General features: G+C 47.6%; 3 protein-coding genes across 7 annotated transcripts; 1 reads left to right on the forward strand and 2 right to left on the reverse strand.

Annotated features, from left to right (window-relative positions):
- Positions 1 to 2,897: 2,897 nt before the first annotated feature.
- On the reverse strand, positions 2,898 to 28,519 carry LOC309354930 (uncharacterized protein). 3 transcript variants are annotated; one of them, XM_081885234.1, is made up of 19 exons: positions 28,428 to 28,519; positions 25,189 to 25,247; positions 24,424 to 24,516; positions 22,670 to 22,797; positions 20,258 to 20,401; positions 19,324 to 19,398; positions 18,473 to 18,643; positions 16,896 to 16,992; positions 15,301 to 15,524; positions 14,656 to 14,809; positions 11,222 to 11,430; positions 9,096 to 9,213; positions 7,847 to 8,052; positions 7,622 to 7,739; positions 6,538 to 6,707; positions 5,763 to 5,860; positions 5,544 to 5,650; positions 4,048 to 4,113; positions 2,898 to 3,046 (listed from the first exon to the last, which is right to left on the reverse strand). In XM_081885234.1, the coding sequence occupies exons 2-19, from the start codon at positions 25,229 to 25,231 to the stop codon at positions 2,958 to 2,960; spliced, it is 2,310 nt and encodes a 769-aa protein (XP_081741360.1). In that variant the 5' UTR covers positions 25,232 to 25,247; positions 28,428 to 28,519; the 3' UTR covers positions 2,898 to 2,957. The 3 variants fall into 3 exon arrangements, with proteins under 3 accessions (XP_081741360.1, XP_081741359.1, XP_081741361.1); XM_081885233.1 differs by lacking the exon at positions 28,428 to 28,519 and adding an exon at positions 28,281 to 28,390; XM_081885235.1 differs by lacking the exons at positions 22,670 to 22,797; positions 24,424 to 24,516; positions 25,189 to 25,247; positions 28,428 to 28,519 and adding an exon at positions 21,448 to 21,539.
- A 1,550-nt stretch (positions 28,520 to 30,069) lies between these two features.
- On the forward strand, positions 30,070 to 43,036 carry RANGRF (RAN guanine nucleotide release factor). Of its 2 annotated transcripts, XM_081885279.1 has the most exons (7): positions 30,076 to 30,182; positions 31,388 to 31,544; positions 31,673 to 31,774; positions 33,457 to 33,573; positions 40,059 to 40,206; positions 41,273 to 41,367; positions 42,356 to 43,036. In XM_081885279.1, the coding sequence occupies exons 3-7, from the start codon at positions 31,683 to 31,685 to the stop codon at positions 42,477 to 42,479; spliced, it is 576 nt and encodes a 191-aa protein (XP_081741405.1). In that variant the 5' UTR covers positions 30,076 to 30,182; positions 31,388 to 31,544; positions 31,673 to 31,682; the 3' UTR covers positions 42,480 to 43,036. The 2 variants fall into 2 exon arrangements, with proteins under 2 accessions (XP_081741404.1, XP_081741405.1); XM_081885278.1 differs by lacking the exon at positions 31,388 to 31,544 and having other exon boundaries at positions 30,070 to 30,182.
- Positions 42,933 to 53,339, reverse strand: SLC25A35 (solute carrier family 25 member 35). Of its 2 annotated transcripts, none has more exons than XM_081885271.1 (5): positions 51,914 to 53,339; positions 49,813 to 49,878; positions 48,156 to 48,308; positions 45,881 to 46,015; positions 42,933 to 44,570 (listed from the first exon to the last, which is right to left on the reverse strand). In XM_081885271.1, the coding sequence occupies exons 1-5, from the start codon at positions 52,286 to 52,288 to the stop codon at positions 44,388 to 44,390; spliced, it is 912 nt and encodes a 303-aa protein (XP_081741397.1). In that variant the 5' UTR covers positions 52,289 to 53,339; the 3' UTR covers positions 42,933 to 44,387. The 2 variants fall into 2 exon arrangements, with proteins under 2 accessions (XP_081741397.1, XP_081741398.1); XM_081885272.1 differs by having other exon boundaries at positions 44,409 to 44,570; positions 45,886 to 46,015.
- Positions 53,340 to 57,183: the final 3,844 nt, after the last annotated feature.

Raw genomic sequence — 57,183 nt, forward strand, 5'->3', positions numbered from 1 at the left:
TGAATACAGAAAAAGCCATATGGGATCAGACCACCAGTCTGGTTCAGCAGGCAGCAGAGTCCGGGGGCAGCAGCTCTGAAAACGTTGTTCTTTAGCCACACCAAATAAATAAATAAATAGTTACAGGTACACTGCCTCTGAACATGGCAGTTCCATTTATCCAAAATGGCCAATAGCTATGGATAGGTATGACTTGGGCCAGCTAGTCCCAAGGGCCAGCTAGAGATGGCTGGACACAATGGGTCAGTGTGTCTTGCTGTTAACCAGAAGGTTTGTGGTTCGAGCCCATCTAGGGACAGCTGTGGGCTGGATGACCTCTGGGGTCCCTTCCTTCCAACTCTACAATTCTATTATTTGGGCCCTAGGCCTGGATTTCAGCAACTAACTATAAAACCAGCCTCCAACAGTTAGGGTCCAATTCTCTCTATCCAGGGCCTTCTGCCAGAATTGCTTGTTTCTTTTACCAACTGAAGCTCATCTTCCTTCCTGAAAGACAGACAAAAGAGGTACTGATGGAAGAATTACAGTGGTACCTCAGGTTAAGAACTTAACTCATTCTGGAGGTCCATTCTTAACCTGAAACTGTTCTTAACCTGAAGCACCACTTTAGCTAATGGGGCCTCCTGCTGCTGCCGTGCCGCCGGAGCGCGATTTCTGTTCTCATCCTGAAGCAAAGTTCTTAACCAGAGATACTATTTCTGGGTTAGCAGAGTCTGTAACCTGAAGCGTCTGTAACCCGAGGTACCACTGTATTACGTTAGACAAATTCATGCAGGATAAAGCTGTCAGTGGCTACTAATCTTGGTGGCTGGGCTTTACCTCTGCTGAATACTTTTTCTTGTCTGCTTCCAGCAGGAAGGCACTGTGAGAATGGGATGCTGGACCAGACTGGGGCACTGGCCTGATGCAGGCGGCTTCTTTTCATTCAGGACAAGCAAAAGGAAGAGATTCTAACAATGCAAACTTTAGCAGATGGGGTTTGTCTATCACGCTGCTGAGGTGGGAGCCAACAGATCAGGCTGGATGTAGGGAAACTTAACGGCGGAGGGTGGTCATTTCCTGTACTTTTTATTATTGAAATATACTCAGAGTCAAGAGTGGATTTCAGGCTCTTTATTCAGTGCATAGTGGTGAGGAGGAATGGAAGCTCCCCCATAATGTCTGCCTTATATACATTATTTACACAATGGCCCCCACGTGATTGGCTAATTCCGGGATTCTCCTGTAGGCCAATCAGGTTGTGGATTCCCTTCCACCTGGAGCTGGATTGGGTGGCTCCTGTGGACCAATTATACTGCTGCATTCTGGATCCTATTGTTCTAGGACCAATCAGACTGCTGCATTCTGGATCCTATTGTTCTAGGACCAATCAGACTGCTGCCTTTTGAATCCTATTCAACTCAGTACATAACAATTATCGTTATTATTCTTTATTGATAAATTACAAGCACACAGAGTAAGACAAGACACAAGAAAGAAGAAACAGGAAATAGTACCCACGTAGAAAACAAAACAGAGAAAAAAGATAGTGTACATTACCAAAGGAAAAAAGGGGGGGGATGTTACTGTAGTTAACCTAATGTAGCATTTATAGAAATGAATTCCCATAGTTGAAAGCTCCTGAGCTTGCTCAGCACAAAGCCTTCAGCAGAGCAAATGTGAAGCTGTTGCCACCCCTCCTTTAGTTGCTCTGCTGACGTCATAGGAGCAGCGAAATGCCTCATCCAAGGCCATGGGTGTGTGAGAGGGAAGGGGGTGGGGATGCCATAACCCCACACACTATCCATGGGCCTCTTGTAAGAGGCCAAACAGGCCAAATCAAGCCACCGTAAGCGTAAAGCATTTTTTTGGCAGCTCAGAGTGTGTTGCAGAGAGTTTGAGGACACTGTGTCCCAGCCAGTGCAGAAGATGAGCTGACTGGCAGGCCAGCAGGAGTCTGGGGCTGCGCCAGGGAGAGGGAATCTGTGGCTGCTTTCACATGCTGCTGGACTCCCACCTCCCCCTCAGGCCCAGCCAGCATTGCTAGCCACTGAGCTGGCCTTGCAGGCCTCCCCATTTGTCCCACAAAGGCCTGTTTTCCTGAAGTCACACCCAATGCGATGCCAAGTAGAGACACAGCAGCAGGAAACTGGAGTGAACACCCCACACGTCAGTTCAATCCTGCTTAGGGCAACATCTCTGCCCCTCCCCATGGGCCAACTTTGACAGGTGGGCAGGAGGACCACTCACCTGACAGGAATGGGAGAAAGACCTGGCTCAACAGATTATGGGATTTGTAGTCCATCAAGTTGAACATCCCTGAGTTATGTGACAGTCTCCCTAGAGCAGAAGTAGCATGAAACAGCTTTGTATTTGACAGCTTTGCCCAAAGGCAATATGGAGGGCAGTGAATCTGCTCAGCTGCCCTCAATTTGCAACTAGCCTGGCACCCAAGCTACCTGTCCCTGTATGGTAGGTGGTAATATTTTTTAACTAGCTTGCTATGAAGCTAGGGGCTTGCATTTCCATGTTGCTAGCCTTCCGGCAGGCTATTAAACAATTTTGTGGGTTCCTTATGTGGGCTTGTTTAGGATATGTATTTGATGCCCTCCACCACTTCCAGCTAAGATCAAGTATAACCACGCCCGTGGCTATTTAGCCTCAAGCGAAAGATTTTGGAGAGGGATGTTGAAAGATTCTTAGGCACGTGCCAAGGAAGTGGTGCAGATTTCCAAATCAATTTGTCTATTAGAACACACAAACCTCCATATACGTAACAGCTGGCTACTAGCAGGTCAGGAAGGAGGATTCTAAGCCGAGCCTTTTCCCTGACATGCTGATTTTCTACATGCGGGGATTTGGTTTGTCGTCCCATAGTTGAGACCTATAGGCTATACTGAAAAACTCCAACTCATAAGTCGTTTGAAGCCTTTTATTTGTTTTCTTTTTGGACACCTAACATTTTCAGAATATTGTTTTTAACAACCAATTAATCCAACCGGGAGGATCATGCCGATTGCAGCAGCTACCCCAAACAGAGCTATGGAGATGGCTTTTGCAGCTGCTCCTGCAACAAAGGAACAAGGAGTTAGAGTCTAAGGAGCTGACTCAGGGTCGCAAAGCCTCTGCCCTAAGAACATAGCAAGTGGTCCTATTATACTTGAAGACAGACTACAGTGGTACCTCGGGTTAAGTACGGTACTTAATTCGTTCCGGAGGTCCGTACTTAACCTAAAACTGTTCTTAACCTGAAGCACCACTTTAGCTAATGGGGCCTCCTGCTGCTGCAAGATTTCTGTTCTCCTCCTGAAGCAAAGTTCTTAACCTGAAGCACCATTTCTGGGTTAGCGAGTCTGTAACCTGAAGCGTATGTAACCTGAAGAGTATGTAACCCGAGGTACCACTGTATTTGTTCATCTAGCCTGGTGTTGTCAGGTCCGAATAGCAGCAGCTCATCTTAGGGCAGAGGATCTTTGCAATCATCACCTGCTCCTCAAAGCTTTAAATGGAGAGAGAACAGAGATTGAACCTGCTTGGGACCATTGCGCATGCCAAGTGTGTTTTTCTACATCACTGAGTTCTGTTCCCTCCCCAATGAACTATCATGAAACATGAGCTCTCCAAAGTTTATACGTCACCAATTCCAGGTTGTATTATTAGCATATACTTTAGTTTTTGGGGTGACAATAGTGGCAGGGTTTTTGGAGTGTGTTTTTATTCTGTTTTTGAAGAAGCAGATTTTCAACATGTCCTGATTTTAGGTCAAGTACCTGCAGACAAGGCTGGTTCAAAATTTCAGCAGCCCATGGAACATATGAGTGTCGCCCGCAGCATAGAGCTCTAGCTGCCAGTTGGGACGCTTGGTGTCTGCCTGAAGATGCCAACCCCCCTTCCCCATCCCACCTTCTTCTCTCCACACGGTCTGGATCCTTGGTATCTACCCAAAGTTACCAACCTCCCTCTCCCGCAACACACAGTCCCTGCTGTGATATCTGGGCCAGTGAAGACCAGGTACTTATTCTTGTCAAAGTGGCATTCCACAGGTTGAGATGATGATCGAAGCTTTACCTGATGAAGAGCGGCCTGCTATCTGGGATACAGCATGGTGATCTGCAGACCTCTTCCGCTGATATGCTGAAAGCCAGGCACACCCCAGTTGTTAGGAAGCAATCAAACATTACACAAGAGGAACACAATGGAGTTGTTCCTATACCCACCACCACAGATGATGTGTGTTAAGTCCACATTACATTCTAGTACATGGGTAGGCAAATTAAGGCCCAGGGGCCGGATCCGGCCCAATCGCCTTCTAAATCCGGCCCGCAGACGGTCTGGGAATCAGCATGATTTTACATGAGTAGAATGTGTGCTTTTATTTAAAATGCATCCCTGGGTTATTTGTGGGGCATAGGTATTCATTCATTTCCCCCCAAAAATATAGTCCGGCCCCCCACAAAGTCTGAGGGACAGTGGACCGGCCGCCTGCTGAAAAAGTTTGCTGACCCCTGTTCTAGCATAACATTTTGGGTTCCTTAGAAATGGGACCATTATTTGAGCAGAAGCCATGCTTTCAAGAAGTGGGGAGGCAGAAAGGTTTTCCTATATCTCTGGGAAGTGAAAACAGCCCTTTTCAAGTCCAGGGGTGTCAAGTCGAATAAAATATGGGGGGGGGCAGGTAAGCCCCACCCCACATAATCACAAGATACAGCGCACACTCACCATTTGAATGGCAATGTCCATCCATTTTGGGGAGGCCCGGCCCTCTCAAATATTATTTGGGGGCACACGAAGGTACCTCAACCCTTAGGAGTTGGCCAAAGGCATCAACAGGTCAGGCATCTTGTTATCTTTTTCAATTACATTTTATTAAGTTTAAACATTTTTAACATGTACAATCAAAACAATTTCGACTTTTCTTTTTGTCGACTTCCCACCCTGTTTTCCACAGAGTTGTTGCTTCTCCTTTTCTGCCGCACCTTTCTGTCTATTATATCATGACCACAGTATTATAATACAGTGGTACCTCGGGTTAAGTACTTAATTCGTTCCAGAGGTCCGTTCTTAACCTGAAACTGTTCTTAACCTGAAGAACCACTTTAGCTAATGGGGCATCCTGCTGCCGCCGCACCGCTGGAGCACAATTTCTGTTCTCATGCTGAAGCAAAGTTCTTAACCTGAAGCACTATTTCTGGGTTAGCGGAGTCTGTAACCTGAAGCGTATGTAACCCAAGGTACCACTGTACTGTGAGTTCATCATACCAGATACCAAGCATCCTGTTCTCAGAGGCCACCCAAGATGCCCACAGGAAGCCCCCAAAGCACAGGAACATTCTCCCCAACTGCAATTCCCAGCAACAGGTTTTCAGAGATTTTGAGTCACTCTGACAGTGAAGACCAAACACAGCCATTGTGGCAAATGCACAGCCACATCCCTCCACAAATTTGCATTCGCTGGGATGCCACCAAGGTTCTTGCATTACAAGGGAGAAAAACTTCTCCCGGATGGGCAGTAATGCATGCCTGATCAGGGAAGGATATGCCAGCAGTGTGAGTGACCACCTTACCTTTGGCTTCAAGAGCGTAGGGTTGAGGTGTCACCTGCCCCCCCTGCAGTTGGCGGGCCCACACCCGGAGCACCTCGTTGAGGGGGTAACGGCAGCGCAGGGTCAGCCTGGAGAGAAAAGCCAGACCTGTACTCTTACACAAGCCATTCCAGCACCACCAGAAGAAGAAGAAAAGGACATCATCTCTTCTGGAACATTTTAACCACAGAGCCGCCTCACCTGTACTGGGAGTCCCTGGTTATAACTGGACTTGCTTCTGGAATCAACTCTCTCCTGAAGGTCACTTCGTTCTCGTACACCAAGTAGTTACCATCAAACTGAAGGGCAGAGAAGAAATTCAGTGCGGGGGGGGGGGTCCTCCATAGTTGGGGAACCCTGAGTTGCAGAATTGTCTCCCTTACAGAGGTGTGTCTGGCCCCTTCATTATGTTGTTTCTATCTGAAGACTCACCTCTTTACACCCTGGTCTCTTGACTGTAGGTAATTTTATTACTGTTGTTGTTGAACTCATAAGCCACCTTTCTGCCAGCCAAAGCGATTTACACTAAAACCACTCAATAAAATGAATAACAAGAGTCCTCCCAGGTCAAATGGGAGTCAATGGTATGTGTTTCCCTTGGCCTGTGGCTCCTTTGTTCTGCCACCCTTACTGGTCTTTAGCAGGTCTTTAGCAGCCCCAAGGAAGGTGCTAGAGGAGCTGCCCCAACATTGGTGGCGGTGGTTATTAATAATACTGTTAAAACTATTACTAAATACTATTTTGCTACTTAATTTTTTTACTCGCCCTCCACCAAGGGGTCCCAGGGCAGGTTACAAATTTACAATTCAGAATTAAAAGCAGTTTACACTGATAGGAATAGGGTGGGAATCTTGCAAACACACGTTTCAAGTGTCTTCGGCCCAAGTAAAGAAGTGTGTCTTCAGAACTGCCCCAAGCTGCAGAGTTCTGTCAGGAGCTGGTGGTATGGGTGCTCCCTGCCCTAGGAGCTACCTACCCTCCTTGTGGTGCCACACGAAGCCACTGGGAAAGAGAAGAGGGCCTTGGACTCATCAGCAGCCACTGGCCCACAATTCTTGTCCCGTAGGTGGGTTTTCCTGGGGTCCAAATCTGGCTTTGTGTCCAGGCCAAGGACCGTGGCCATTATGGTTCCATTGGGGAGACACACTGCAGGAAGAAAGAGAAAACACAGCAAGCTGACTTTTACTGAATCAGACCATTAGGTCCATCTGACTTAGCATTGTCAACACTGACCCTCACGCCTCAGACAGGGTCCTAGAGTCCTCCTGTCTCCTTCCCAAAGGCTAGTTAGCACTTGCCCAGCTTTGGGATAGAGGAAGAAGGGCTCTAGGACCCTGCCAGAGCCTTATGCCTCCTTCCCAAAGCCCGACACCTCCCTTACCTGGCTTTGGGATGGTGGCATGAGGACTGGCCTCACACAGGGCACCATTTTACCAAGCATGGGTAGAATTTTTGTTAGAGAGGGGTCAGCCAAAGTTGTTGAGCTTTTTTGGGGAACATTACGAGGGGCAGAGGGAAGCGGGTGGCACTGTGGGTTAAACTACAGAGCCTAGGACTTGCTGATCAGTTCGAATCCCCGCGACGGGGTGAGCTCCCGTTGCTCAGTCCCTACTCCTGCCAACCTAGCAGTTAGAAAGCATGTCAAAGTGCAAGTAGATAAATAGGTACTGCTCCAGTGGGAAGGTAAACAGCTTTTCCGTGCACTGCTCTGGTTTTGCCAGAAGCGGCTTAGTCATGCTGGCCACATGACCCGGAAGCTGTACGCCGGCTCCCTCGGCCAGTAAAGCGAGATGAGCGCCACAACCCCAGAGTCGGTCATGACTGGACCTAATGGTCAGGGGTCCCTTCACCTTATGAGGGGCAGAACCCTGCTCCCTGCCCCTGCTGCATACAGAGCAGATACTCTAGGCCCGTCTCCAAAATCTCTCCACTTTTGCCCCTGGCCCTGCCTGCTACAAGCCCACCCCGCTTCCATCAGGGAATGTGGGCCTTTGGTTGAAATAGGTTGCCAAACAAGTCTTACTCCACACAAAACAGAACCGCCATGCCCAATTCCTTACCAAGCAGTTTTCCGGTGGGGAAAATACAGCCAATGGGGAATGCTATCAGTGTTGCCGACGTCTTGTTGTCCCTCAAGGTGAAGTCGAGCCGGGCAGTTAGTCCTTGGAGGGAGATATCCTGCGGCAACACACACAAACTCACGTCACACATATCTGATCGGGTCAGCTCCCACGTCAACTCAAGGCCAAAAGTGGTGGCAGGAGCGTTCCCCAACTCAGGCCTACCTCATACACCAAGCCAGGTGCCAAAAAGGGCACTGAGAGGTAGTAGTAGCTGCCGTCATCCTGCACAGTGTAGTTCTGCGATGCGGCCAATTCATTTGTCAGCTGCAAATTCCCCACGTACGGGACCCAGTAGCGATCCAAGTTTCCACGGGTCATCACCAGTCCAATCCTTCCCGTCTCACAGAAGCCCTCGAAGGTCGGAAGAACTGAAGGATGGTAGGTGAGGAAGAGGGCATCACCAAATATATCTTGTTGCGTATACAGATGTTACAAGGCACAGCCTCTCTCAAAACACAGGTTTGCAATGACTGAGATTTACTTGCAAGAGAGGCCATCTTCTCCACAGAGATTCCAGACTTAATTAGGAATCTTTGTGGTCTCTTTCAGTGATAGGCAACGTGGACACCCTCAGGACGCTGTCAACGCCAGCTCGGGTGGTTCCTGATCATAGTTCATGCTGGCCAAAGAGTGTCCAAAATCTAGAGAGCACCATGTTGGGTATCCCTAATCTATTATAATGCTTGCAATTATGTTGTGCATTTTTGGGCACACCTGCATGAAATAACTTAAGAGCAGTTCTGCAAAGTGAGGAGGCCAGAGGCCCCCATTCTTAATTCAAGGACTTAAAACATACAGATGATAAGCACAAACTTAAAAGCAAAAGGGTTTCATATGAGGGAACAAGGCTGTCACTATACATTTAAAGGCTCCCTGATAGAATCCTGGGAACTGTAGTTCATTAAGGGTGCTGGGACATGTAGCTCTGGGAGAGGGTGAGCTACAGTTCCAAAGACTTTTTGGGAGGAAACCACATGCTTGAAATGTGCTTCAGACATATGGTGCGTACACAGCCCAAATCTTTCCAAACTATTGCTTATTTCTAAGAATATCTGTACAGATGTAATTTACACTTGATAGGCAATTGTACAGTGGTACCTCGGGTTACATACGCTTCAGGTTACAGACTCCGCTAACCCAGAAATAGTGCTTCAGGTTAAGAACTTTGCTTCAGGATGAGAACAGAAATCGTGCTCTGGCGGCGCAGCAGCAGCAGGAGGCCCATTAGCTGCTTCAGATAAAGAACAGTTTCAGGTTAAGTACAGACCTCTGGAACGAATCAAGTACTTAACCCGAGGTACCATTGTACTGGATTGACTGAGCAACACTGCATTCCTTCCCGTGTATATATTTTAAACTGCTTTGAAAGACAGATACTTCAAAGCCCCTCCCTCTGCTCCAGCAGACTCACCAACATCAGGGACGTCACATTCAATTACCCCAGGGTAGGTGAAAGGCTTGCCCTTTGGGTTCAGGTTGAAGGTGTATTCTAGCCGCAGGGTGTATCTTCTGATGTTGTCATACAGGTACTAGAGAAGAGAAGGGCCCGTTCATGGCACAATGAAAGCTGGAAGCCCCTCCAACCCAAAGGTTACGAATTCGAATCTCCCATCATTCTCTCAATCCAGCTTGTTATCAGCATGACACTATTTTTTTTAATGTGATGCACTCTACATGGGGCCACCTTTGAAGGGCATTCTGAAACTTCAGGTGGTACAGCCAAAATATTAACCGGGACTGGTTTTATAGGGAGCACAGTTGTACCTCGGAAGTCGAACAGAATCCGTTCCGGAAGTCCGTTCAACTTCCAAAGCACAGCCTCCGATTGGCTACAGGAAGTTCTTGCAGCCAATTGGAAGCCCTGACGGACATTCAGCTTCCAAAAGAACGTTCAAAAACCAGAACAATCACTTCCGGTTTTCGATTGTTTGGGAGGCAGAATGTTCGACTCCCAAGGCGTTCGGGAGCTGAGGTACGACTGTATGACTTGCTTGCTACAGTAGCCTCTCTGACTACTGGCCGGTTCCCAGGCATGATTCAGAGTATGGGTTGTGAGCTGTACAAACACAATTTGAGAACAGGTTATTCGAAAGACCGTGTTCTCCCATAGGAGCCTGCCTGGGTTTAAGCTACTTGGGAGAAGGCCATCTTTTTAATAAATAATAATATTGCCTCTCCCACCAACATCTGAGGCTCATTTGGCAGGAACTCAAGAGAGGACGGGATGCGGGTAGCGCTGTGGGTTAAACCACAGAGCCTAGGACTTGCCGATCAGAAGGTCGGCAGTTTGAATCCCCACAACGGGGTGAACTCCTGTTGCTCGGTCCCTACTCCTGCCAACCTTGCAGTTCGAAAGCACGTCAAAGTGCAAGTAGATAAATAGGTACCGCTCTGGCGGGAAGGTAAATGGCGTTTCCGTGAATTGTTCTGGTTCGCCAGAAGCAGTTTAGTCATGCTGGCCACATGACCCGGAAGCTGTACGCCGGCTCCCTCGGCCAATAAAGCGAGATGAGCGCCACAACCCCAGAGTCGGTCATGACTGGACCTAATGGTCAGGGGTCCCTTTACCTTTACCAAGAGAGGACCCCCTCAGTGGCTATTCTCAGGTTCTGAAACTCCTTGCCATGGAGAGGTTTTGCCAGCTCAGTCATAGGAAGTCACCTTATACTGAGTCACACCGTGGTTCCATCCAGCTCAATACTGTCTACACAGTAGCTCTCAAAGGTTTCAGGGAGGGCCCTACCTGGAGATGCCAGGATTCGAACCAGGGACCTTCTGCATGAAAAACAGTTACTCTGCTACTGACTTAAGGCCTTTCCCCATGTCTTCTGCTACCAGGCAAATACATGTTTGTTTAAACCGGTCTTTGGCCCACAAGCCAACTTGTAAATAATATAGTTGGCTTAACTTCTTTTTAAAAATAGTGTTTTACCTGCTATGGTTATGGATAGCCAAATTACAATTGGGAAGGTCTCTTGTTTGCTTGTGTGATGGAGAAGTAAGAAATGTAAGATATTCTAGAAAAGGGGTGGGAATCTCAGGTCCCCAAGGGCCGAACGTGGCCCTCAGCAATCCTCATGCCACATCCTTCACAGGCCTTATACCCCAAGCACTTTTGTCTGGCTGGAATATCCCGTACTTAAATTCTGCTTTCCTGGATAGAGGACAGATGGGGGTAGTAGAAACTAAGCTGCTGTACCAAGGCAAAGTTTACCTTCATCAAGATTGCTCAGAAGGAGAATGCTAAAGGACAAAAGCCCAGAGTAAATGCAAACAGGTCCTTGACTACCTTCCCTGAATGGAAGAACTTCTACACCTCGCCTCGAAAGCCCAGCAAACACACACATTCTAGTCATTCTCTTTCACAAGACTGTAATTTCCCTGCTCAAGCTCTACTTTGCAGCAATGAGGACTAGTCTCTTGTCATGGCCTCTGAAAACTATACTCCACACACACACACACACACACACACACACACACCGGCTGCCTGTGAAACAGAAACAATCCTTCAAAGTTGGCTGCAAGTTAGGCCCCTACCTCCTGCTCCACCAGGGGGTCAGTGAAAGGGACCTGCAGGATGAAGACCCTCGTGTTGTTGGGGTTGGGGGCTTCGCCCAGGCCGAAACCACGCCCTTTGAGCTCTGCGGGCGTTAAAGGCTTGCCGCCAACCGCGATGGTGACCAGCTCCAAGTCTGGGAGGAAGTTGCCTAGGCTGATGTCGAAGTAACCTCTCTCAGCGACTGTGTCTGGAAAAGAGATGGTGCATTGGGTAGTAGATGGCGTCAGCTGAGGCAGAGACAAAAGCAGCGTTCAAAACTCCCATTGTCCGGCGCATTTTGCGACAGGGAATCTCATTAGTGCGAGCTGTTTCTGAGCTCTAGGCGCAGTGCCGCGCCCAAGATTTCAGATTAAAACTGCAGAGTGGAAGGAAAGGAGGAGCTTTTCCTGCCTCCCCACTTCCAACTACTTTCTGAAAACTGGAGAAGAGACCTCCTTAAGAATATTAGGGGAGTGGGCAGGGGAAGGACTAGACCATGTGAAAAATGAACACAATATTTAGCTGCAGTTCATTCATTTTCAGCATTGTATTCTTGTTATAAAAAAAAGTGTGCCTGACATTCCATTGTTGCACCTATAGCTTAGCTTTAAGGTGCCACTTAGCTCCTAGCTTTCATATCTCAGTTTCTAACACTGGGAAAAATTGTCCCCCACAGCACCACTTCCCCCAAGAGAAGGAAAGTTTGCAAGGGCTTATGACCAATGGTAGCCCACATGGTTCCTTCAGATGTGTTTTACTCCCATCAGCATGGCCAGTCCTCAGAGACAATAGGAGCTGAAGTCAGGATGGGCGCCATGTTGGCTGGGAATATTCTAGAACAGTGTTTCCCAACCAGTGTTCCGCGGCACACCAGTGTGCCGTGAGACCTTGCCTGGTGTGCCGCGGGAGGGAGGCGGGAGAGGGAACTCCCCCCCCGCGCGCAAGGCTTGCGGGCGGCAGCCTGCAGCGCGGAGCGCGGGGCGCCCTTTGGAAGACGCCCCGTGCTTCGCGCAGCTGTCCGCAAGCCTTGGGCGCCTGGGGGAACTCCCCCCCCCGCGCGCAAGGCTTGCGGGCGGCAGCCTGCAGCGCGGAGCGCGGGGCGCCCTTTGGAGGAGGCTGCGGAGGGTGGCACGGAGCTGCCTGCGCTCCAGGGCTTCTTGCAGCTCCGCGCCACCCCCCCGGATCCCGGCGCGAAGCCGCGCGGGGCTGCGGAGGGTGGTGCGGAGCTGCCTGTGCTCCAGGGCTTCTTGCAGCTCCGCGCCACCCCCCGGATCCCGGCGCGAAGCCGCGCGGGGCTCCGGAGGGTGGCGCGGAGCTACCTGGGCTCCAGGGCTTCTTGCAGCTCCGCGCCACCCCCCGGATCCCGGCGCGAAGCCGCGCGGGGCTGCGGAGGGTGGTGCGGAGCTGCCTGCGCTCCAGGGCTTCTTGCAGCTCCGCGCCACCCCCCGGATCCCAGCGCGAAGCCGCACGGGGCTCTGGAGGGTAGCGCAGAGCTGCCTGCATCCCGAAGCCTGGTGCGCGCTGAAGAGCGCCCCCGGGCTTCACGCACCTCTCCGCAAGCCTGGGGAGACCAGTGTGGCTCCCTAGGCTTGCGGATATCAGGCTGTTCTGGGGGCTGGGGTCGGGGGAAGCTTGGGCTTCCCCCGCGCCTGCCCCGTGCCTGGGGAGGGGAAATTTTTTTTTTTCTTTATTCTCCCCCCCAAAAATTAGGTGCGTCTTATGGGGCGGTGCGTCCTATGGGGCGAAAAATATGGTAGTCAATATAGGCACAGAGTTAAATTTTTTAACATTTTCTAATGGTGGTGTGCCTCGAGATTTTTTTCATGAAACAAGTGTGCCTTTGCCCAAAAAAGGTTGGGAAACACTGTTCTAGAAACCTTGCCAAGGCCCATTCTTTATACCACAATGTTCACTGTTCCCCCCTGTGTAAATATTGTGGGGGAGAAGAGCTGTGAAAGAATGAAAGAAAGAAAGAAAGAAAGAAAGAAAGAAAGAAAGAAAGAAAGAAAGAAAGAAAGAAAGAAAGAAAGAAAGAAAGAAAGAAAAGCATCTGGCAACCAATGCTCCCCTTTTGTTTCAGATAGTACAGTGGTAACTCAGGTTAGAAACACCTCAGGTTACAGACTCCGCTAACCCAGAAGTAGTACCTCAGGTTAAGAACTTTACCTCAGGATGAGAACAGAAATCATGCAGTGGCAATGGGAGGCCCCATTAGCTAAAGTGGTACCTCAGGTTAAGAACAGACCTCCAGAACAAATTAAGTTTGTAACCAGAGGGTACAGGGGTACAAGAGTCTAAAAAGCCCGGTACGCAAATTTTCACAGCCCTCTAGCAGCTATGGGGGCTCATTTACCAGAAGTATTTAGTGTTAACTCTGGAAATGTATACTACTCGATTCTGACCAAACTAAGCCTCCTAGAGCAAAATATACGTCAGGTGGTGTGCTAGTTGTGCAATATACTGGCATTATTTTCAGCTCTCCTACCCTACCAATAGGGTTGTATCCACCTAAGCTAGTGTTTGTTGCCCCACTGGAATTAATGGACCTATTTGAGCCAAAGCCATTCATTTCAATGGGCCTACTCTGAGTAGGGCTAACATTGACTACAACCCCACAGGGTTTCATACCATGGCATATAAACATAATGTCTGCCCTCAGGCTTTTGCAGGTGCCAACAACATGGGCTCGAGTATAACCTCCCCGGCGCTGTCATGAGTGCGGATCATCACAAATGCACAATAAAAAGAACATCTAGAGGGGACCTCTAAAACTGCATTGAGTATGGAAGAATTACCAACAATCAAAGAATGGAGGATGAAGTTAATGGACTATGCAGAATTAGATAAATTAACAGAAAGGATTCGAAACTGGCGGGACCAGAAATTCACGGAAGACTGCAGTAAATTTACGGACTATTTGAAAAGTATTTGTGAAGATCAGGCGACGTTTGTAGGTTTGCAAGAAGTTTTGTGAGGAGTATTATTGGAATTATTACAAAAATGGATAAAGGGGAGGATGATTTGTTAAGAGACTTAAAGGTAATATAAAATTGAGAAATGCAGAAGAAGTGATTACAACGGTGGATTTTCAGAGGTGCTGATGGAAGTCTAAAAAGATTGTATAAGTGATAAAGTTGTGTGGTACATTTTATAATTTATATGTTAAAATCAATAAAAATTATATTAAAAAATAAAATAAAACTGCATTGAGTATGGATGGGTACATTCATTTTATATGGTGCTTTTTTTAAAGACATGCTAAAAAGTGGACAAGCAAAGGATCCGGAAGCAAAGAAGGGTGAGATGGATAGCTAAGCCAACATTCAGCTTGCTAGGATGCAAATAGGATTTCAGATGCGAATGCAATTTCTCTTGCCTAGACAGAGGTGTATTTCAAGCTCCAAGAGGAAGGAAGAACAAGGCCTGTGCTTACTGTCAGTCAGCACAGGTGCATGAGGAGCAAATGGTGTGCGGATGGCCTTGAAGCTGCGGTGGCGTGTCCGGTCACTCTCATCTCCCTGCCACCTGCGGTCCAACAGCAGCTTTATGCTGTAGGTGGTGCCATAGAGGTTGTCAATCACGTCACTCTGGAAGGGAAAAGTGGGAGGAGGAATGTTAAAAATGTCTCCTGCTAGAGAAGATGCTGCTGCTGCCAGTCAGTGGGAACAATATTAAGCTAGATGGAGCCTGGTACCAGCTCTGTATAAGGAGCTCTTTTGGAAGCAACCCTAGCATTAATCCCCCCACCCCCAGAGTCTATTAACCTCCCCACTCACCATCTGCAGATAGACTTGCAAAATGCTGCAATGACAGATTGCTGCCAGACATTAGGATAAACTTTTTAACGGTGAGAGAAAGTATAAGGAATGGCGTAAGAGAAAAAGAAGTCTTCCTTCGAGGGCAGCCAGATTGCCTTCATTGGAAGAATATTAGCTAGGGCTGTGCCAATAATAATAAATTTTCCAATTTCTCAAAAAGTTATTTCCTCTTCAAAAGGGGAGATGCCAGGGATTGAACCTGCGACCTTCAGATGCTGTAACACTGAGCTATAGCCCTTTCCAAAATAGCGGATACTGACCTCCATGAGACCTCCTGGGGCCCCAATGGGCACTGTGATGCTGAAGAATTTGGTGTCTGCCAGGAAGCTGTATCCATTTGTCAGGATGGTGGCTACGTCAATCACACGCCCATCCAAGCCCATCTCAACAGCTTCATCTCTATACAGATGCGGGAATCTCACCAGGGACGGCAAGATCCGGGGGGTCCCCCACCTTAAGGTGGTGGTGGTGAAAATAGGGAGATCTGCAAGAGACAGAGAGATTGCCCTTGTTATTGGCACTGCATCACATCATAAAGGGTTCGCCAAAAACATGAGCCAAATTTGACAGGTGGGAGGGACCTCGCAATCACCTGCTGTCACAATGGGCTCAGTTGATTGGACGCTTCGAAGTCCCCCAAAATTGGGACTTCAAAGCACCCCACAGGGCTTCCAAAGAGCCCTGCATGATGCTTTAAAGCAGGGTTTCCCAAACTCAGGTCCCTGGCTGTTTTTGGACTACAATTCCCATCATCCCTGACCACTGGTCCTGCTAGCTAGGGATGATGGGAGTTGTAGTCTGAAGTATACTCAGAGTCGCAAAGTGATTTCATGTTCTTTATTCAGCTCATAGTGGTGAGGAGGAATGAATGAAAGTCCCCTCAAAGTATCTGCTTTATATACATTATTTACACAATGGGCTGCACATGATTGGCTAATTCTGGAATTCTACTGTAAGCCAATCAGGTTGTGGATTCACTTCTATCTGGAGCATGATTGGTTGGTTCCTGCCAACCAATCATACTGCTGCATTGTTCTAGGACCAATCAGACTGCTGCCTTCTGAATCCTATTGTTCTAGGACCAATCAGACTGCTGCCTTTTGGATCCTATTGTTCTAGGACCAATCAGACTGCTGCAGTTTGGATCCTATTCAACTCAGTACATAACATAGTCCAAAAACAGCTGGAGACCTGAGTTCAGGAAACACTGTCTGAGCCTCCTTTCTTCAGATCATCTGCTGTGCAGAGTGAGTTTGCCTTGGGGGAAATTGCTAGCATGGTCAGTCCTCCAGGCTGTGTGATCCTGTGGGGAATTTGCTCACACAGCTCGGCCAACAGCCTTCAACTCTAACATCCAAATGGATTTCTCTGTCCCCGTATCCATTGCACCCAGATTTTGATGCCACTGCAGACAGAGCACATAGTCACAGCAAAATGAGAATCTTTAGCAGCATGTAAAGGAGAGGTAAATGCCCTGGAATTTTTAATCCATTAAAACAGAGCTGGGCAAGGGCCACATTCCCTTATGTATAGCCTTCTGGGGGCCACATGGGGGGGGGGGGAGCCAGCGACAGGACTAGGAGGAGCAGCAGGTACACCTGTTTTTTGCACACACACACACAAAAAGAGGTTTACAGGTACATATATATCTCCATAGTAGCAGGGAAACAAGAGGCAACACTGCTCAAGGATACTTCCCATCCCAGAAAAAACACATGAGGCAGCTGGTGAGAGGGGCATGACCTGCAAAGAGTCCCCCAAGGGCCAGGTAGGAAGGCCTGGAGGGCCAGATCCGGCCCCTGACTAAGTCCCAGAGTTAAATGTCGAAGGGCAATGCAAAAGCAGAGAGACTCACTGATGGGACAGGCAAGAGCGGTGTCTACCATGAGGATCATCCAGGCCTGCTTGTAAAAGACTGTGGCCCGTGCCACCTCCACTTCCAGGCCCTCGACCTGCAGGGGAAATTGACAATAAGGATGTAAGGTTAAAGCTCCAGCACTGAAACCAGGCAGGCAGCAACATCATTAGGGAAGGACTTCATTTGTCATTATTATCTTCCTCATTCCCCGGTCCCAGGGTGGATTACAGCATTAAAATCCAACATTAAAAATGGTTTAAAACAACCCTTAGCCCTCCAGATGTGAGTTCTTAACCAGCCGCATGGTGGGGAACCTGCAGCCCTCTGGACACGACTGAACCACAACTCCCATCAGCCCCAGCAAGCACGGCCAATAGCCAGGGATGAGTGGAGTTGTAGTCCAGCAATGTTTGGATGGCCACAGATTCCACACCCCAGATCTGATAATTGTACAGACTCACTTAAAAACCCTAAAGTGCTTTATATATATAATTTTTATTAAATTTTCTGTTTTAGAATTTAAAATACTCATTTTACATCCTTAAGGTATCAATGACTTCCTTTCTCTTTCCATGTTTCATTTTACACAACATAAAGTCCCTGCATATTTTACAAAAACGGTACCATTCAGTATTTAGAAGAAGAAGAAGCGTTTGGATTTGATATCCCGCTTTCTCACTCCCCTTCAGGAGTCTCAAAGCGGCTAACATTCTCCTTTCCCTTCCTCCCCCACAACAAACACTCTGTGAGGTGAGTGGGGCTGAGAGATTTCAAAGAAATGTGACTGGCCCAAGGTCACCCAGCAGCTGCATGTGGAGGATTCCATTATTGCATCCATCAAAAACAGTTGAATTTATCTTAACGCTGCCAGCATTTTCAGCTGTATACAGTTATTTCCCATATATTTAATAAATGTTTTCCAATCTTCTTTAAACAGATGTTCTTGTTTCATTTTGTGGGGGGGGGGGGACAAAGTGCTTTAGAGCACTTGCTGCCCTCTTTTGCGAGTGCACTGCTGATGCAAGTTAAGTGGAGAATTATTTAACTATGAACGTGCATAGGACAAGGGTATCTGAGCTAGCCTGGTTCTTTTCAATAAGGAAAGCCATCCCCCTTCTGGCACCAAACACTGAGCACCACACCATGGTTAGGCAGGCCTCGGTCCTGTATACCTGAAGGAGCGTCTCCACCCCCATCGTTTAGCCTGGACACTGAGGTCCAGCGCCGAGGGCCTTCTGGCGGTTCCCTCATTGCGAGAAGTGAGGTTACAGGGAACCAGACAGAGGGCCTTCTTGGTAGTGGTGCCCGCCCTGTGGAACGCCCTCCCTTCAGATGTGAAGGAAATAAGCAGCTATCTTCTCTTTAAAAGACATCTGAAGGCAGCCCTGTTTAGGGAAGTTTTTAATATTTAATGCTGTATTGTTTTTAACATTTGATTGGAAGCCGCCCAGAGTGGCTGGGAAAGCTCAGCCAGATGGGCGGGGTATAAATAAATTATTACTATTATTATTATTATATGGTTGGTAGCCATTAATCCTTCCCAACACAGACGTTTTCTCTCTCTTTCTCCTTACCAGGGAGACTTCGGTTTGCTGGGTGCCGTAGGGAGTGCGGAAAAGGACGCGGGTAGCCGTGGTGTTGACGCCATAGCCCAAGGCATGTGCTTCAGTGGCCATCATGTTCTGCAGGGAGCCATTCTGATAGTGGAAAGCCACCTGCCACACCTGGTTCACAGCGCCTTGGGCCTACAAAAGGCAAACCCATGAGAGGAGTGTTTAAACAGAGACAGGAATCAATCCATTTGCCTTCCCAATGACACACAGGGCTTCTAGGCTGGGGCAGGTACCCCAGAGAGGTCACTTTGGTGTTGCTAATACAGCAGTCATCCTTCACCCCCGGAAGCGAACTCCATTGTCTCTCGAGACAAACAGATGCCAGCCACAACTCCCATGAGGTTCAGCTAGCTTGGCCAATGGTGAGGGATGGTGGGACTTGTAGTCCAACATCTCAAGGGTCCCCCCATACCCAATGGGAGAGAGCCAATGAAGGACACTTTGGTGCCTAAGTCAGAAAACAAGATAGTGCCCTCCCCACAGAAGCTGACCAGGTTGACTGTTCGGCTGGGCTGGGGAAAGGGCAGAGCCATTCACTGCCCCAGAGGGCATTAGCTGGCTTAGAGGGCACATGGCCAACAGCCTGGCACACACACACAGCTCTGTCCTCCAATACTTTGCAAACATTCTCCGCCTCTCAGCATCTGCTGCCTAAAAGAGGAGCTACCTCACTTGGTCTAATGGTAGGGCTGTTTCTGGACAACGCTAGCTCATTATTTACTTCCCTGAAGAGATCCGTCCAGCCTTCTCCTTCTGCTTCCCTCTTATCAAGAATATCTTCTGCTGTCCCCTTCGTCCCTCGAAATCCTTACCACAGGCCACACTGCAATCCAGTCTTCATTCAGAGCCTCGCTAGCTATTCCTGGGACTGCCCGTCGGACGGAGACCTGCAACCACAGCCCTGTGTTAGTCCATAAAAGTATCTGGTACAGCAGTTCCCAAGAGCCACAACAGAGATGGTCAGATTCGGGAGAGGTTTTGCAGCACCATTCTCCTCTAGATCTGAAAGACTGCCTTCACTAACACATCCCCTGCCTGCACTTTTACGAGCAGTTTTGCCCTGCTCAGAAGCCCAACTGCAAGATCAAGCAGCTGTGCAGGCAGGAGATGGGGCCTTCTCAGTGGTGGCCCCATTTTCAGTGGTTGTTGGTGCCCATTTGGAACAAGTAAGGCAGAAAGCAGGGAGGCCAAGAATAGGAGAAGCCAGAACCAATGATAGAAGAGCCAACCAGTTCCAGTTTTCATAGAACTGTAGAGTTGGAAGGGGGCCTGAGAATCAGCTTGTCCAGTGCAGGAACATGCAGTTGTCCCATAAGAGGATCAAACCTGCAACCTTGGCACTATTAGCGTCACGCTAACCAACCGAGCTATGCAGTTTTGTTCTCTGTGAGTTGTACAAGGGCTGTACAGACTAAGGAGCATGAACTTCCTCTCAAGTGATTTGCACACTGTTACTTCGCTACCGGCTTTCAAAAGGGTCTTGGGGGAAAACGCTTTTTTAAAATGCTTTTTTCTTAAAATGGCAGCAGGAAGCTCACAGTGGTATGTTGCAAGCCTGTGCATTCCGCTTAAGCTGCTGCTTTAAATGATTGTTTATTGAAATGCAATATACTGCATCTCTAATTACCTGATGCAAGAGCTTTGTCCTTGGAAATACTTAAAACTATCAATAAAAATAGATAGGAGCAAAGAAGCCAGCTCAATAGTTTGCCACTCAAAACCGATCTTCCTTCCACCTCCACTCACCTCCATGTAGTTTTCCTCACAGACGATCTCGCGGGGGCTCCATGGGGCACCAAGGGGGCAGTTCATAAAGATGTCGTAAGTGGCCGTCAAGTTCGCTGGACTGGTTACCTCCACCTGGAGCTGGAGGCTGAACTCCTGGTCAAACTGGACAGAAAGGAAATCTCATTTTCTCCCCCACTTTTCAAGTCAGTCCCCTCAGTAGCATTTGCCTGCCCTAGGCTGCATCCGTACCACAACATTCAAAGCACGCTGATACCATTTTAAATGGCCATGATTTCCCCCAAATAATTCTGGGAGCTGTAGCTTGTTAAGGGTCCTGAGAGTTTTTAGGGGACGCCTCATCCCCTCAAAGTACTACAATTCCCAAAGCGGTTTAAGAGTCAGAACCTCTTCACAGGAAACTCTGGGAATCGTTGCTCTGTGAAGGGATCTACAACTCCCCGAATTCTGTGGGTGAAACCACGACTATTTAAAGTGGTATTACAGTGGTACCTCGGGTTACATGCACTTCATACGCTTCAGGTTACAGCCTCCACTAACCCAGAAATAGTGCTTCAGGTTAAGAACTTTGCTTCAGGATGAGAACAGAAAGTGTGCTCCAGCGGTGCAGCGGCAGCAGGAGGCCCCATTAGCTAAAGTGGTGCTTCAGGTTAAGAACAGTTTCAGGTTAAGAACGGACCTCAGGAACGAATTAAATATTTAACCCGAGGTACCACTGTATAGCGCTCAACTTGTATGGATGTGGCCTCAAACTCTTGAACTTTTTATCTCCTCATGAACGACAAAAATCACCATTTTGGGCACTGTCATGTGTTTTTTTAATTGTTATTAAGTTTCTGTGTTACAAACAGTGCTTTTTTTCTAGAGAAAGAGGTGCCATAAATCACCATAAACACCTCTTTCTCTTAGAATGGCAATGGCACCCACCTGAGACGTGCCAAAACTGAGTTCCGGTGAGTTCCACCTGAAGAAAGCCCTGGTTACAAATGTAAATTTCACCTTTCTACAGCAGGCCACAAAGACCCACACCCTTGTTCCTCCATCCAGGAAGAAACATTACAAAGTTTAAGCACATTTCAGCCAGGTGAAAATGCTCCTTAAAAATGGCTGATCTGTGGTGGTGGTCTGGGGAGAGACCCAAGGGGCAGATAAAGAGGATTAGAGGGCTGCATTTGGACCCTGGGCCTCACCTTGGCTTAACAGAAGGGAAAGGGGGACAAATCACATGGCAGGTTCAGAGGTGCACAGATTCTCTCCTGCCTGCTGGCATTTGGCACCAGCAACACTGGACCAGGGTTAACTTTAGCTGCACCCAATAAAGTGCTTATCAGGCTGCACAAAGAGAGATGATGGCAATAGGATGAAACCCAAGTCCTGCCCATTTTCTGCTGCCAGTCAGTGTCGACAACCCTGTGTTAGATGGAGCAACGGTCTGACTCGGAATAAGGCAGCTCCCTCTCCTATTTTGCCAAAAAGAAGAAAAAAAAAAGTAGAGACATCACTTTGCCAACAAAGGTCCGTATAGTAAAAGCTATGGTTTTCCCAGTAGTGATGTATGGAAGTGAGAGCTGGACCATAAAGAAGGCTGATCGCCAAAGAATTGATGCTTTTGAATTGTGGTGCTGGAGGAGACTCTTGAGAGTCCCATGGACTGCAAGAAGATCAAATGCATCCATTCTTAAGGAAATCAGCCCTGAGTGCTCACTGGAAGGACAGATTGTGAAGCTGAGGCCCCAATACTTTGGCCACCTCATGAGAAGAGAAGACTCCCTGGAAAAGACCCTGGTGTTGGGAAAGATGGAGGGCACAAGGAGAAGGGGACGACAGAGGACGAGATGGTTGGATAGTGTTCTCGAAGCTACAAACATGAGTCTGACCAAACTGCGGGAGGCAGTGGAAGACAGGAGTGCCTGGTGTGCTCTGGTCCATGGGGTCACAAAGAGTCGGACACGACTAAACGACTAAACAACAACAATCATGGTCCAGTGTTATTATGGATGGCCACAGGTTCAACAAACAACTCCTGCATACTATAGCAAGAAATCAGCTATTTTCAGCCTGGCTGTAAATTGCTCTGCTGTATCTGATTAAGGAAACACAGATTTTTCCTCCCTCTGCTCCCTCTCCTATTTTGCCATGATTGCATGATCCCTGCCCCTTCCAAAGGGTTTAGCAGCATAGCTGATCCTGTAACAGAGTTTTCCTGCCTGCCATCCAGGAAGGGCAAGACTGAATTTGAGACCACCTGCCTGGGAAGCAGCGGAGTAAGATTTTAAAAATAAAACATAAAGTGCATTATGTATCCTGCACCATTAGTTATGCCCTAGTTGTTGCACGATTTAAGCATGCCTATTTGCTTTTTAAACAAGTTTACAAAGACACCATTACCACAAAAGTGAACGACCTGCTTACCGAATTGTGAACTGAACAGGCCAGAAAGGAAACTCTGATCTCAGGGTTGCCATACAAGTCGGTACCACTGGTGAAGCCACACTGGGAGGCAACATGCCCCGTCACGGGGATGCGCTGTCTCTGCTCATCTACGGACAAGAGGAAGCAGGTTAATTCTATCGGATAAAAAAACCCAGGACACGCACCACACAAACATCCTCCCGATAGACCTCCCTGCATCACGCTCAACTTTCCTTGAAGCAGCTGGATCTTGGTTACCCACCTCAGCGGCGATGCATGAACAGAGTACAGTGGTACCTCAGGTTACATGCGCTTCAGGTTACATACGCTTCAGGTTACAGACTCTGCTAACCAAGAAATAGTGCTTCAGGTTAAGAACTTTGCTTCAGGATGAGAACAGAAATCGTCCTCTGGCAGCGCAGCGGCAGCACCGGGAGGCCCCATTAGCTAAAGTGGTACCTCAGGTTAATAACAGTTTCAGGTTAAGAACGGACCTCCGGAACGAATTAAGTACTTAACCCGAGGTACCACTGTACCCTGTTTCAGGCATCCTACAGGGATGGGTAAACTTTTTGAGTCTGAGGGCAGCTTCAGGGCAGCCTTCCAGGGGCCACATGCGAGTGGTGGGCAGGGCCAGAGGTGAGGGTGTATGGAGTAAAGAATGCACATTTTAGCTCTGAATGGTGGGTGAATTTCTACACACACACACACACACACACACACACACACACACACACACACACCACTTCTCTATGCTGCATCCAGGAAGGCAAGAGGAATTGTCAGAATTCAGTGCCAGGCAATAAACACTCTGAGGAACGCGGGTGGTGCTGTGGGTAAAACCTCAGCGCCTAGGGCTTGCCGATCGCATGGTCGGTGGTTTGAATCCCCGCGGCGGGGTGAGCTCCTGTCCTTCGGTCCCAGCTCCTGCCCACCTAGCAGTTCGAAAGCACCCCCAGGTGCAAGTAGATAAATAGGTACCGCTTTATAGCGGGAAGGTAAACGGTGTTTCCGTGTGCTGCGCTGGTGCTGGCTTGCCAGAGCAGCTTCGTCACGCTGGCCACGTGACCCGGAAGTGTCTCCGGACAGCGCTGGCCCCCGGCCTCTTAAGTGAGATGGGCGCACAACCCTAGAGTCGGACACGACTGGCCCGTACAGGCAGGGGTACCTTAATAAACACTCAAGGAGGGTACAACAGAGGGGAGGGGGTCTGGGGAGAGCCCTAAGGGCCAGGCAGAGATGCCAAGAGGACCACATCCAATTCCCTGAGCCTGAGGTTCCCCAGCCCCAGTTGATGCTGTTTTCAGCAAGAAAGTTTGCACTGGCAGAATTTCCTTCTCTTGTGCTGCCAACCAGCCGATTCAGTCTCTTGGCAATCCACTGGGGGAGGGACTGATTCCATATGGCAGAAGTTACTCTGGTACCCCAAGATACCACTTACTTGTGATTTCCAGGGTTCAATTTCAGCCACTAGTTAGCTTGGGGGGAAAGTAAAGAGTGCCTCTGAGCATGTGCAGACAACTCCTTTCTTATCGCAGAGAAATCAAAGCCAGCCTCTGTGTGCCTGGGATTAGGAGTGAACCTTTGACCACAGCCTTCCCAGATATTCACACCAGATGTTTTTGGACTACAACTCCCAGCAGGCATGCTGGCTCAGGCTGATGGGAGTTGTAGTCCCAAGGACCCAAAGGCACGTTATCAAGAGACAGCTGCCTTAGCACTTCTCCCTTTCAAGGGAAACACTCCATACTTACTGAAGACGCTGTAATGCCAAAAATTCTGGCCCAAGGCAGCCTTGTCCATCCATATCCAGAAATAACGGCCCCGGCATTCTGTCCGCGCAGCACCTGCCGGGGAAAAAAATGTTTTTCTATCAAGGAAAGGCCCGCACTCTATATCCCAGCTGCCCTTCTGCCCCAACAAGCAGGCAAACACACTCCTCCCTCACATCCACTTTAGGAGTGGAGTTCTGGATCTGGTCAGTAGGCTGGATCCTGATCTCCCCCCTCCTCCACAGACCACTTTGACAAAGCCGCAGGTCTCTCATCTCTGCTTTAGACACTACCCCCCAGGGCTGTACACACAGGAATCCAGTCACAGACCAGCAGATCCGAGTGCATACGGGTTGACAGAACAGTACTGAAGGGTACTGAATTCCACTAATGCTAACTGTTGCATTAGGGAGCTGTGGTGTTCAAGAAACTCTGAGCAGACATGTTGGGGAGATGCTCAAAGTAGCTTTTTCCAAAATACAGCCCGTGTTTCTCAAATTTGGGTCCCCAGCTGCTGCTGGACTACAAGTCCCATCATCCCTGGCCACTGGTTCTTGCTAGATAGGGATGATGGGATTTGTAGTCCAACAACAGCTGAGGACCCAAGTTTGAGAAACACTGAATACTGAAGTCGATATTTGCACCACACAAAAGAGATGGTGAGAATGAAGAACATTTGCCGACCCACCCACACCCTCCCTTTTAGTTTTACTCTCAAGCGCATCGGAAGAAAGACCTGATGCTCACCTGGGGGGAAGGGGATCGACTCCACTGCTTGGGACAGAAACATACAAAGCAGGGCTAACCTAAATAAAGAAACCAAGAGACAGAAATTGAATCAGTTTGGCTTTTACTTTAAGACACAGGAGAGAGGTTATGAGAGCATCACACACCACAGCCCCATTTGAGTAGGGACTGAGCAATATGAACTCTAGCTGTATGCATGTGTAGCACCCTCTATGGAAAGATCCAAAGATCTCAGGACAGCAGGAGAGAAGAGGACAAAATGGTATAAAACAGACTTCTCCCAACCTGGTGTCTTGCAGATGGTTTGGACTACAAGATCCATCAGCCGCAGCCATACTGCTGCTTGTGGCTGATGGGAGTTGTAGTCCACAGCAAAAATCACACCTCAGGCTGGGAAACTTTCAGGTTTAAGGTTCAAAAAGGCATTCAAGCTTCAAGAAAGAAAGAAACCTTAAAAAAAACACCAACCCAACAGTTTATTTCTTCTCTAGAGGAAGAGTTGAGCCCAGTATTGAAAATGCCAGGTGTCCAAATCTCAGAGTATTCAAAGAAGAGAAAGACTGTAAGCAACATTTTGAGATCTCAAGACCTGGACTAACCATTTCTCCCCTCAAATAATTCTGGGCACTGTAGTTTTGTTGGGAATGGCAGTACTAAGAGGCTAACTACAGTGCCCAGCATTCTTTGAGGAAAGTAATGTGCTTTAATGTGTGTGCACAGCCTTAGAATAAAATCCCATTGAGTCAGCTGTGATGGCAGGAGTTAGAAAAGGCAGGGAGGGAAATAGAGAACTATTTACATACGGGATATAAATACAATAAACTGAGTTCAGTAGGAGTAGTTCCCTAATGGATATAGATTTGCAGCCTCAGTGGCTTTTCTTATTGCCTTTATGAAGTGTACAGCTTAAAATGCGATTTGCAGAAGCCCCTCTTTGTATTGCAAACACAAGTCTTCACATGCACTCTGAATTTCCTGTGTTATTTCTATTTTTAAAGCTGCTAAAGAGTTAGAGAACACGCCCGCCTCATAATGAAAAGCCCTCTCCAAGAGAGTCAGCTGAAATCATATGACAAGCGTGCATGTCAGTAGGAGGGTATATTTCATGATTTCAGCTTTGCTGAATAAAATGATTGTTACGTGCATTTCTAAGGAAGTTGTTTTATACCAAGTCATACCATTGGTGCAGCTAGCTCGGTGTTGTCTACACCAATGTGGGGTTGCCATACGTCCAGAATTTCCCATACATACACGGAATACTGTAGCTGAAAGCAGTGTCCGGGTGGAAATCGGCAAAATGTCTGGGAAAATCAGGATGGAGGGCAACCCATGTCAGCAGTGTTGTTTTTGCCAGTTTTCCTTATAAATAGCTCAGAAATGTCTTTTTTTTGCAATTTTGCAATTTTATCTTTATTATTATTAATATTAATATCTCAACAACTTTGCTTAAAAAGCTCAACTATTGTGTCCAGATTTTCAGTTTTTGAAATATGGCAACCCTACCTTAAGATTTGCATAAATACATATATATATATATATATATATATATATATATAGATATAGATATAGATATAGATATAGATATATATAGTTAAGGGGAAAACACCTAATAACAACCCAACAGGCACTGTGCATGCTCGGGGTCTCAGGATGCTGACCTTGTCTAGGCAGTGGCGTAGCGTGGGTTGTCAGCACCCGGGGCAAGGCAAGTAATTTGTGCCCCCTAACCCGTGGATTTGCGCCCCCTAACCCTACCCCCAGATGTTGCGCCCGGTGTGGCCGGGCCCCCCTGCACCCCCACGCTACGCCACTGTGTCTAGGGCAGGGAGGGAGTAGACAGGGGAGAGGGAAAAAAGACAGAATATCTCAGTGGGTACAGAATGTGACTCTTATCTGAGAATTGTGGAATCAAACTCCACACTGGGCAAAAGATTTCAGCATTGCAGAGGGTTGAACTAAATGACCCTCATGGTCCCTCCCTTCCAGCTCTACAGTTGTAAGAGTCTATGACTAGGAAATGCAGCGCAAGAATGCTCTGATCCACAGTACAGCTTTTTTATTACAGACCCATTCTGTCTCTCCCCGCAACAACCCCCCCTCGATTCAGTGATGTGATTCTTGACTTAACAATATGGCTGTCTCCAAGGAGGCACTACAAAACTTCTGGGGTCGAGTGAGCAGATTTTCAAATTCCATAGGAAACACATGAAGCTGCATTAAAGTAAAGGTAAAGGGACCCCTGACCATTAGGTCCAGTCGTGGCCGACTCTGGGGCTGCGGCGCTCATCTCGCTTTATTGGCCAAGGGAGCTGGCATACAGCTTCTGGGTCATGTTAACTAAGCTGCTTCTGGCAAACCAGAGCAGCGCACGGAAACGCTGTTTACCTTCCCGCCGGAGCGGTACCTATTTATCTACTTGCACATTGACATGCTTTCGAACTGCTAGGTTGGCAGGAGCAGGGACCGAGCAACGGGAGCTCACCCCGTCGCAGGGATTCGAACCGCCGACCTTCTGATCGGCAAGTCCTAGGCTCTGTGGTTTAACCCACAGGCCACCCGCGTCCCAAAGCTGCATTATGCAGAGTCAAAACCTTGGTCCATCCAGCTCTGTAGTGTCCACTCTGACTGGCAGAAGCTCTCCTGGGTTTCAGGTAGGAGTCTCTCCTAAACCTACCTGGAGGTGCCAGGAATTGATGCTCTACCCTTTCCTCATAAAATGAGCCTGTCTTCCATTGGGCTCACACCCAAAACCTACATGTAAAACAGGCATGAAAGCCACTATACTATAGCACCCACAAATCCCAGGGGGACAGGAACTCTCCCCTAGTTAGGCAGTTAAAACACTACATGAGCATAAAAAGTTTGGGAGTTTTAGAAAACCCTCCACACTCCCTAACTGTCCTCTCCCTACCGATAGATCAAGTACCGGTGAGGCAAAATGCTGTTACACCAGATAATTATTTACATAACCTTTCTAATCTAGAAGACAACCTGATTTTTTTTTTTACGATGAAGACCTCTCTTACAGAAAATAAACAACACTGCCCCCCCCCAGGCCCAAAGACACACTAAGAAAAATAAAACTGACTTACCCTGCAAAGGATGGGGAAGACATGATTCTGTTACTGTACTCTCTCCCCTGAGAGTTTCCCCAAGCAGCCTCCCACCCAAGTTGCCTCTCACTTGCAACAGATGAGAGCACTTTATATTGCTTCCTGGTTCCAAACAGTGTATCTCACCTGCTCCTAGTCACGCCATCAGGAGCTGTTAGGGAGGTTGTCCTAATTTCATACCTTTTGAGCTAAATGGACTAACAGGATGCTGTGGATCAAGAGGAGATCCGTATGGATTTACATTTTTACACGTTGTGTAATTGGGTTTTCTACCTTGCGAACAGCTTAGATGTCTATTTTGACTTTAAGTGGTAAAAGTAGTAATTGCCTTCTCCTGTTCCCACATTCTCTACTTCTTTTATTCTTCAGGAATTTACAAAACTTCTGCTTGTAGGCTTGTGACCTTTTCTTTTTCCTCTCCCCAGGCACCTCCTGCCCTGTGCCTTTCACAGACAGGAATTCAGCAGGTAAAGCTTTCGCCCTGCATTGAGATGCAGCTCCAGGCAAAGCTTCTGCTGCTGAATTTCTGTCTATTAAATGCATGGGAGCGCTTATGAGGAAAAGAAGTTGGCTTACAGAAGATAAAACAGTAACATCAAAAACAGTTTACAGCTACTTCTAACTGATTTTTTCTTTATTGTGGCTTTTAAACTTTCCTGTACTGACTATGGTGTTGAGCAGCATATAAATTGCTACAATAAATCAGTAAGATGCTTAAAAATATTAGGGTGGTATTAGCAGGCAGCAGCTCTGTGCCTTGAATAGTGGCAAGACAGGCAGACATCCAACAGGTGCAGTTTTGTTATCTCTGTGGTGGCAAAAAAGCAGCTCCGGCTTGGCACTTCTATATATCGCATGCAATAAATATTAATTAATTTATGTATGGTGCTTTTCAACTGTGCTTCAGCTTATAATTGCAACCTGGTTTATAATATAAAACCAGTGGGTAAAAATTGCAACAACACACAGCGTCTTTAAAACAGCAACAATTTAAAAATTAAATGACCCATCACAAAAAAAATTACAGTGGCCAGGTGGAAAAGAAATAAGGGCAGGGAACCTGCTTCTTTAATAGTTGTCCAGAAGAAGAAATTTCAACAGGTGACATGCTACATTTACTAATTCCAGCTTCTGCATGACTTTTAAAGGTGCAGTAGCCCTGGCATTTTTTTTATTAAAAAAAATCACCCCAAAACCATTCAGTTAAAGTTAAACCAAAGAAGCCACATTGTGCGCAGCTACTGGAGTGGGGGTGGGGAATGATATGGAAATGAAATTATTCCTAGATTTATAATCATGGATATGATTCTCCGATATAGAATTATGTTTAATACATCAAAGTAATCGCTTCCCCGTTACGCAGAGCAATCCTCTATGTGGCTACTCAGAAGTTAGTCCCATTGACCCAGGTAAAAGGGTAGAGCATTGCAGCCAGTTTTATCAAAGTTAATGATTTTTAAATGAAATAGTAAAAAAGGGGAAAGTATCGTAAGAGATAGGATTGGGCAGGAAATGTGTCAGCTTCTGAGTCACACAGAGCGCTTCTCAAACAGGCACAAGGGGAAGCTCATTCATTCGCTGCTACGCGTATCATTCACCGCCTTTCAGAGCGTCACTGGAGTTAGGCGGGGGCTTAGATTGCTCGAAACCAGTCGGCTACATCGACCTATGCGATTGGACGAGGCGCATGTCAGTCACACCATCTTCTGCGGACGTCACAATCGAATGCACGGAGCGAAGGCGCGGCAGAGTCCAACCCGTAGTTTCTGATTGGTTGGTTTGCATGCGAAACCTTCCGCCTTTGGGCGGGCAATTCATTCGCGGGGTACGATTTAAAGGGGAAGCAGCCGCCGGAGCCCTAGAAACGAACGTGACTCAAAGGTGAGCCTGGCCCAGGGAGAGTGGGCCATCCCAATAATCGAGCAGGGAGCCTTAAAAATAATAAAAGGAATTATTTATTTCCCACCCCCCGTGCAGATTTCCAGGAATTCCCCCTTTTCCGTGACGTAGCTACGAAGCGACCTATGGTCCACGGAAGCTTGCGCCCTATTAAAATCACTCTTCCAGGTGCCACTGGACTCTTCGTCGTTTGTCCTCATCTCTTCTCTCGTTTGATATAAGCACTGCCCTTCTAGATCAGGCCAAAAGGCCATCTAGCCCCAGTCTCCAGATGACGCTGGACATGATTAAAAGCAACAGCCCTCCCACTGCCTTTCAGGGGTAGCTAGAGTGGTGCCCGCCACATTGTTCAGTTCCAGCTCCGCTAGCCCCAGCCAGCGTGGCCAAAAGTCAGGGATGATGGGAGTTGTAGTCTCACAAGCTCTGGGAGGGCACCACATTGGCCATCCCTGTTTTGGAGGATCAATAAGCTACTAGTTAATACTGTAGACCCTCCAGATTCAGGAGCAGGGACTGAGCAAGGGGAGCTCACCCCGTCGCGGGGATTCGAACCACCAATCTTCTGATCGGCAGGCCCTAGGCTCTGTGGTTTAGACCACAGTGCCACCCGCGTCCCAAGGGTGACTCTTCAACCTTGGATCTCCAGATGTTTGCTTAGCCAGTGGCTAATTGGTGGTGATTGGAGTTGTAGTTCAGCAACATCTGGGTACACAAGGTTGAAGAAGTGATTTAAAAAACCCCGTCCACGATGGATTTGTCTAACCCTCTTTTCAAGCTGTCAGAGTCAAGGGCCACACCCATGTTTATCTTGATGCCATCCTCATGGTCTTAGGAACATCCTTGTGTTCTTTACCAAGTCCCATCACTTAGCTCAGAGCTGTTTACATTGCCTGGCAATAGTTCTCCAGGGTTTGACCTGGAAATGCCAGGGATTGAACCCGTGACCTTCTGCGTTCAAAGCAGATGCTCAGCCCCTGAGCCACAGACATTCCCCAAACTATGGCCCTTCCCTGTGTACATTTTTGTAGGCATCTGCCGTAGATTGTGTGTGTAAAAGAGCGAGAATATGTAAGAAGTGAATCCGTGGCTGTTGGCATATACAATGTTTAAGAACTGGTGTCTGAGTTTGATTTTTCTTCCTCTTCCCTCCCTTTCCCCTTTTCCTTGTGTGTCGCATCATCGTACAGCTTTTGTCCTTCGTATGCCGAAGAGGCACCTCTCTATATCCTGACCTTGGATGCCTGAGTTATATATTAGGACTCGCCTCTTCCTGTGACGGTGATTTGTTTTAAACTGTTTTTAATATTGTTGTACTGCACCCTGGGATCTTGTGGCAAAGGGCAGGTAAGAAATCAAATAATTAAATATTCTCTGAAGAAATTAAGCAATACCTGTAATGTTCAGCTTCAAATTCTTTCCAAAAAATCAGTGCACTCAAATGAATCTCTCCCCCCCCCCCGCTTTTCTTGCAGGCAGAAGGCCATGGACAATGAGGTGGGTCCACAGCCGCAAGGCCACCCGCTCTTTGGAGGAGCCTTTTCTGCTTTCCTCCCTCCTGGAAGCCTGGATGTCAGGTACGTCAGACCCTGGGGGCAGCAGTTTGATTGAGGGGATCCTCACACCTAAGATCTTCCAGCAGGGAGTTCCCCTTTTCTTTGTCCCTAACCTAAGAAAAGAGGGTGATGTTGTTGTTGTTTAGTCATTTAGTCGTGTCCGACTCTTTGTGACCCCATGAACCAGAGCATGCCAGGCACTTCTGTCTTCCACTGCCTCCCACAGTTTGGTCAAACTCATGCTGGCAGCTTCGAGAACACTGTCCAACCATCTCATCCCCTGTCGTTCCCTTCTCCTTGTGTGATCTTTCCCACAACATCAGGGTCTTTTCCAGGGAGTCTTCTCTTCTCATGAGGTGGCCAAAGTATTGGAGCCTCAGCTTCACGATCTGTCCTTCCAGTGAACACTCAGGGCTGATTTCCTTAAGAATGGAGAGGTTTGATCTTCTTGCAGTCCATGGGACTCTCAAGAGTCTCCTCCAGCACCATAATTCAAAAGCATCAATTCTTCGGCGATCAGCCTTCTTTATGGTCCAGCTTTCACTTCCATACATCGCTACTGGGAAAACCATAGCTTTTACTATATAGACCTTTGTTGGCAAGGTGATGTCTCTACTTTTTAAGATGCTGTCTAGGTTTGTCATTGCTTTTCTCCCAAGAAGCAGGTGTTTTGTGGCTGCTGTCACCATCTGCAGTGATCATGGAGCCCAAGAAAGTAAAATCTCTCACTGCCTCCATTTCTTCCCCTTCTATTTGCCAGGAGGTGATGGGACCAGTGGCCATGATCTTCGTTTTTTTGATGTTGAGCTTCAGACCATATTTTGCACTCTCCTCTTTCACGCTCAATAAAAGGTTCTTTAATTCCTCCTCACTTTCTGCCATCAAGAGAGGGTGATAGAGGGAAGTAAAGTCTTTCCTGCATTCGCTTCCATTAAAAGAAATACAATACACAATTAGCTTGTGGATTTATTTGGCCTAAGAGCTTGTGCGAACTTATAGCTTATATGTCTCCCCCTCCCCTTGCCATCTTTTTAATTAAAAAAACGGATTGGACGCAATCATGGACGATTACAAGGAGGAGGGTTTTACTTATACCCCGCCCACCTGGCTGGGTTTCCCCAGCCACTCTGGGAAGCTTACAGCATATATAAAACATAGTAAAACATCAAGTATTAAAAAAGCTTCCCAATACATTGCTGCCTTTCAGATGTCTTCTGAATGTTGTGTAGTCCTTTATCTCCCTCACATTTGAAGGGAAGGTGTTCCACAACTGAGAAGGTCCTCTGCCTTGATGGGCTTATCAATGGCTATCAGCCATGATTATGATAAATGGAGCATCCATGAGCAGGCGCAGTATACCTCAGATTACCAGGTGCTGGGAGGAAGTGGCAAAGTGTGGCTGTTATCATTGGGGTCTGCTTGGGGCCATCTGATTAGGCTCTGTTGGAGCAGTTCTTTATCTTCTTGACATCCACAGGGAGGGTGCCACTACCGAGAAGGCCTTCTACCTTGTTCCCAGTAACTTTTCTTCTCGCAGTGAGGGAACCAGCAGAAGACCTTCGGAGGAGGACCTCAGTGTCCAGGCTGCGCGATGGGGAAGCCTCATAAAGGGTGCTGATACCTTTAGCCCACCTGCCCAACCTTAGCAAAGTCAGGCCAGTCTTACTTGATTTTCCCACCTGACCCAACTTTTCCCCTTCCAGTGAGATGCGCCAGGTCCCTGATAACCAGGAAGTCTTTGTTCACCCCAGCACGGATCAGAGCTTCATCGTAGAACTTCTGGAGTACCAGGCAGATGTCCCCGATGAAAATGCTGCCAGGTTTGTGATGGGAATTGCAGTCCTTTTGTTGCGAAACGGAGTAAAGTTTTGCAGGAAGAACCCTAATCCTAAACTGACTAACTGAGATTAAAATACAGTGGTACCTCAGGTTACATACGCTTCAGGTTACATACTCCGCTAACCCAGAAATAGTGCTTCAGGTTAAGAACTTTGCTTCAGGATGAGAACAGAAATTGTGCTCCGGCGGCAGCAGGAGGCCCCATTAGCTAAAGTGGTGCTTCAGGTTAAGAACAGTTTCAGGTTAAGAGCGGACCTCCGGAACGAATTAAGTCCTTAACCCGAGGTACCACTGTACACACTTCACCTGCTCAGAGAAATCTCTCTTATCACGCGTAGAGAGGGCTGATTCCCAACACTGGTGTGGGGGAAAATCATGAGTTTTGTACTTGTATATCTTCCTCCAGACCTTCATAAAACGTTTTCTCCCTTTGGGCATTTATCTGATGTAGTTCTGCATGAGGTTTAAAAAACAAACAAAAAGCAAGCAGGGAAGCCTATTTATTTCATTCCACGCAGGAATTGCTTCCCAGGAACTGTCTCGAAGCAATTTTGCAATAATAAATGCAGTAATATGTCGGGCAGATCACCATGCAAGGCCACTCTTAGCCTGCAGTAACAGAGCAAAGACAGGAGAAGGGGATGTAGCTCAGTGGGAGAGCGCGTGCTTCGCATGTACGAAGTCCTGGGTTCAACCCCCAGCATCTCCAGATTTTTTGAGGAGGGAAGAAACATCTGTTCTTCAGCACAGCTTTCCTGAAATGTGCTGCTTTTTCTTTTTTTAAATCCCTTTTTAAGACTTTACTAGGGCTGTGCTTTTTCGTTTACAGCTGAATCTTATCAAATCTGAAACAATTTGAGAACGGAACACAGCCATTTTTTCTGGACTTTGCAATGCAGTTCTCTAACCAACCGTTGTTTATGGAAAATGAATAAATATGGGGAAAGTGTGTGCATACAGAGCCATGCATTAGAGAGAATTATGTACAGAAATGCATTCCGTTAGGGAAAGTTGCTCTCAAAAAAGGTTTCCATTAGTAAGAACTGCATACGAAAAACAGATTGGGAAAATGAGAAACGGAAAGATCCGAAATAGACCGATCTTCCCATCCCTGCTCTTAACGTGCTGTTTTGGAAATGCTAAAACATTTCCCTTCCTTTTTCTCTGCACCTTTGGATGGTTATTAAGGCAGGACAAAAATGGGGGTTGTCCATGGCATCTTATGCTCTGGGGGAGAGAAGAGAATGATTGTGAAAACATCTCACCAGCAGGGAAGTATAGGTGACATCCACACCATAGATTTAAAGCACTCTAATGCCGCTTTAATTGTTGTGGCTTCCTCCCAAGGAATCCTGGGGCCGCTGGTTTGTTGAGGGTTCTGGGAATTGTAGCTCTGCAAAGAGTATCCTAATGACACCTTAGCGCCCCAACAGACCAATAATGAGAAGAGTGACCATGTGGTGGCACAAATCAACCAACCTGAGAATGGTCAGCAGGTGGTGAGCCAGGGGATGTAGCTCAGTGGTAGAGCGCATGCTTTGCATGTATGAGGTCCTGGGTTCGATCCCCAGCATCTCCACTTTTTGTTACTTCTTGCTGTGCAGGGAATTTATTATTTATACCCCGCCCATCTGGCTGGGTTTCCCCAGCCACTCTGGGCGGCTTCCAACAGGATATTAAAAACACAGTAAAAGATTAAACATTAAAAACTTCAGATGTCTTCTAAAAGTCAGTTGTTTATTTCTCTGACATTTGGTGGGAGGGCGTTCCACAGGGTGGGTGCCACTACTGAGAAGGCCCTCTGCCTGGTTCCGTGTAACTTTGCTTCTCGCAGGGAGGGAACTACCAGAAGGCCCTAGGAGCTGGACCTCAGTGTCTGGGTAGAATGATGTGGGTGGAGATGCTCCTTCATGTATACTGGGCTGAGGCCGTTTAGGGCTTTAAAGGTCAGCACCAAACTTCGAATTGTGCCCGGAAACATACTGGGAGGCAATGTTGGTCTTTCAGGACCAGTGTTATATGGTCTCGGCAGGCACTCTCAGTCACCAGTCTAGCTGCCGCATTCTGAATTAGTAGTTTCCAGGTTACCTTCAAAGGTAGCCCCACGTAGAGCGCATTGCAGTAGTCCAAGGGAAATGACTGAGGGGCTGTTCAGGAGATCAGCCCAACAAAGGGAAGTGGTCTGACAGGTTCAGCAGCTAGATTCGAAACCTCACCAGCTACAGAATCACAGGCCTGGAAGTGACCCACAGATATCATTGAGGCTTCCCTGTCCTTTAACGCCACACACACACACACACACAGACCATCTGTCTGTTTATCTATAGATGACCCATGAGGTCCCTTCTAATTCTACAATTCTATGATTCCAACAATAGGTATGTTTTGATAAGTGACAAGTTTTAAACTATAGTTTCCTTTTTAATGCAAGCTGAAGCTTTAAAAAAAAATCCTTTCCTTTCCTCACTTAGTTGGCAGCAATATGTTGTCAGAGGTTTTCTTTCATTTCCTTTAGTGGTAGATATTTTAGTGGAGACACTGCAGACCCAGGAAGGGGATGTAGCTCAGTGGTAGAGCGCATGCTTCGCATGTATGAGGTCCTGGGTTCAATCCCCAGCATCTCCAGGGTGGTTCTTTTTCCCCTATTGCCGTGTGGCTTTGTGTGCATCCAGTGCGACTGTAATGCAGGAATCTTCTTCTATTTATTTTTTTAAGAAGACACTCTTACACACTACAGTGGTACCTCGGATTACAGACTCCGCTAACCCAGAAATAGTACCTCGGGTTAAGAACTTTGCTTCAGGGTGAGAACAGAAATCGTGCGGCGGCAGCAGGAGGCCCCAGTAGCTAAAGTGTTGCTTCAGGTTAAGAACAGTTTCAGGTTAAGAACGGACCTCTGGAACGAATTAAGTTCTTAACCCGAGGTACCACTGTATTTTTTTAAAAAATAAATGCTTTAGCACATACACACATGGGTGTAGCAAAGATCAAGTAAATAAATAAAATACTTAACTAAAAGTAGAAATTGCAGAAAGGTTTTGACAGATTTTTCTGAGCACTTGGGGTCCAGAAAAAGGTAATTTTGCTGAGACATTTCATTCTGAATCTGCTAGACAGAGCGAGGCAGAGGATGATGACAGGTGAGTGTTTAGTCCCTGCTGTCCCGCCCCCCCCCCAAACATAAATCCTGGCTATTTCCATGCATACACAGTATTTTTCTGCACCCCTGGAGTGGTGGCCATTAAAGACAGAACAGAAAGCGATCCGATTTTTAACTGCTTCTAGCAAATATGTGCTGCAGAGTTAAGAAAGGATTTACAGTGCGGTCCTTGGCAGGTTTTCTGGGGTGCGATCAGGGGTGCTTTTCCCCAGGGGAAGTGTCCCTATGCAGGACTCCAGCCTTAAATGTGTTTAGGCAGGGAGAAAAGCCTAAAACACATGGAAGGAGATGTGATCCTTAGAACTGCCCTAGAGGTCCTTAATGCTAGAATTGAACACAGCCAGGATGGAGGCTCTTTCTCTGCTTCCGTAGATCCTGGAGGCTACATTCTGTCTCCACGCTCAGAGGCAGTAATGCTTTTAAATGCCTTTTAAATGTGTTTGTGGGTGGGTGGGGGTTACAGTTCAGTTGTTTTTGTTTTAACTATTTGTGGTTTTGTCTCTGTGAACCACCCTAGATCCTCTGATGAAGGGCAATATATAAATCTACTAATTTATAATAATAATAATAACCGGAGAGTACTCAGCAGCTGTGGAGCCAGGAGATGTGGCTCAGTGGGAAAACGCATGCTGTGCATGTATACGGTTCTGGGTTCCATCTCCACTTTTTACTCCTTGCTTTGCAGGCAAATGAGAAACGTAAGGAAGTTCACAAGACCCTTCATGTGAACCATTCAGTCAGTGTTAGAAACTGCAATATGAAGGCTAGGAGCTAAATGGCACCTTAAACCTAGGTTATAGGCACAACAATGGAATGTCTAGGCATGCTTTTTTATGTAACAAGAATACAAACCTGAAAATGAACCAACTGCATCTGAATTATTATGTTCATTTTTCACATGGTCTAGTTCAGGGGTCAGCAAACTTTTTCAGCAGGGGGCCAGTCCACTGTCTCTCAAACCTTGTGGGGGGCCGGATTATATTTTGAAAATATAATAATGAACGAATTCCTATGCCCCACAAATAACCCAGAGATGCGTTTTAAATAAAAGCACACATTCTACTCATATAAAAACATGCTGATTCCCAGACTGTCCGTGGGCCGGATTTAGAAGGCGATTGGGCCAGATCCGGCCCCCAGGCCTTAGTTTGCCTACCCATGGTCTCTAGTCCTTCCCCTGCCCACCCCTCCTGATATTCTTAAAAGGGTCTCTTCTCCAGTCTTCAGAGAGTAGCTGGAAGTGGGGAGGCAGGAAAAAGCTCCTCCTTTCCGTCCACTCTGCAGTTTTAATCTGAAATCTTAGGTGCAGTACTGCACCCAGAGCTCAGAAACTGCTTGCACTAATGAGATTCCTTGTCGTAAAACGCGCCTAGAACAATGGGAGTTTCGAACACTGCATTCTGTTGGTGGAATCCAAATTTGTTGAAACCTAAGAGGGTAAGTGAATGTCAAGCACAAATGAGTTTCTGGATCTGTTTGTAGCTGGGTGTGTCCCACTGCCTAGGTAGATAGGCAGGCAGACAGGCAGGCAGATAGATAAATAAATAAATATGCTCCTTCTTTTTTGATAAGAGACAGATGCTAATTTCTAGCTTCCTGTTTTAATGTAACCTGAGGCTTAATGATCCCTTCCTCACCCAGCTGGCAACAATGGGTTCTCAGAGACACATTTAGTTCCTTGAACAATAGATGCTTTAGTGGAGGCCTCATAGAATCAGGAAGGGGATGTAGCTCAGTGGTAGAGCGCATGCTTCGCATGTATGAGGTCCTGGGTTCAATCCCCAGCATCTCCATGTTCTTCTTTCCTTTTAAAAAACTGTGCCCCCCCAAAAAAAACACAATTACAAATACAGAAAACTATAAGCATGGTCTTCTCCAGACACGCCCCCCCAGTAACCCAATTATCCAGTATACCCCAATTATCCAGATTGCAGCATGAAAAAAACACAAAATGGTTGGCAGCGTACAAATGAACCAGTTAGCAATGACAAAGTCCCAGGTTTGTGGGCAGTCTTTGTCTCACAGGCATAGAAAAGTACAACTTTAGTTTTAGGGGCTTTCCGCCTACGATTTGGGGGTTTGCACAGAGTTCTTAACATGGGGTGCAAAGAGGATGGTGGTTATTTTTAAACTGAGCCTATGCTCAAGGTCAAGGTAGGGGGTTGGACTAGATGACCCCTTTCAGCTCCACAGTTCTATGATTTTATGCCTTCAAGCTTGTAGGTTCTACTGTTTTACAAAAACCCCAAGATCCATCAACTGGGTGGATAAGACGTAGCCTTAATAACACACACACACACACACACACACACACACACACACACACACACCAGGATTTGTTTTGAGTACTAGAACTGAGCTGAGCTCACAGTCCCTTCACTGAATAACCCCATTCCTGGTTAGTGTTTCTTCTTTTCAAGAGCAACCTAATCTGAAAAAATTTGGGTGGGATTGGGCACTGCCATTTGTTCCTGCCCTTTTAAAACAATTGGGAGTCATGCATCCTTGCTGATGTGTGGCAAGCCACCCTGCTCCCCACTCCTGTTCTAGATAACATCTAAAGAGACAGAATGAAGAAGAGCAAACACCGGTTTTCAATGTGTGGACATTTAACATCCAGGGACCAGTGGAAGAATTTTTCAGGCTTCCAGTTTTCAATTGCTGTTCTTCAGTGAAGGACCTTTAAAGGGAGACTCCACTGCGAAACAGCTGAACTAGAACGTAACAGGAAGTTTGATTTTCATAATATGGGCATAAATTGAGACAATGGTCTCGCTATAAGTATTAACCATCTTAGGATGACTATGTTATTACCAAAATGGCTGCTGTTGTGGGTGGTACTTTGCGAACGTTTTATCTTTAATCGGATTGTTCTTTCTGCATTTTATCGCCCTTTGATCGCCGCTGATCAGAACCCTTCCCTCTATACCCATTAGGACAATAACACACTGTTGCCATATTATGAAAGACTTTATGATTTAGTTTGTTTCTGTGCAATTTTTCATTTCACCTTGACTCTCTTGTGTAAGGTGAGGAACAAATGGAACAAACCATGACAGCGCTTCCAGCCTGTAAGAACAGGAAGTGGGGATGTAGCTCAGTGGGAGAGCGCATGCTTTGCATGTATGAGGCCCTGGGTTCGATCCCCAGCATCTCCAGTTTTGCTGAATCTGCCTGGGAAATGCTGGATGGAGTGTGAGGCTTGATCTCTGCTTACCTATAAGATACTGGAGGTCACCTGTTGGTATCTTTCCATGACTGAGACTGGTGTTCACACCTTTCCCCTCTCTCCCCTTTTCCAACCAGATATCACTTTGAGGACATAGCTGGTGCTTCTGCCAGCACTGAGATTTTGAGCCAGGAAACGTTTGCTCCCCATCTCCTAGCTCTGGAAGGCTGCAGCAGCGCCTGGGGCCTCACCGCCCGCCAGCTGGTGGCCAAGTTTGATGAGGAGGTGGGTATCAGGGCTGCCTGAATAGAACTTATCAGGAACTTTGATTCTATCAGTATAGGCTTAAATGGAGACAGAGGTTTCCCACCCCAATTCAGGTATAAATTACCCTAGCAGTGTTGCCTGGTTATCAGTTGGGAATTTTTCTCTCAAGGATTGCTCAAGTTTTCTCCAAGGTCTGCTCAGGGGGGCAGAGGGGTTGCTTATTTATTTATAAAAATATATCCTGCTTCATCATTAGGGGGTGGGAACCAAAGTGCCTTACAGCAAGAGTATTTATATATAATAAATAAAAAGCACGTAACAAGTTAAAATTAAATGCCTCCTGAATTTTTTTCCTATGCCATCCAACTTATGTAGGCAATCAAAAAACATAGTTGATGAACTATGTTTTTAAATTGCCTACGTAAATTTGATGGCATAGAAAAAATTCCAGCAGACATTCAATGGCTAAAACAGAAGATGTCTGCTTAGAACTCTTTTTGGAAGAGGGACTCCAAATTTTGTTTCATCCTCTTTCCCCTTTCTCTTTGTTTCTCTCTAGAGGTGGGATAGGGAACTTGTGGCCTTCCAGACACTGCAAGACTTCCATCCCTGATCACTTGCCACACTGGCTGTGGCTGATGGGAGTCCAAACAGCAGCTGGAAGGCCACAGGTTCCCTGCCCCTCAGCCAGAGCCTAGGTAGCTCAGTTGGTAGAGCATCAGACTTTTAATCTGAGGGTCCAGGGTTCAAGTCCCTGCTTGGGCGTTAACCATTTTTGTGGCTGAGTTCAATCCCCAGCACTGCCGGATAAGGCTAGGATTTGGAAGGGCCAGTTTTTAAAAGCTGGGAGAGAGTGCCTTCTGTTTTCAACGTTCCTCTGCCAATTCCACCTGCAGTTTGTTACGGGTGTGGGGAATTGTAGCTTTGCGATGGGTAAACTACGTTTCTCATGGTGGGTTTTTTTTTTTACACTCTCATTTTCTTGAGTAGTGTCTTTGCATTTGGAGGTGGGGGGAGGGTGCTAGGTGATCAGAAAACAGAAGGCCGTTCCCAAGGGCTTTGATGACTCCCTTTTCGTTTACAGGCCAAGAACGAGGTGACGCTACATTTGGTCTTGCTGCGCTTGCCCCAGTACGGGACAGACCTGCTTCTCACCTTCAACAACCCCACCTTTATCCAGTGAGTATTTGCAGACTGAGGACCAAATTTGCTTCTCTCTCTTCTTCATCCAGGCAAGCAAGGACGCATTGACCAGCCGGGCAGAAATACTAGAGGAGGGTGTGACTGGGGAAGAGTCTCAAGAGCCAGAAAGAGAAGCTGGGAGGGCAACATTTGGCCCCAAGGAGGGCTGAAGTTCCCCACCCTTGCTGTAAAACAGATACAGTAAAAGCTCTGCTAGGCAGGCTCCTGGTCATAGCTGTCAACTGTCCCTTATTTGGCGGGAAAGCCCCTTATCCCAGCACCGTGTCCCGCTGCTGTCCCTTATTGATGCTGTCCCTTAAATTTCCCGGGTTTCAAAGGAAGCAGCTCCTTTCCCTCCCTCCCTCCCTGCCGGCCAGGGAGGAGGGAGGCTCCAACTGTGTTGCTTGGCTGCGTTGCTCACCCAATAAGGAGTCTAAGAACGACTGGGGGGGTGGAGCTTGCATGCCTTGTGCCGATCAAATCGGCCACGTTGCCTGGGGACTCACCTTTGCTCAGCGCTTCCCAGCGGAGAGGTGACGGTGGTTTCCCTTGCTGCATCCCCTTTGCCGGGTTGCTGTGCTGTGGGAACCACCGCTTGAGGCTTCGTTTGGCTGCTGGCTGGGCTCTCTGCCTTTGGCTCAGAGGGGCTTAGAAGCTGAACATACCTGTGCTTGGAAAATCCCTTATTTTGGCTGCTGATCCCTTATTTTCAAGGCTGCTGGTCCCTTATTTTCAAATCTGTAAGTTGACAGCTATGCTCCTGGTGCAGGGCTTTTTAACATCTTCAAGGAAATGTGCCAGTCCTCATGGAGGAATTCTGCATTGCTTCTTGAACACACGGGCACAGCAGAAAGGCACTTTGCAGAGGTGGCAAAGAGGCAGAGGCTGGCTGTGTGTGTGTGTGTGTAAGAGAGAGAGAGAGAGAGAATGAATTTGGAGTACTCCTACAGTAACACCCCCCTCCCCTTTTTTCCTCCGGTGCCAGTCCTCTAAGCAGCAGCGCAGCCCCAGGAACAGAGGTTCCAGCTTCTCAGCCTCCATGGACAGTGGAGCATTTCCACACCTTCGTACGCAGCGTGCGGCTCCTCGACCCCGGCATCTTTGGTTAGGACATCTCCAGGATGCAGCCGCTTACCATCTGTTCTGCAATCCCAGAATCGTTTGGGTGAAGACTCTTAAAGAGGCTACTTCTGGTTAAATGTCTGGATCATCCATCTGCTGCTTCGGCTCTCTGGACATGGACTCCGATTGCCCAAAGGACATTTGCATGGCAGAGGGCGGTTTCGTGGCACCTCCGCTCCCAGAAGGTGGTTTCAGGTCTCCCCCTGCCTTTGGATGATACTGGCCTGCTGTTCTTCCGTTTGCCTTTGGAAGGGGGTCTATTCCTCTCAGCTCCAACTATGTACCCCACCCACTTCAGGGAGGGGAGCTGGACTTGTCCTTCCAGGTTGCTGCACCTGTTTGCCAATGTATCAACCACCTTCTCCAACCTGCCTTTTGAATTTCCTGCAACAAGGGTGTTTTGGTGTATCAGTCCGTTAGAACAAAATTCAGAGTCAATTAAAAAAAACCAAAATGCCTTTTATTTGGACCAACCAATGTTTATAATATGGGGTATAAGCATTTAGAGTCATACATAGTAAATTCTTGGGTTTGAGGACCAAAAGCAGATGTTTATGTTTCTTTTATTTTTCTTTCCTACACATCCTCATCCCCCTGTTGTTGTCGATATTTCACCTAAGGTGGTTCTTTCAGACTTCTTTAGGTTATATATTGCCCTGTGCTGGAGTGTCAAGTTGCACAGAGGCATGCTGGGAAAAGGCAGTAACTGACCATCCTTTGAAAATATATATAAAAAGATATACTTCTAAGTCTTGCATTTAAAACCCAGTCATATATACAGTATTGCTCAGTGCTAACTGGAATTCATAGGTCCATTTTTAAAGAATGATGTGTATGGATTGCAAATAAATGTTACTCCAATGATAACTGGAATAAAGACCTTGCCGCCTCTTTTTTCCTGGGGCTGCAGCTATTAGAGCACGAGTTGAGCTAGATTTACACACCCTGCCTCGCCATTAGCCATGCTTGCTGGGGCTGATGAGAGCTGAGGTTTGGCAACATCTGGCGGGCCAGAGGTTTCCCACACCTGTGGCAAAAGCACTTTCCTTAGCGTTTGTGTGCTTTGTTGCTATACAACGTGGTTTAGTCACAATCGTGATAAAACCCTGGATCTCCTACATCTTTGGACAGCCGTCACTCTCCCCGCTCCCTCCTCAGCAGATTTGAGAGGATGGAATCAAAAAGTAACCTGAATTGCCATCTCCCTGCAACTGAATTTTAATTTTAGCTGAGACAGAGTAGTGGAAGGAAAAATATTGCACTCCAGCGCCACCCAAGGGCTGGCCTATTGCAACTGGATTCTCATGGACACTGGAGGTCTAATAGGCCTACCTACTACAATGGTTGCTATGGAAACACCTTGTGAGGCTCAGCAGGCCTCTGTCTGAAAACGTGGGGTTGGCCTTGCCAGCCACAAATCTTTCTTTGATTGCTTCTTGCTTGGGGCTGTTGGGCAGTTGCCCATGGAATTAGCAGACCATAATAAGCAACTGACAGAAGGCTACCTTCACCTTGGTGGGCTGGCCTGGGGAAAGGGGGCTGCTTTGGGTGCAAAAATCCTAAAACATGCGTTTGCCTCACACAATCGTCTCCTCGGTTGATAAGCTACGGCCACAAGCTTCACTATTTGGGGAAGGGTTTTGTGGGCATATATGTATACATATATATTTATATGTATGTATATAAAGCATCTTCCCAAATGTACAGCCAGTGAAAGAGAGAAAGGTCCAAGCTGGTGAGAACAATCACGGGCAAATTCAGCTGCCGCATGATGGGTTGCAAGGCTCACCGTGGCCTCGGAGCCAAGGTCAGAAACATCGCAGGACGACGACCCTGGCCTTGCAGATGCGAGGGGAGTTCAAGCAGGCAGCCGGCAGAGGCCGCCGCAGCAGACATCATCGCTTCTGCTGTGTCCAGCCGCTGTAGGACTGGCGTAGCTGGTCCCAAAAGAGGAGGCTCAGGATGGTGTGAGGACCGATGCGGAAATAGGAAGCGCCTAGGCCTTTGTAGATCCCAAAGAAACCTTCCGAACGGATGATTTTGGAGAGGCAGTCAAAAAGGCCCTTGTACATCAGACCCTGCAGCAGAGAGAGAGAAGAAAATCAAGCTGTGTTTTTATTTTCCCCCTTTCTCATAAAACTTGCTGAGGTCTCAATCCAGACTTCAACTTGTGTTCTCCCACTTTCCCCCAGGGAAACCCAATCTTTACAGCTGAATTGCAGGAAACATCAATTGGGTTTCTCCCCCACCCCCACCCCCAAAAGGGATTTTGGAAACTGTAGTTTGGAAACTGTTGTTCGTTAAAGTTGCTTGGAATCGTAGCTCTGCGAGGGGTAAATTATAGTTCCCGAGATTCTTTAGGTGAAGCCTTGTGCTTTAAAGGTACAGTTTGGATGTTACCGTAGTGGCACTTGCAAAGAAACTGTGGGCACTAGGAAACTGATCAAGACAACAACCAGGGTTGTTTTTAAAGGCAAAAAGAGAGTACTGGAGACGGAAGGAATTGATTGTGTATAGATAACAGGCAAATATTGGTAGTTTATAACATCAGAAGGAGGATTTTCAAACAAAATCAGTTTTGACACTGGATTACCAGAAGCCTGTTTATCTAAATTCAGGTGGATTTGGTTTACGAATTCAGAGGGGGAGAACTTTCACACTACTTTTGAGAGGTTGGACTTGAGTTTCTGATGAGTGAATGTTTGAAATGCTCAATTGGTTAGCGCTCCATGCTAATGACACCAAAACTCTGGATTTTATCCCTGTATAGGCTGTGAATTCTTTTTAGGAGGGGTTGCAGCTCAGTTGTAGAACATCTGCTTTGCAGGCTGAAGGTTTCATGTGGGGGCTAAGAATGTCCCCAGTCTAAAACCCTGGAAATCAGCGATGACAGCATCAGTGGGTTGATTCGAGATACAGTCAGCTTCCTAAAAGATGTAACTGTATGCACATTTCCCCATAGAGGGATTTACTTCCAAATAAACATGCATAGGATTGGCCTGCAAACTTATTTTTGTTTTCAGCGAAATCCAGTTTAAATCTTATTGGTAATCTTATTAATTATAAAATGTTAATGAAAGCTTCCAGTTTCCGGGGGTCGACTGGGACATCTGAGATGGACAGAGAATGAGTGGGGTGAGTTAACAGTGGATCTGGGGGCAAGCTGGGATCCAGACCAAGTTAGTTGCACTTAGGTCCCATTGAAATCAATGGGATAGGTGACTCATCACACACACACTTAAGCCCCGTTGATTTCAATGGTGCATAAGTGCAACTAATTTAACCTGCATCCTTCTCATGGTCTCCATCTTCACCCTTGTCTACCCTGCCCCTAAAACACACCAATAGCTCATGCTTTCTCACCATGTTTCTCCCAAGCCATGCTTACCTCACCTCGGGGTCCTACAGGCTGATTGTAGAGGCGGGTGCTGGCCACATCAAAGGGTGTCATGGCGACAGCCACAGTGACACTGCTTGTCATTCCAGCACTCAATGCCAGCAGCCAACTGTCCTTAGGGAAGATCTGAGGATGGGAGATGGGAAGGATATGGGGTGAGTGATCAAGAAGGAGCAGGTGGAAGGGCCACAGCTCAGAGGCAGAGCTCTTGGCAAGCAGGAGGTCCCAAAATCAATCCCGGGCATCTCCAGCCAGGGCTGAGAAAGTCACTTGTGTGAAACTCTGGTGACCCACTGCTAGTCAGTGTAGACCAGAGGTGAGGAACCCAACAACCAGGCCAGATGTGGCCCACCAGGCCATTTCCACAAAACTGTGCCAACCTGCCATTATATGTGATTACAGGTGTGTGGCAGGTAGAGATGTGGGCTGATTGGATGCTCATGCAGCTGGTCCCTCCCTGTAGTACTCTGGATACAGAGCTCTCCATACATCTGCTGATGGGCAGATAGTTCAGCCCTGCTTAGCCGCTATCTCCTCCACCATGTTGGCCAATTCTGGGCAGGTCTACCTTGACATCATACAATTAGCTGTTCAATGGTGGAATGGTCTCCCTAGGGAGGAGGTGGACTCTCCTTTTTAATCTTTTAAGCAGAGTTTAGGTGGCTATCTGTCACGGATGCTTTGGTTGAGATACTTGCATTGCAGCGGATTCGACTAAATGACCCTCCAAGAGGCATGTCCAACTCTATATGATTCTATGCTGCCAGATTATTAGTAGGTGGGTGGTCCCACCCACCTGTCAAAGTTGGCCCACGTGATGGGTGGAAGGGGGATATAAAGATCTGGCCCACCAAGACCAAAAGGTTCCCCATCCCTGGTGTAGACAGTGCTGAGCTACAAGGACCAATGGTCTGCCCAATGTGGTCATGAACTCTAGAGGCAGGAATAGTGCAGGAACCATCAGCTGAATGCTTTATGGGTTTGCAGCCCATAAGCTCAGGGATTTAAACCGAGCAGAGAATGAGCATTCTGAGAACCACATACTTTTATTTTGAAATGAAACGTGCACACCCTTTTGGACCTGAGCACCAAGTGCAAAGTACCTGGTGGCATCTCAAAAGCAGGAAAAAAAACTTCCAGTAGATGAGGGAGGAAGAGTTTCAGCATCTTACTCTGCTCCTTGGCACCAGAGCCATTTTTTTCTTCCCCACAACAGGCAAAAGTAAAATATATTTACACAAAGCAATCACACAAATGCACATTTCTTTTGTCTGCATTATGTATTCAGTTTGCAGGGGGTTTTTTTGGTATAAGATTTGAACCAATGTATTAATTATCTTTAAAATGAGCAGCAGTACACACACAATCCTGGCCTCAGCCGTCCTGAACGCAAGAGAGAATCCACTCGCAACCTGCTCTCCTGGCACAAATCAAGCCCGACTCGTAATGCAAATCGCGATGCAAACACAATTAAGCCCTCTGGGGAAGGTTAGCAGGTTGACATCATATGTACAACAAAACCACCAAACAAACAAAAACACACACTTGTATTGATAGATTTTGAAATACACTATTTGGGCTTGAATGCTCAGAGGTGCAAGGGGAAAGAGCTATGTCACCATGACTTACTTAGGGCAGTTATGAGGAACCTTTGCCCCTCCAAATGTTGATGAACTCCCATCAGCCCCAGCAGAAAAAATGGCCAACGGTCAGGGATGATGGGAGTTGTAGTTCAGCAACATCTGGAGCACTCAAAGTTCCTTCACACCTGACTTGGGGAGTGCGAGTTCAAAATAAACCAAAGATGCATACCAACCTAACTTTGTCAGGTGTGGGCTGCTATATTGCACCTATACAACAACTAGCATCTATATCCATCAGAGCAGAGTGGATCCCCAAATCCCACCAGCACCACTGCAATCCAAACCCAGGATGCTGTTGCAATTGCTATGGTAAGAAGAAGAAGAAGAGTTTGGATTTGATATCCCGCCTTTCACTCCCTTTAAGGAGTCTCAAAGCGGCTAACATTCTCCTTTTCCCTTCCTCCCCCACAACAAACACTCTGTGAGGTGAGTGGGGCTGAGAGACTTCAGAGAAGTGTGACTGGCCCAAGGTCACCCAGCAGCTGCATGTGGAGGAGCAGGGAATCAAACCCGGTTCCCCAGATTACGTGACTACCGCTCTTAACCACTACACCACACTGGCTCTCACCACACTGGTAACACACAAAAGCCCAGTCACCTCTGCATCTCCGCACCCTCTTTACCTCAAGTTGGCTAAAGAATTCTTTGGAAGAAGAAAAGGTAGCAAGTTGTGTAGAAGAGCCAACCATGACACGAGGTGCAGCTGAGAGGGAGCCGCGCCACAGTCCCAGCACGCCGTGCTCTTTGTGGATCATGGCCAGAGCATGGAGCATCCCCTGAGCATGGGAAGAGAGAGAAAACGAGAACCACATGTCCCCCTGAAACGTCATTGGTCAGTTAGGACTGAAACATGCAGCCAGTTAGATCGTATAAAGAGCCAACATCAGGCCAACATCCTGTTCTTACAGTGGCCAAGCAGACGCCCTGGGGAATCAGTTGAAGATATTGTGATATATTGCGACGGGAGCTGCAATTAATTGGGCACCCGGTTTAATGATTTGCAATACAAGGTCTCGTACTGTTGGACTCCAACTCCCATCAGCCCCAGCCAATATGGCCAATGGTTAAGGAAGATGGGAACTGCAGTCTAACATCTGGAGGCCCAGAAGCTCCCACCACTGGCCAAGACATTCCCAGCATGGGAATGCAGAGACTTATTCTGTTACACTTTTAAGGCTGAAGGAACACCATCCATTTAAAGCACATGACTTCCCCCCCAAAAAATCATGGGAACTGTAGTTTAAGGGTGCTAGGAATTGTAGTTCTATGGGGGTAAACGACACTTCTCAGGAGAAATCATGTCCTTGAAATGTCCCTTAAATGTATGGCAGACACACAGTCCCCTCAAACTCGGCCCTCCAGATGTTTTTGGCCTACAGCTCCCATGATCCCTAGCTAGCAGGACCAGTGGTCAGGGATGATGGGAATTGTATTCCAAAAACAGCTGGAGACCCAAGTTTGGAAAACCCTGCATTAAACACTCAACTACGGAATGTCTAAGCCAAGGCTCCAAGGGTCTCCAGCTGTTTTTGGAATACAATTCCCATCATCCCTGACCACTGGTCCTGCTAGCTAGGGATCATGGGAGCTGTAGGCCAAAAACATATGGAGGGCCGAGTTTGAGGAGGCCTGCTCTGGTGTAACACAACCCCATCCTGCAATACACATGTTTGCCATTGGGGGCAGCCCGCTGAGAACAAGACACAGGCGGGCAACCTGTGGCCTTTCACATTTTTGGGCACCAACCCCCGTCAGCCCATGTCCATAGAGCAAATGGCCAAGAACTATGGGAGCTGGGAGTCCAGCAAAATACAGAGGGCTGCAGGTCCCCTAGTCATTTCCACATGATTACCTGAAGTATGTGAATGTGAAAAGAGAACATCACCTTGTCTCTCTGGAACCCAGCCATCCTCTGTGGCCACTGAGTACACTTCATCAACAGTGTTGCTGGCTGTTCCTGGTAGTGACCCCCACGGGGAGGCCTGGATGCTGGGCAACCCTGAGGGTTGCCAGGGTAATGAAATCTTTTCATGGGAGATACTGTCCCCTTGGTACAAGCAAGCTGGGAGTTCTTAAAGGGCCAGCATGCCGGGCTAGGTCCCTGAAAACTATCATCAATGCTCTTAAGGAAGGGCCTTAGCTCAGGAGCAGAGCTCTGCATGCAGAAGGTTCCATGTTCAGTCCAGGAAAACCACTGCAAGCCAGTGTAGACAAAGCTCAGCTAGATGGACCAACAGTTTGACTCTGGACAATGTAAAAAACTGAGCGAGCCCCACATACCTGGTGCTGGTATTGGTGCCCTACAGCGATCTCAGCAGCGGACTGAGCCTGGATGTGGGTCTTCACCTGCAGTGGAAATGGAGGAAACATCTCATCACATCATAAGGGGCCTATTTATAAAAATGAGGATATGCCTCCCTACAGAGAAATGCCATCTTCAAAAACCAGAAACGACACTTCCGTTCCGGGGCAGAGAAGTGTTTCTCAGGTGGAACTTTGTTCCGTGAACCAGGGCATTCAAACGCCTACATTCAAGGCCGTCCAAAATTTCCAAGTACAGGAAAACAGAGTGCATTACTTAACACTTACACAAACGCTGTCCTGTAGCATCTTGCTATTGGCCAGTGTTGGCAGGGAGGAGGATGCAGGAATAGATGGACCACAATGACAAGATGTCCAGAAAGTCAACATCTGACACTGTGTGACAGATAATGACAGTGTTTTGATCTCAGGGACTTTAAGACCCAGTTGGTTGTAAATGAGAGAAAAACAACAGCTGTGTGTGTCTGTCCCTCTCTGTGTTTTAAATGCTGAGGACTAGTGTGGTGAATGTAGCATTTAAAGGAGGATCTTTTCAGCCTAGGCACCACATCCCCTCTTGGCCAAATCCCCAACAGCTAGCAGCAGTGGGTGCTGTCAGATGGATAAAAAGGGAGTAATTGGAAAGTCATTTTTGACAAGACTGTCAATGAACTTAAACTGGCCTTAAGACCAGTGAGACAAATCAAGACGTACGTCTTGAAGGGAAACTGGGACCTTTCCTATGAATGATTGCATTGACAGAAAACCACAGAAGAACTTCAAGTTGGAACTCAGTGACACACACACACACATGCGATACCAGTAACAGAGGCTGCTGGTCCATTCGAGCAAATTGGGCACTGTGCCACCAGCCCCACTGGCCTATTATTCCTTTCAACCAGCCCAAGGCTTCCTCCTGAGTCTCAGTGTTGCTTTTGTGGGACTCAGCAAAGGGCAGATGGGGAGAAAACTAGAATCAGTGGGCTCTGCTTGCCATTGGTTGTGGTGATGAACCTACTACTGGTCTCCCTGCCTTGCACCCTACCAGTCCCCATTGCACATCAGGACAGACACATGCAAAGTTTCATGCACCACCCAGTTCTACAAAGCACACAAACCTGACTTTCTTGCCACTCAAGATTGCAGAATTCCGGAATTGGGACGACGGAATTCCACCCACCCAGAGGCGTAGGAAGGTCTGGTGGTACCCAGCACAGAAAATTTCTTGTCACCCTCCCCCCACAATGATTTTATTTTTTTGCCTGCAAAAATGGTTTTACATTATTTTATATTTTCTTACAAAGGAATGTGGATTCTGGGCCTCTGATAACAAGTAGGCGACTGTGGACAATACTTAAATTTACAGGATGGATTGTGTTTTGGCTTGTGTTATTTTATTTATATTTATTGTTTATTTATTTATTTTTAATAACCTGCAAAGTGGTTTATCAAAACAAAAACAAAAAAACCACCACAGCAGTAAAATCAAGAAAAATTAACAATCCTACTTTAAAACATACAAAAGCTAAAATATTAAGATTAAAATTACTTCAACTTCCTAAGCATTTAGGAATGCTTACCTAAAGAAGAATGCTTTTAGCAAAGTGCCCGAAAAGAGTCTAGCAAAGGCACATGCTTTGTTGCAATAGGCAGGGAGTTCCAAAGTGCAGGTGCTGTCACAGTAAACAATGCAGTACAGACATTATGTATATATCTTGACCCTGCTCCACTGAACTGAAATTTCAGCCTTCACGACATAGGAAAACGGCCAAATAAACAGCTGTTTTGTGGAGGAGGGTCAAGATATTAACTGATAAGCATGAAATTTCATATATAGCTATATAATCCCTAGTGTAGTAAGATAAGACCTTTGGAGCAGGCATTTTCATAAAAAGTTTTTTTATGAACCTCCCTAGTAGGGCAGTAATTGTTCTTTGATAATTTGTCACCCCCCTCCATGATGGTATCTGGGGTGAACCACCCCCCGCCCTCCTTCCTAGGCTCCTGCACCCACCTACCCAACGGCTTGCAACCCCTCCCCATGCATCCCTGTACTGATTCCCCACGCTTTGTGACCCACCATATAGATGGGGCTGCTCACGGTGGCACTGACCACCCCGGACAATGCCCCAGCCACGGTGGTGCGCAGCAGGCTGATGCTCCCGTCAGAGGCGTGAATGTAGCCCGCCGTGTCGGCGATCCCGTAGAGGCCCAAGCGGAGTCCGTTAAAGCCAAACTGGTAAAACAAGGCGGGCGAGAGACCCCGCTGGAGAGCTGACAGGCCGTCCACCCGTCCAATGGTGTAGAAGGCGTGGAAGACGTTGCGGTAATGGCGGGTGTAGGTCCCTGGAGCCCGGAGCTCTCCTTGCAGCTGCATGCGGGTCTTCACCACCTCCAGCGGGTTGGTAAACAGGCAAGCCCCACAGGCTGCCACCCCACTAAGGAGGAAGTCCATTGTTGGGGAGCCAAGGGAGAAAGAAATAGGGTTGGGGTGGGTGAGGAGAAAGCAGGCGGTGTGGGTTTTCTATGGAAGAAGACCAGGTGTTATAAGGAGTTGGGGAGAGGGGGACAAGGGACCTGGATGGATTAGGGGGATATACCCCCCCCCCAAAAAAACTGGACCTTGGTTATAGGTCTCCAGAAGGCCAAAACAGCACTAGTGCTGGCATTAGCAGATGAGAAATGGAGGGAAACAGATGCTGTGAAGGATGGAGTAGATACATTTATGGAAGGGTCAGCTTTGAGAAAGGAGGAAACAGGCAATCTAAAAGGTCCCAGAAACTTTCAGGCGCTAAGGGTTCAGAAGGGGTGGGAGGCAGTGGGGTGACTGGCGATTTTAGACTTTCCTTTTTTCCAGGTTGGGGGCCAGGTGGGGGGAAAAGGATATTCAAGGAACTGGGGAATTAAGGGCTGGAGGAAACAGGTACTGGTTTGAGAGGTGCTAATTTGAAAGGGGTCCAAATAGGGGCATAATTTGGGTTTGGCGAGGCTAGCAGGGGGAAATGTTATTTTCAAAGCAGCTGATCGGTGGCCAACGGTTCCCAGGCTATTTGGGATCCAGTCTCTGGGGAGGATCCTGCTGCACAGGGGGCTCTTTTTTGGGGGGTGGGGGTTAAAAGAGACTATGGTGATGGATGGAGAGAAAGGAGCAGGACTTCTGCACCAGTAATGGGAGCCGGGATGGAGGACTGCAGAAAAGCCAAGGGTGGTGTTGGGGAGCAACCTTCCAGGGAAATCACAAAATTAAGGACAGGGTGGGGGGCATTGGGTGAGAAATCTGGGGGAATGCGGGGTGGGGTCCGCTGTCAGATGGGAAGCGGGATCCCCGGTTCCTCACGTGGCCAGTGCGCAAAGGCGGCGCTCCCACCAAACATCTTCGCCCTTCGCCTCCTCCTCTCCATCTGAGCCGGCGCCGGCTTTGCCGGGAGGTAATACCCGCAGCGGCAGGGATGGGCCACGCCCCCAACCGGCGCAGTTGTCCAACGGCCGGCCACTTCCCACGACGTCGCTCCTCTAGTGCACCAATCGGGGAAGCGATGCCTGACGCGCCCCCTCCTTGTTCCTTCTCTGCACAGCCGTGGTGGGCGGGGCCTGTCTAGCCCAGCCTGACCTGAGCGCTCCAAGGGCTTATGAATGAAAACCTGGCGGGTTAAACCAGGACAGGCGGGAGGGGAAATGCGATTTTTCTTGGGGGGGGGGGGGCGGGTCTGTCTATCTTTCCGCGATCATCTCGATAGTAGAAGCTACTGTGCCAAACTCAATTTCTGCAGGAGCGATGCGGGTATGAGGACAGGCAGACTTGCTCCGGAGTCAGCCCAATGCCGCGCCCAATGGGCCTTAATAAACTGAATTCTTAGCGCGTAGGATCGGACCTTTAAATCGAAATGCTAATATTTTCCTTGGGGCGAGTGACGATGCAGGAGGGCTGAATGCTGCAAACGGCCCGAGTGTACACCTATCTGCGTCGCTTTCAAGGGCATTGGTGGGCGTGAGTAATTAAACTGGATTAAGTTTGCAAGGCGCGCTTGCATAGGGCACATGCCCTTTGGAGTTCCGGAGCGATGGACAGGAAATGCCGGGGCCTGAATCCCCGCGGCGGAAAGGTGGAACCGAGATCCGCCAGGGGTAGCCAACGTGGTGCCCTCCAGATGGTTTGGACCACACTTCCCATCACCCCTGGCGGTTGGCCATGCTGGCTGGGGCTGATGGGAGTTGCAGTTTAACGAAACCTCTGGCTGGCGCCGCATTGGCTCCCTTTGCAATCGCTCTCCCGGTGATTCCCCGAGGGCTGGGCGAAATACAAAACACGCGCACGCATGCAAAGCATTTAAAGCAGGGATGGGGAGCCTGCGCAGCCCTCTTGGCATTGCTGAACTACAACTCCCATCATCCCTGACCATTGGCCATGGGGGCTGAGGCTGATGGGAATTGGGGTTTATCCACAGATCCAAGAGATGGTCTGCTCAATGCATTGCTGCCTGCAGAGCAGACTTGAGCGCCTTCTACCGCACAGGGCCCGGAGGCACGTGTGGCAGGAACCGGCTTGCGGGCACCTAGCTCAGAGAAGCGTACCACCCCGGACTTGCGCGTAACGAGATAGGAAAGAAATCTCCAGACTTAAGCCGCCTAGTAAGAAACGTGGCTGTTTCATGGATGACATCAGGATCTGAACTCGGCTCCACTCAAGATCCTCTTCTGTTGGAAACATTTCTCATCTAAATGCGGGGGCTGATCTAATTTGTCATTTTTGGGTACCGCACGCACAATTTCTCATCCACTTTCCAAAGCTCAGCGGCCGGCCGGTTAGCTCAGTTGGTTAGAGCGTGGTGCTAATAACGCCAAGGTCGCGGGTTCGATCCCCGTACGGGCCAAGGAACGTTTTTGGGAAAGGCCATTAGCTCTCCCGGAGCATCTTTGAATGCAGAAGTTCGCAGGTTCACTTTCCAGACTGGGCTGGAACAGTGGAGGGTCTCTGCCCGCTACTCTGTCTTTGCAAGGAAGTGGATTCCGTTTTGCTTAGGACAGCGATCCACGCTGGCAGCGTATGACCAACCCAGCTGCTGCTTTGCTAAACAAATGGCGAAAATGGTCTTAGCCCAGCTGCTTTAAACAAATCCTTTGGCATCAGTTATCTTAAGTTCTTCCCTGAATGCTTGGTTCCAAACTTTAAAGGGAGTGGCAGGTTTGGTCATAATTTAGTTTTTCTCCTGGATAAAGTTTTAAATGGAAAATGCTAAGGTTTCTGTGCATTCCTACCTTTTGCAGTACAGAACTAGCTGCTTTTAGGTAGTGTATGTAGTAAACGTCTGTTCTGAGAACATCGAAAAAAATAACATGGAATCTACGGTTGGCCATTGTATGCTTGGAAATAGAATCGGCTAGGCATGGTAACTGGGATTAATCTTGATGAAAGAGGATATTGGGAGACATTTAATGAATAGGCAAATTAGTCAGACGCATTCTCAGAAACGGTTATTTGCAACCACATATGATGAGGGCTGAAGAGCCAAATAATTTTGATTAGTTCAGGATGATGACAGTGGGTTGCATCTATTACAATTGCTGTGATCCTCTGAGCAGGGAGTAAAAATCACGTGTGGATTAAAAAAACACTGCTTTGGGTGTAGCCTTCGCAGCCGCCTCCTCATTTTTGAAGCTGCCCCTGTGTGCATCTGTATTTCAATAAAGGCTTCTCTTTTCACTTGGAGCCTGCATCGTTTGCCTTTGGGGTTTTTGTGAGGGTATCCTCCAGTCTAGGAATCCTATTTTAAATTTCTCCAACGCTAGCATTCAGGGCTTGCTTCTCCCCAAAGAATGCAGGTGGCTTGATCCGGTTGGGCTAAGAGTTCCTTGGGGGGAAAGGGTTTGCTTTGCATGCAAAATTTCCCAGGCTCAATTCCCATAATATCCAGGCAGGGATGGGAGAGACCTTGCTCAAAAACCCTGGAGAGTTGCTGATACTGAGATAGATGGACCAAGAATCCAGCTTCCTATGTTCCAGAAGTGGAACTCAAATGTTTCTTTTTGGCTTCCACTCACGGGGTGTCAAAAAGATGAACAATTAACGGTTCACAAAAATATCACTAGGTGTGCTCCCAGGTAAAATACTTTTATTGAGCCTTTTCCTCGATTTGCTTGTGGGGAGGGAGGTTAGGCAACATGTCAAAGCGAGTGTTATCCCCATCTGTTCCAGAGATTTCCCCCATATCTTCTCTTGTGCATGAAGTCTGCTTTGTTGGGGAAAGAAGATTGGTTGCGTAAGACCTCTCAGTAAAATACAACCTGAATTTGCTGAGGTGTGACTGAATCTCACCCCAAAATAGTGTGTGGCTGGAAGTGCCCTGAGTCAGTGATATGGTTTGTTTCCTCCCAGCTCAGCAACAGCAGAGTTCAGGGCATTTGGGCAATTCACAATAGAACTTGCTTGTCCACAGGAAGCCATCGTTGTATTCTCACTGTCCACCTCTGCTCTCATGCACCACATGACCAGAGTAGCTGTGTCCTGGATTAAGAAACTAGAATCTCAACCAGCATTTATACATAGAAAAAATTGTGGCAGCAGCAGCAGCAGCAGCACAGGAGCTCCTGATAGGCACCTGTCAATCTAATATCCCACTGTGGCCATTCTTTGGGAGTTTCTGCAGGCTGGTGACACCAACCAGTTAGCTTTGATGATATTAGCAGTACACTTTCAATTCCCTGACTGCTTTATGTACCCCACTGTGACTAAACGGTATATAAATTGCTAAAATAATAAATATGCCTTTTTTTAGTTATAGCCACAGCAACCAAACAAAACTATTTTCCAATTCATTGCAGCAGAGATGTGTAAACAAAGAATGTTATTCATCTCCTTTCTCACCCTAAACACAACTGTTTTTTCACAGCCACATGTGCCAAAAGGAGATTTCTCCCCCAATTTCTAGGCAATTTTAAGCACCCAAAAGACAGGCAAGCAAGGGTTCAAGGGACAACCCTCGCCCCAAGCCTGAACGGCTGTCGAGAATACTTGCCAGAAGTTTTGATCTGCTATGGGACACCTGTGCCCAGTGAACCATGCAATGTCTGAATGTCTGCAGATAAAGCTTTGCTAAGCCGTCATCTCAATTCATGGTATCGTGTTACTTGCTGCATTCCGAGTTGCACAGCGGAGGTCCCTTACGACTGTAAACACACAGATCCAAATAACTGGTGGTGATGGTAGCAGTGGGAGGGAGCTCTCCAATTTCATACTAATTATTTGGAGAGGGGGAAAAAACAATTATGGATCTGAAAGGCTCCAGTATTTACTGATCCTGTAATTGCGACCTATATATTATACGGATGTATGTAGAATGCCTGCAATGGTTC

The sequence above is a fragment of the Podarcis melisellensis genome (assembly GCF_964234715.1).
Source record: "Podarcis melisellensis genome assembly, chromosome: 13".
Classification (NCBI taxonomy): domain Eukaryota; kingdom Metazoa; phylum Chordata; class Lepidosauria; order Squamata; family Lacertidae; genus Podarcis; species Podarcis melisellensis.

Excerpts from the sequence above, each read along its gene's own strand:
- LOC309354930 (XM_081885233.1), bottom strand. The coding sequence starts at position 28,303 with ATGTCTTCCCCATCCTTTGCAGG. Across the intron at positions 18,644-19,323 it reads GGATTGCAGTGTGGCCTGTG|GCCCAAGGCGCTGTGAACCA; the intron begins GTAAGGATTTCG and ends TGCCTTTTGTAG. Across the intron at positions 16,993-18,472 it reads AGCAAACCGAAGTCTCCCTG|GTCGAGGGCCTGGAAGTGGA; the intron begins GTAAGGAGAAAG and ends TTTCCCCTGCAG.
- RANGRF (XM_081885278.1), top strand. The coding sequence starts at position 30,085 with ATGCGAAACCTTCCGCCTTTGGGCGGGCAATTCATTCGCGGGGTACGA. Across the intron at positions 30,183-31,672 it reads GAAACGAACGTGACTCAAAG|GCAGAAGGCCATGGACAATG; the intron begins GTGAGCCTGGCC and ends CTTTTCTTGCAG. Across the intron at positions 33,574-40,058 it reads CCCGATGAAAATGCTGCCAG|ATATCACTTTGAGGACATAG; the intron begins GTTTGTGATGGG and ends TTTTCCAACCAG.
- SLC25A35 (XM_081885271.1), bottom strand. The coding sequence starts at position 52,288 with ATGGACTTCCTCCTTAGTGGGGTGGCAGCCTGTGGGGCTTGCCTGTTT. Across the intron at positions 48,309-49,812 it reads GGCACCAATACCAGCACCAG|GGGATGCTCCATGCTCTGGC; the intron begins GTATGTGGGGCT and ends TCCCATGCTCAG. Across the intron at positions 44,571-45,880 it reads CTGTAGGACCCCGAGGTGAG|GGTCTGATGTACAAGGGCCT; the intron begins GTAAGCATGGCT and ends TCTCTGCTGCAG.